Source organism: Delphinapterus leucas, unplaced genomic scaffold (genome assembly GCF_059928025.1).
Source record: "Delphinapterus leucas isolate spDelLeu-1000000601 "Yukka" unplaced genomic scaffold, BTC_Dleu_Yukka2 spDelLeu_asBTCV2_sq61, whole genome shotgun sequence".
NCBI classification, from domain to species: domain Eukaryota; kingdom Metazoa; phylum Chordata; class Mammalia; order Artiodactyla; family Monodontidae; genus Delphinapterus; species Delphinapterus leucas.
In genome coordinates, this window is record NW_028322270.1 from 337,791 (window position 1) to 398,738 (window position 60,948).

The 60,948-nt window shown below is 35.1% G+C and overlaps 2 pseudogenes; both read left to right on the forward strand.

Annotated features, from left to right (window-relative positions):
* The first annotated feature begins 43,684 nt into the window (after positions 1-43,684).
* LOC149743877 (T-box transcription factor T pseudogene) lies at positions 43,685-47,423 on the forward strand (annotated as a pseudogene).
* Positions 47,424-49,517: 2,094 nt separating this feature from the next.
* Positions 49,518-60,633, forward strand: LOC149743878 (casein kinase II subunit beta-like; annotated as a pseudogene).
* The last annotated feature ends 315 nt before the right edge of the window (positions 60,634-60,948 follow it).

Consider the following 60,948-nt stretch of genomic DNA (forward strand, 5'->3'; position numbering starts at 1 on the left):
CCCCCCTCGGGCTACAGAGAAAAGAGTTGGTTATTGCTCTGGCCACAGTTTCAGCACGTTCTTTAAGTCGCCCTGTTATCAAAATCTTTTGCTCTCTTCAGTCTCCATATGCTGCTTACAGCTTGTAGTGCTGAGGATCATTAATTCTTTGTCCAACCGGTATATCATTGGTGGATGAGGACACAAGGAAGTATGAACTGCAAATGAATGTTTGGAGGACAGGAAGGCAAGAGTCTCTGTCAGCCTCATTTTTAGTGTTATTCGAGAAGCACAATACAATGGTGGGAAAATAGTTATTAAAGGGAAACATCAAAATTTACCCATCCCAGCAAGAATATGCCTTTCAGATGAAACATAATATTTCTGACATGTTTTAAATGTAAGGAATGATACTTTGCTAGATTATAGGAGAGAGAAGCTGTCACTGTAATTACACATCACTATTCTTTAGATTTTTTTTTTTTTTTTGAGGTACGCGGGCCTCTCACTGTTGTGGCCTCTCCCGTTGTGGAGCACAGGCTCCGGACGCACAGGCTCAGCGGCCATGGCTCACGGGCCCAGCTGCTCCGCGGCATGTGGGATCTTCCCGGACCGGGGCACGAACCCGTGTCCCCTGCATTGGCAGGTGGACTCTCAACCACTGCGCCACCAGGGAAGCCCATATTCTTTAGATTTTTAATTAAATATTTTAATATAAGTCAAATACAATAAAATGCTCTCATGCCAATGCCATGATTACTACAGTTTTATAGTAAGTCTTGAAAGTGAAAAGGTAAGTGTCCGACCACCTTTAAATTATTTTTCAAAATACTTCTGGCTATTCTAGGTAAATGGCATTTCCAATAAATTGTAAAGTTTGTCAAGTTTACAAAATTTCTTGCTGAGATTATGACTGGGATAGAAACGAAGCTATAAAGTCTTCCAAGCTATGTATGTAGTTCAATAATCTGTTTATTTAAATTTTAATTTTTCAAGGTTACTCGTCTATTGAGTAGTAAGTAGTTCATAGCTAGCTGTAATTTATAGTTTAGTTATTTTGTCAAATTCATTCCTAAGTATTTTGATTTTCATACTACTGTAAATGATGTCATTATGTTAATTTTATATTGAAATATTTTGTCCATGGTGTCTAAAACTGCGATTAAAAAATATCTATTGCTCTTTTATTTTGAATCTTGCCATGATCACTTTACTTTATTGTATATATTTAGATTTCTTTCAGTTTGATTTTGGTGTTTTTTTTTTTTTTTTTACAAAGATTATCATATGGTTTGAAGACAGTTTTAGAGTGGGGCATCTTTGCCCTGTTGCAAAACTTAGAATGAAATTGTTCAGTCCTTCAACATTAAATATATACTAGTTCTAGGTTTTTCATAAATGACTTATCAAATTGAAAGGTAGTGCTCCACTCAAGACAGTGGAGTCGTAGGACGTGGAACTCACCTCCTCCCACAGATACATCAAAAATACACCTACAAATGGAACAATTCTCACAGAACACCTACTGAACACCAGCAGAAGACCTCAAATACCTGAAAGGACAAGAAAGATCTCTACGTAACCAGGTAGGATGACAGGAAAAAAAAGAGGAAGCAGGACGGGACCTGCACACTTGGGAGGGAGCTGAAAAAGAGGGAAGGTTACCACACTCTGGGAAGCCCCCTCACTGGCAGGGAGATCAGCCAGGACAGAAAAGGAGCTTCAGAGGCTCCTTTTGCTCCTTCTGCAGAATGCAGCCCACTATCTATGGCAGGCAGAAAAGAGAGAGACCTACGTGGATGCACGTGTCACTGCCCTGTGCACCCCAGCTGCCTCCTAGGAGGGTTCCTGTTCCAACCACCACCTCAGCGGGCCCTGGGAGCAGGCATCAGTGGGTTGCCCACTCACAGAGGTGGGGTTGAAACCACAGCTGAGCCCCAGGGGCTGTGTGACTCAGGAAGCAGGGCTGAAATCTCTCAACATGGCTGCGTGCACTATGGATTTACACCTCCGCCTCTGGCTTTGTAAATTCATCACCTGTGGGACAACCAAATAGACAATGGGTGCTCCTGCAGCTGGGACAGATCTGGCCTTAGCAGCTGTGGGCTTTGTGGGTGCATGCACACGGGGGGCTGGCCTGGGCCTGGGTCTGAGTTGCCTCCATAGCTCCCAGAGTGGGTCCAGGTTCGTAACTACTGCAGTCCATGGACCTGACTTCAGCGCACTGCACTGGTGGCCTTGTGGAAACAGTGCCTGAGAGACATGAGGCATTGTGTGATCCAATCCTGCCTACCTCGCACTGCAGCTCACAAACACAGCTCAGAAACAGATCTGGGGTTTCTACTCCAACACCTCGGGAACAGATCCTGCCCCTGACAAGGCAGTGACAACCACAGAGCTAAGGGGAGGACCTGCTCAACCTCCAGTGCAGGACCTGGTCACCACAACACCAGTCACACCTCCTATCAAGGGGATAATGGCCAGCATATACTGAGGAAAGAGGTGGCAAGGCATCTATATTAAAAACGGCCTTCACACCAAATATATTAAACCCATGCAGGTGACACAGGGATGTTCCCACATAAAAATAGTCCCCCAAGATCACAGTAGATAACTGTTTCTCCTAAACTCATAGAGCAAGAGAAAAAAAGTAAAATGAAGAATCAGAGGAACGATTCTCAATTAAAACATCAAGAGAATTCTCTTGAAAAAATAAACAATGAAACAGACCTCTTCAGTCTAATAGACATTGATTTCAAAAAGGAGATAATAAAAATACTGAAGGAATTTAGAAAGGCTATTAACAGAAATGCAAATTACTGTAAAAAGGAACTATAAACTATAAGGACGAGTCAAGAAAAGTTAGAAAATTTATTTCCAGAGATGAAAGCTGAACTAAAGGCAATGAATGCAGAATGAATAATGCAGAAGAAGGAATAAGTGACCTGGAAGATAGAATAATGGAAATCACCCAATCAGAACAGCAGACAGAAAGCCAAATGATAAAAAATGAAAGCAATATAAGAGACTTTTGGGATAATATAAAGCAGGACAATCTACTGATAATAGGGATCCCAGAAGGAGAAGAAAGAGAAAAGGGGATTGAAAATGTATTTGAAGAAATTATGGCTGAAAACTTCCCAAACCTAAAGAAGGAAACAGCTATCCAAGTACAGGAAGCACAGAGGGTCCCATACAAGGTAAACCCAAACAGACCTACACCAAGACATATTATAATAAAAATGGCAAAATTTAAAGAGGATTCTAAGGCAGCAAGAGAAAAAGAGTTAATTACAAGAGAACCATAAAGCTATCAGCTGATTTCTCTACAGAAATGTTGCAGGCCAGAAGGGAGTGGCAAGATATATTCAAAGTACTGAAAGGGAAAAATCTGCAACCTAGGATGTTCTACCCAGCAAGATTATCATTTAGAATAGAAGGAGAGATAAAGAATTTTTCAGACAAGCAAAAAGTAAAAGAATACAGCAATATTAAACCTATCCTAAAGGAAATATTGAAAGGTCTTCTCTAAATAGAAAAGAAGTAGGAATCTATAGGAAAGAGAAAATCACAATTGAAAAGTAAGTAACTTAAATAAGCCAGTACACAGATTAAAAAATATCAAAAAAATTCTGTGAAAGCAATGATAACCACAATGAACAGCAAAAGGATATACAAGAAGATGTAAAAGAAGACATCAAAATTATAAAGTGTGGGGGAGAAGAGTAACAAAATATAGATTTTTTTTCTAGAATATGTTTGAGTCTATATGACTACCAGTCTAAGGCAAGTAGATGTAGGAAGGGAATACTATACTTGAAAAATAGGGTAAGCACAAATCAAAAACATACAATAGATTTACAGAAACCAAAAAGAAGAGAACATAATTATAATACAAATTGAAGCACAAAAGGAAAAACAAGAAGGGGCAAAGAAGAAATATAAAATCAATGGAAAAACAAGATTAAAGGGGAAATAAATATATATCTATCAACAATTACCTTAAATGCCAATAGAATCAATGCTCCAATCAAAAGACACAGAGTGGCAGAGTGGATAAAAAAAACAAGAGCCTACAATATACTCCCTACAAGAGACCCACTTTAGGGCAAAGGACACACATAGACTGAAAGTGAGGGAATGGAGAAAGATATTTCATGCAAACAGAAATGAAAAGAAAGTGGGAGTCATAATACTCATATCAAACAAAACAGGCATTAAAACAAAGGCTATAAAGAAAGATAAAGGACACTATAATGCCCAAAGGATCAATACAAGGAGAGGATATTACACTCATCAACATATATACACCCAATATAGGAGCACCAAAATACATAAAACAAATACTAACAGACATAAAGGGAGAAACTGACAGGAATACAATAATAGTAGGATACTTTAACACCCCACTCACATCAATGGACAGATTTTTGAGACAGAAAATCAGTAAGGCAACAGAGAACATAAATGATACAATAGAACAGTAATGTAATTGAAATTTCAGGACATTACATCCAAAAAAAGAATATACATTCTTTTCAAGTGCACATGGAACATTGTCTAGGATTGACCACATACTAGGGCAGAGAAACAAGCCTCAACAAATTTAAGAGTATAGAAATCATTTCAACCATCTTTTCTGACCAAAATGGCATGAAACTAGAAGTCAACCACAGAAAAAGAAATGAGAAAAAAACCAATTATATGGAAATTAAACCACTAAACAACATGCTACTAAAAAAACAGTGGGTCAACAATGAAATCAAAGAAAAAAGTAAAAAAAACCACCTTGAGGCAAATGACAATGAAAACATAATCATGCAAAATCTATAGGATGCAGCAAAAGCACTGCATAGAGGGACGTTCATAGCAATTCAGACCTTCTTTAAGAAACAAGAAAAATCTCAAACAATCTAACCTACCACTTAAAAGCAGTAGAAAAAGTAGAACAAACAAAACCTAAAGTCAACAGAAGGAAGGAGATAATAAGAGAGGAAAAAATAAAATAAAGATTAAAAAATAGAAAAAAAATCAATGAAAGCAAGAGCTGGTTCTTTGAAAGGGTAAACAAAATTGACAAACCTCTGGTCAGTCTCACCAAGAAGAGAGAAGTCCCAAATAAACAAAATAAGAAATGAAAGAGGAGAAATCACAACTGATATCACAGAAATACCAAAAGCCATAAGAGAACACTATGAACAATTGTATGCCAACATATTTGACAACCTAGAAGAAATGGACAACTTTTGAGAAATATAGAGCCCACCAAAACAGAATCAAGAAGAAATAGATAATTTGAACAGACAGATCACTAGAAGTGAAAAAGAATCTGTGATTTAAAAAAAAAATCCCTACAAATAAAAGTCCAGGGCCAGATGGAGTCATAGGTAAATTCTACGAAACATACAAAGAAGAACTTATGCTGATCCTTCTGAAACTCTTCCAAAATATTAAAGAGGAAGGAACACTCCCAAAGACATTCTTTGAAGCCATCATCACCCTGATACCAAAACCAAAGACACTACCAAAAAACAAAATTACAGGCCAATAACTTTGATGAATATAGATGCAAATATTTTCAACTGAATATTAGCAAACCAAATCCAACAACACATAAAAATGATCATATACTGCAACCAAGCTGGATTTACCCCAGGGTCACAAGGATGGTTCAACATATGCAAATCAAACAATGTGATACACCACATCATGAAAAGATAAAAACCATATGATCATCTCAATAGATGCAGAAAAATCATTTGATAAAATTCAACATCAGTTCATGATAAAAACCCTTATGAAAGTAGATATAGAGGGAACATATCTCAACATAATAAAAGCTATTTATGATAAACCCACAGCCAATATAATACTCAATGCTGAAAAGCTGAAAACCTTCTTGCTAACATCTGGAACAAGACAAGGATGCCCACTCTCACCACTTCTCTTCAACATAGTATTGGAAGTCCTAAGCACAGCAATCAGACAAGAAAAAGAAATAAACTGTATTCAAATTGGCAGGGAAGAGGTAAACTTGTCATTATATGCAGATGGCATAGCTTGAATTCATAAGTGGAAGAACAATGAGAATTTGAAGTGTTGTTATATTTGTTCAAGGACATTACTCTTAAAAATTTGAGAAACAGTATTTAGTGTAATTGTTAAGAGCACAGATTTGAGGTCAGACTATTTGGGTAAAATAAATACATCTGCCTTTTATTGGCTGTGTTTACTTGAGCAAGCTATTTAATGTCTCTGGGTCTTTGTTCTTCATCTGTAAAATGGAGATAATATATTCATATCTGTTGTCAAGAATAAATAAATACACGAGAAACACTTCAAATGCAGCCTTATCTACATTAAAGTACTGTGTGTTAGTGATTATATTTAGTCTATTTTCCTATCCAGTGATAAAAATTTTCATTTCACATTTAATTTCCTAGGGGCATTTTATAACAACTGGAAACCACAATAAAAACAAAAAAGTTCTCAACACAATTATTTTCACTTCCGCAACATGCTTTCCGTATGTATGTGTTTCCCCCTTGATTGATCTACATTCTATAGTTGTTTAACCTACTTTACCGAAATTTCTCCCTGATGATATTGTCCTCTCAAATTTCATTTCAGACATTCCCTCCTTCATCCTAAAGCCCAACTAAATCCCCTGATATAAATGATCATCTCTCCATCTTAAGTCCCATAATAATTATCACCTCGGTTGTAGCAAAGATTGTATTCTGCTTTGACGTTTTTTCATCCTCATCCAGATCTTAAATAACTTATCTATGAGCTTTGAGTTGAATCATTCTCCATCACATGTATAACTTGAGCTTTTTCGTTGTTATTTCATAGGTAATTTTTAAGTTATAAAAGTAATGACTTTAGAATATTCAATGTAACTTAATACTTTATATGTATATGTAATACCTTATGTAATGTATAGTTAGAATTAAGATTCAATTATTTTCCAAATGCTTTTATTTGTGGGTATCTATATAAACATTTGCCTTTGCTCTGTTTTCTAATTTTAACTTTAAGAAAAGGTAGTACTTTTCCTCTGTATTTACTAGTGGTTTTACAATATTTTAAAATGTATTTTTCTCACATAGTGCTCATCCATAATATTACAAACATTGGGTATTGCATTAATATGACTAAGTTGCTGTAACTTAGTTTGTTAACAAGAATATATTTCAAGAAGTATACTGTCCAATTAGTTTTCTATTTGAATAATTTACAAACCTTCTGAAAATGGATAATAGTGAATAATAAAAATGTCATACAAATTAGTAAGACCTCTCTAATTATATAACTATATGATATATTCTAAACCTTTGGGCCTTAAACACAAGATAAATCTAAAAAACCTTATAATTTAGATAAAATACATAATAACAAAAACAATAGCAAAGACAAACATTCCTATAGTTCCTACTATTTATCACACAATTTAAGAACTTTACTAATGCATCTATATGATGGCAAACAAAAGCTTAACACTGACTATTTCTAGTGCTATTACATGTGATTATTTCTCCTTATACTTTTCTGTTTTGTGCAATAATTTTGTTAACAAATATGTTACTTTGGGGCTGAAAAATTTTGCCTTTTATGCCTTTTCTCTTTATTTTATTTTTAAGAAGTTACTTTCTGTTTTTCCAAATAATTGTACCAGAGTGGGTTTTTCATACATTCTGATATTCAGTGGAAGAGACTCTCATACACAAATGTTTTTTAATGATTTTATCTTAAAAAATCTTATAGGATTTTTAAAAATTTGAAATATACTTATTTATTTCTAAGTTAATCTCAAGAGAAAGTTAAAATAACTGCAACTATAAGATGTAAGAAATAGGTATACATGAAATGAAAGAGAAAAAGAAATTCTTAAAATCAGCAACTATCAAAAAATCTTATATATTTACTATATACCATTTTCAACATACATATAATCATATGCCTCATTTTATGGAAAAAGTTGGCAATATTATATATAGTAAAAATGTAAAAGCAGCAGCGAGTTCAATGTGAGTCTTCTTTATTTATAGAAAAATTTCAATGAAATGATTTCAATCTCATGATCTATCCCTTTAAAGAGGTTCTCTGGTACCACCTTATCCCCACCTCCATCTGTATATGTGTGTGTATTTGAAAAAGTTTTAGATTTTTATTTGGAAATAATTAAAATGGCGTGATGTGTCTCTCTAATATGGGTCTCGTTTTTCAGACTTTTGTATACTTCAGTTTGAATGCAAGAATTAAGGTCACTGGTGTTATACTTTAAGGGTTTGGGGGCTTATTTTTGGATAACCGTGAGACTGGGCCCATTTTCACATTAGCAGTGACTTGAAAATTATTCCACTGGGTAACAGACATATTCAAAAGCTACAATCAATAAAATTAATATTTTAGATACGATCATAATAAAATCTTATTAATAAGTGATTAGGTGTGGGGGGCAATATTTTATGTGCATTTTGTTAATAAACAAAATACAACATGCATTCACTTTTAAGTGAATAGCCGATAGCTCAAAGTACTGCCAGTATTGCAGTTTTGAAAGAAGAATTTCCCTTCACCAAATAAATGTTAGTCCTGGTATATTTCCTGAAACAATCTAACTTTTTATTTTCCAAGTTAGGTTTTTAGCCTATGAACTTCAGCATATTTTTGAATGTTTCTTTCTTTTTTTTTAAAATTTCATTTATTTAATTTATTTATTTTTGGCTGCATTGGGTCTTCGTTACCGTGCGCGGGCTTTCTCCAGTTTTGAGGAGCGGGGACTACTCTTCCTTGTGGTGCGCGGGCTTCTCATTGTGGTGGCTTCTCTTGTTGCGGAGCACGGGCTCTAGGCACGCGAGCTTCAGTAGTCGTGGCTCGTGGTCTCTACAGCACAGGCTCAGTAGTTGTGGCCACGGGCTTAGTTGCTCCACGGCATGTGGGATCTTCCCGGACCAGGGCATGAACCCGTGTCTCCTGCATTGGCAGGAAGATTCTTAACCACTGCGCCACCAGGGAAGCCCAAATGTTTCTAATAATGGTGTACCATGAACTAATTCAACACCGATCATTTTTACATACTGGATTTTGTTGTTTAAAGCAACGAAAGCCACTTAACCACAAGGACATCCTTTATTGAGAAATAGGATACCACTTAGAAATGCATCACAATAGTTGCAGAATATATATTATCTAATATTCACTGGGCTCACTGTGAAACAGACTTGAGCTAGCAATAAAACAACCTATTTTATTAATTTTCATTTACTTAAGGGTCATTTAGTCCAAACTAAATATAAATTATCATTAATTCATTCAACAATATTTATGGAGCACTGATTTAGGGGCAGGTCCTTCTCCAAGCTATGGAATTTCTGTAAGTTTCCAAAAGACATCAGTCCTAAACTCATGGAGCTCAGTCTTATAAATCTTAATTATATTAAAAAGTCTTTTGTAAAGAACTTTTGTTGTTGTTTCTAAAACAGACTCAATTCAAAGAATTAAAGATAAATTATATACTCATATAAAATTTCAGGTTGATTTAAGTTAAGAAAAAAAAAAACAAGAGAGAGAAAGTATATCTTTCAAATTTCAAAAACAAAATTATCCATTTCTCATTAAAGCATTTACCTTGTGTAAAATAAGGATGCTTCAGCTTTTTCTCTCACTTCCATAGGAAGGGATATTTCTTCTTTCAAGAGAGAATTTCCTGGCATTTTCCTTTTTTTACTAAAAAGAAACTATTCTTATATGTTTTACCGGATTTTCACAGCACCAGGACCCGGGGTAATCAAAGTCATTCACCAGAATGACCGTGCATTGTAACAAGGCCTTCTACTGCTGCCGTCTGTCAAGAATGGAATCTTTTTTTTAATGTAGAGAAGCCAGGAAGAAATAAAATGAAATGTCTGCCCTTTAACATTTCAGAACTGGGAAACTGATTCACTCTGCCCTATTCCAGTTAAATGTAATAGATGTATTTTTGTACTTGTTCAAACCACAGAGCTTCTGATGGGCATTCTTTTAAAATACTCCTATAGATAGAATATATTCTTCCTCTCTGTTTATTTTCTTTGGAATGGCAGCTGCCTCAACTTAATGAGATTGAGACCATTTCTCTGAGGATCAGATGCTAGTTCAGTGAGATTAATGAACAGTATGAAAGCTTAGTTTGATATTTGAAAAACTTATTTGTTTACTTATTTATGACCACTACTCATGGAATTCTGCTCCATAACCAGTGAATTCTAGTTCCTCAGGCCTGATTCAGGGTAACATGTAGACTTTAAAATATGACCAATACTATCCTGATGATATTTTGACATCCTTGACTCTCTAGTAGAATCAGTAGATTTTTAGCAACATTTATTATTTGTTCAGAGATTTAGAGTTCATTCATTTGCATCATCTGTCTTATCACAGTGCCTGAGTGAAGAATGATGGTGATGGTTTCTATAAATACACATTGTCAGCTGAAGGAAACATTTTTCTAATCCTTTCCTATGGTCATTGAAAATATTTTGAAAGTAAATATTAAATATTTTCAATACCAGTTAAAATTAAAGTATTATATCTCTGTGTATCTATTAATATTGTAATTGCATCGTAGTAAGCTGAAATATGTCTCCCCCCAAAATATTCACAACCTAATCCCTGGAGCCTGTGAATGTTACCTTATATTGCAAAAAAACAGGGGTATTTGCAGATGTGATTAAATTGAGATCTTAAGACAGAAAATTATGTTGGATTATCCTAAATGCCATCACATGTATCCCTATAAAAGGGACTCAGATTTTACACAGATGGGGGAGAAGGCAACGTGAAGATGGAGCAGAGAGATACTTAAAGACACTGGAATGATGGGGCCACATTTGACGGGATGCCTGCAGCCACCAGAAACTGGAAAAGTCAAGGAAAAAATTCTCCTAAGAGCCTCTGGGGGGGCCATGGCCCTGCCGCCACTATGACTCAGATTAAGTAATACTGACAGAACTGTGAGAGAATAAATGGAACACATTTTGCTTGTTTTAAGCCAAGTATCTGCTGAATTGTTACAGAAACTTTTTATGACTTGGAAAAATTATTCTTATGTTATCTTCTTGATTGAGGGCTTAGCTAATTTATTTCTTGGTTTTTAGTTAATTCTTGAAACATCAATGTCTTTCTGAGAACTATTTTTATCATATTATATATTCATCAGCCCATAGTCCATATGGTTGCCATTTAAGCACATTTAGTGAGATTTTTCTTAGTGCCCATATTCTATGTCTGTAAAACATTATAGATGTTTGAATAGATTGAATGTTATTCATATCGTAGACACATATATTATAGGTTAGTATATAGAGGGGTATGGATAGATACTTTTTAATATCAAGTAAAACAAGTTTTATTATGATATAATCCCTTCTTTGTTTTTTCCTCTTAGTTTTTTGCTTGCTTTGCTATATTTGAACAAAACTGTTTCCTATTGACTTATTACTTACACATGTCATACAGTTTGTAATGACTTCCTGTGAATTTAAAATATACATTGTTATATCTTTAATTAGTAGACCTTTAGTTAACCAGTTTCTACCTATAGGTGATATGTTGTTTCACCTGTCATATAAGGTCTTTAAAACTGGCCTTAAAATGCCCTAAGGCCAACATTGTCACTGTTTTTTTAGCTAAAGACTTTTCTCTTGTGGTGGAAATAAAGGGGAAGCATCAGGATGCATATACTTGTCCCACCCACATGGCTGTGTTCCCCTCTCCAATCTGCATCACTAATAAGCATTTCTAGTTGATCTTTCAGACCTTTACTGTGAGAGACCAATGGATTTAATGAAGAAAGAGTCCTCCAGGACATGCAGACTCCCCCAGTTTCTTCAGTGCAGGGTTGTTTCACATGGCATTCCCAGCCTGCAATTAACCTTCCTCAAATGTCTGTCCTTCTAACTAAATTCTTCTTACCAGCTTCCTGCTGTGTCTACCAATTTTGTTTACTTTTGTGTTGTTTTAAGAACTTGTTTTATCTGTATGTAACAGTACTATTGTAACAGTGAAGAGCTAAATTGGACTGCAGGTTAGATCTGTTTCTTTGAATTTAACCTTTGCTTTTCATTGCTTTTATTATTATATCATACATAATGGCCTGCCTCAAGGAACACTGCCCCTCTGCCTGAATGTTAAACTAAACTGCCTTTGTTCAGCTCACAGGGAGCCGATCTGACCCTGCCCACTTGTGAATGGCTGCAGTTAAGAAGAAATTAACACATCTCCTCCTATTTTGCAAGATAAATGGCCTTGTTTACTTTACTTCTTCACCTTCTCTCCCTCTCTGTTCTGTAAAAGAAACTGGCATCCAGACCCCGATAAGATGTTTTTTTGGGAACCCTTGCCTCACCACTTGCTGTCCCGATTTATTGGCCTGTCGTGCGGCGAGCAGAGTGAGCTTGGACTCGGTAACACTATTGCATTATTTGGAACATTAGTTACCTCTTAGATGTCATTTTCTAAGAAAGACAGCATCACATCTGACTCTAACAAATTGTAAATTCTTAAGTATGTCTTAACTGCTAGAATTTTCTATTTCTTATTCCACTTTTTAGAGTATTTCCCTCATTCACATGTGTGTTATATTGTGCAAGTTTTACACACTTGTGATGTTTCTCTGTTCTTGTTTATCATAATTTTTACTGATATAAAGCAAACCCCTTGATTTTTAAAGCATTTTTACCGTAAATTCTATTTTGACTGAGATTTACATTGAAAATCTTGTTTTAATCTTGCTTAAAATTTCCAGGTCTATAAATGGAGATACTTTTAAATGTCTTAAATTTTGGTTTTGATTTGTCTACTATAAATAATATAGTGATAGAATTTTAAGTAGTCAGTCTAGGAAAATTTGTCTTTTAATGCAAGCTTTATATCAATTCACAATTATTATGATCCATAATATACTTCCTCTTATATCTGGTTTTCATTGAAATTCTTTTGCTTTTTCCCTTGTTTCTGCATTTTCTTGTATTCCAATTTAAAAACTTTTCTAGAAATAGTTTGTATTTTATATTTGTGGTTCTTATTTTTCTCTAACACTTAAAAATGTCTATCCTCTCTTTATAAATGGTACATGTGAAACCGAGCAGGGCCCTTTTGAGGCTCCCGGGCACGGAGGTCTCTTTTTTGTCCCCTGTTTCTTGTCGGCGAGATTCCAGCCTCCTTGACCTTCCCTGAGTTCCAAAGGGCAGATTCAAACAGTTGCTAATCAAGGGAGGAGGAGGCAAAAAACCACTTGAGGCAAGATTAAAGGGAGCAGAGAAGCTCATCTAGATTAGGAGACCCGCCACTGAGACCCTGCACACACACTAATCTTGTCAGCAACCCCACCCTTGGGAAGCATTGTTATAAAACTCCTTATCAAATCCTCCTGGGTGGGGACACACAGTTTTTTGAGGCAGAAGCCCCCTGTGTCCCCCTTTGCCTGGCAAAGTTATAAAGCTATCCTCTTCTATCTCATCCAAAGCTCTGTCTCCGAGGTTCGATTCGGCACTGGTGTACAGAGAAGCTGAGCTTTCGACGTCACAGGTAACTGAAATGACCGTATCTAAATGTAAAACAACTTTAACTGCAGCATAAACAACTATGTATATATCCCTGGTAAAACAAACAAATAACAAAAATATCACTATGCATAACTTCTCCTATAACATAGCAATACATTTTGCATGGAATTTCTTGATCCTTCTCCCCTCCCTACCTCTAAACCCAAGGGTTGGTCCTACCATCTAAAATATCTCTTCTTGTTTATAAGTTTTTATATATACAAACAAAACCAGCAAACAACATGAACGTTCTTAAATGGTAAAAATGCTGAATAAATGATAGTACATATAAATACAGAAATATTACCGTTTTTATATGTGACTTGTATGTCCGTCCTCACATGATATCTTGATTGATGTTTAAGTGGGAAATGCGGGTTTCAGAGTACTGTGCATAGTTTGCTTCCGTTCTTTATAGAAGTAAACAGCAAACACATCTACATATGTGTTTGTGTGTATGTATGTTTTCGTATGGGTGCATGGTATTGAAGCCGAATCCAGCCTCTGTACCCTGACACCGAATTGAATCTCAGAGACAGAGTTTTGGGTGAAGTAGAAAAGAATAGCTTTATTACTTTGCCAGGCAAAGGGGGACACAGCGGTATAATGTCCTCAAAACTGTGTGTCCAAAAAGGGAGGGGGGGTTGTGAAGAGTCTTATAGTCAAGGGGGCAGGGTTGCTGATAAGGATCGGGCTGTGCATTCCTTCAATCCAAATATCATCTGGCGTCAGGTGGTGATGGGCAAACTGTTACCTTCTCTGGAATGAAGAGTGCTTCCTCAAGTAGTTAACATCTTCCATTTGGTGAGGGTTTTAGTTCTGCAGAAGAGCTCAAAGGTATTGTTATGAATATCCTTTGCGGGGGTGGGGTGGGGGTGGGGAGGGACCAGGACCCTGCCCTCAAGGCTGTACTATTGTTTCTAGACTGCTCCTCCCTTGTCTCTGCATCCCCCACCCCCTCTCCTGATTAGCAACTGTTTGAACCTGGCCTTTGGAACTCAGAGAAGGGGATACAGAAAGGCTTTTGTGCCCAGGAGCCCCATAGGGTCCTGCTGGGTTTCAGTATCTTTTTAAATTCATGAGGAAAGATGTAATAAGTTATATATATATATAAAAAACTCATTGCTTGAAGGAGCTAGAAAATGTTTTATTTCTGTGATTGCATTGAACTTGTATTATTTTGCAATACAAATATTTAGTACTTAAATTGCATTACATTCCAAAGTAGTGTTGTCAAAAAGTATTTATGTTTTCATCAGTTTTCTCCAGAAAAACAGAGCCTGCAGCAGATATAAAGATATGCAGAGAGAATTTTTTTATGAAGGTGACGTGATTATGGAGGCTGAGAAGTTCCGCGATCTGCAGTTGGCTTGCTGGAGGCCCAGAACACTGGTGACGTAGTTCCTCTTCAAACCCAAAGGCTAAGTGGAGGGGAGCCAATGGCGTAGGTCCCAGTCTGAGTCTGAAGGCCTGAGAACCGAAATCATTGATATCTAAGGGCGGAAGAGGGACCTCCTGGCTCCAACAGAGAGTAAATTCACCCTTCCTCTGCCTTCTTGTTCTATTCAGGCCCTCAGTGGATTGCGTGATGCCCCCCTCCATTGGTGAGGGCCATCTTCTTGACTCAGTCTACTGATTCAGATGCTAATCTCTTCCAGAAACACCCTCACAGACATACCCAGAAATAATGTTTCACAAGGTATCTGGGCATCCCTCAGCCCAGTCAAGCAAGTTGACACATAAAATTATCTATCACAATTTAGCATAAGCTGTGTTTTGCTATTTACATATATATGTACATACATATATAGTTTTTTTATATATAAATTTATTATCAGTTTTACTGACCTTATCTATGTGATTAATTTTCTTTTTCTGAAAAAAAATGTATGTACTTTATTTTTTAATTTTTATATTTCTTCAATATATTTGTTTTTTTATACTTGCATAATTAGTTACAGAGTTGTTTTTGCAATATCTTTTTTTTGACCACACTTGCACACGTCGCTATATTGTTTTGGAGAATGGGCTCATCTCTCAATACATGTTTTATTACCTCATCAGATAATAAAGAAAATGTGACTGTTTTAAAGTGTAAATATTCCTTTTCCCTAGGAGTTTGTAGCAATTTATTATTATTTTGTTTGTTCATTAATTTTGTCTGAATGTTTCAGATGAAAGCACCATCAATCTTAACAGGGTTTTTGGGGTTGTTTTTAATTCAGTGATACGTTGTACTATTTATTTATCTAAATACCTTTTGCTCTATATTCTCTCTATCCCTTAGTAGGATATATGTTACTGAGGTTGCATACGCATTTATTTTAAATTCCTAAGCTCCCTTAAAGAAAAGTTTCATATTTTGCAGGAATGCTACCTTCTCAAACATTACTAAGCATATTTATTAAGTTATTTGTGTTTATTTTTCCATTAATTTCTTTCCTTAATAGATAGTTCTTTCATTAGCTCCAGCCAGTGTTCCTCTTCTATGTTCCCCTCAGATATTTGGTCATTATGGATTTTTCTGTGTAAATTTATAACAGTAGTTAGCATTGATCAATAGTAGTTGTTTAAGTGGCTTCTTTTTATTCACTCAGCACAACACTAAATATTTTTCTTTTCCAAACAGCAGATGCACTTTTACTTTATGTGATTTCTAGCTGTGGTTGTAATTATGAACTTGAGTCTGGTCTGGTTTTTCTGTTGAACAGGAAGAAATAGCCTTTTCTATGGTGATGACCAGAGTTTTCCTCAGCACACCTCTCAGCTTCTCCTTCCAGCTTCAACACTCTGGGAACCTGCCATACTTGATCTCTTTGGAGAGGTATTCTGGGACAAATCCTCTAGATACAGCAAATGTTAAGAGGTAACTGGCACAGAATTAACAGCTTTCATACTTGGCTACAAGACAGTCTTCTCTAGTTTCCCATATATTTCTTGACCTGATGCATTTAAGGACGTTTGAAATCACATTATTTTGAAGTGTCTTAATTTTGCTTATATTGGGTTGTGGAAGTTTCAGATTAGGTTTATCCTCTCAAGGCAATCTGATCTTATTGGCTCTGTATCCTTCAGAAATAACTGAATAATTGATTCTTACTAGGGACTTCTCTTGGTTTTTCAGGACCTCCAAGTCTTTAACTGTTTATTTACTATATTTTGTGATTTCTATAATCTCAATGGGATTTTTGAAGGAAGAAGAGATTAAAACATGGCCTTAGTCAGCCATTTTGAAACCCCAAGTCTCTCTTTTTTTTTAGGTAATATTATCACAGTGAGGGAACAGAAAAAACAGTTAACAATCAGAGTTTAATACAGAGTACGGTTCTATGAGTTATACATGGACATATAAACAGCAGTTGAAATCTAATCCCTATTAGAAGGAAATGCACATTCTTAAATGTGATTATTTTAACTTCATTATGATTAATTTTAATAAAATTACATACAGTTTTCTGGAATCCAGTTTATCATTAATTAAAATGAAAGGTATGATTAATACATCCACATTAAAAGTGTTTTTAAAAATTAAGCAAGAAAAAATACACTAATAAAGTAAATGTGAATTTTATTAGTAAATAAGGAAAGTTAATTGGTTTGAAATAATTAGAAATAGACATATCCTAGATTTAGATTGGGTGTAGAATAGAAATTCCACAGAGAATGTAACTTTAATTCAAAAGGTAATACAGTGAGTTTTACAAATCATAACTTGAGTGTGGGTGGAAAATCACCTCAGTTTCTTTTTTTGTTTTTGTTCTTTTTTTGCGGTACACGGGCCTCTCACTGTTGTGGCCTCTCCCGTTGCGGAGCACAGGCTCTGGACGTGCAGGCTCAGCGGCCATGGCTCACGGGCCCAGCAGCTCCGCGGCATGTGGGATCTTCCCGGACCGGGGCACGAACCTGTGTCCCCTGCATCGGCAGGCGGGCTCTCAACCACTGCGCCACCAGGGAAGCCCTCGGTTTCTTTTTAAAGTGTGCATTCCTGGTCCTCATTTCCAAATATCCTAATGAGATTCACAAGAAACTAAATTCCTAACAAGAATCCCCAGGTAATTCTAATGAGAGACACTGTTCCAAGAGAGTATGTACTCATTTTACCACTCAATAAAAGAGCTCAACAGGAATAGTTAATCAGATTTGATAATGCTGCAGCAATGCTAACTATGAGAGTAATAGTAACAATTACAAGAGCAAACAAATTAATAGCTTTATAGGTGTCAGTCTGCTATGAACTTTCTTTTAATGGTTTCCACTAATCCTTATAAAAACCTGAGTTCCTACAAATTAAGTTTATACTTCTGATAAAGAATTTAGTCTAAGAAAAGAGAAGCTATTTGTCTATGTCCTGTAAGTAGCAAGCATCAGCACTCTCTGACAGCAGAGACTTCTCCCATAATCCTCCCTGCTAGACACTTCTATTTAAAATCATAATTTTAATAGTGCAAGTTGAAAACAACATATATTTATATAATTACTATGTACCATGTTAATGTATCACATGACTAATAGAAAGACACCTTTCTGATGTTGATTCTTCCCATACAAGAACAAGGTATTTACTTCCATTAGTCATATCTTTTTTGAAGACTCTCCATAATGCTTCACTATTTTATCTATTGAATTTCTAAAATGTATTGAATGAGTTATTTCTAAATATGTAAATTTTTGTTCTATTGCAACAGAGTTTTTTTTTTTCTTTCTATGATGTTTCTTATCAATTTTTATTAGGAGAAGTAATTTTGGTATATGATTAGATCACCAATTTAACACATTGCTTATTTTAATTTTTTGTTACATTACTAAAATTTTCTAGGTAATGTATCTGTAAATTGTTAAAATTTTATACCACTTATGCCTCTCATATAATCATATGATAATTGAAAAAATGTATATTAATCAAGAGCTGTGTCAAGCACTGCATTGAGTGTTGGAGTGAAAAAAACAAAAAGCAAAACCTTGCTTCATTAAACTTACAATTTACTGGTAATCTCAGGCATTTGCCAAATAATCATACAGAAATATAATTCCAAATTGGATAGGTTCCATTAAGAAAATACAGAAAGATTTTTTTTCAATAAATTTATTATTTTATTTATTTATTTTTGGCTGCATTGGGTATTCGTTGCTGCACACAGGCTTTCTCTAGTTGCACGCAGGCTTTCTGTAGTTGTGGCGAGCGGGGACTACTCTTTGTTGCGGTGCGAGGGCTTCTCATTGCAGTGGCTTCTCTTGTTGTGGAGCACAGGCTCTAGGAACACGGGCTTCAGTAGTTGTGGCTTGCGGGCTCTAGAACGCAGGCCCAGTAGTTGTGGTCCACAGGTTTATTTGCTCCGCATGTGGGATCTTCCCGAACCAGGGCTCAAACCCGTGTCCCCTGTATTGGCAGGCAGACTCTTAACCACTGCGCCACCAGGGAAGCCCAAGAAAATACAGAAAGCTTTTAATGTATGCCACGGGGCATGTGATTAGCAGTTCAGATTTTAGAGAAATGCTGCAGTTAACGAGAAGTGTTACGGAATATTGTTTTACATGGGTGGCACTATTTGAAAGCTCCAGGCATGAGGGAAAACAGGGCACAGTGGAGAGCCTAAGGCCTGGTGACTGAGGCAGAGACCACAAAGGGGAATGAGATAGGAGAGTGTATTATCTACTGCTGTGTAAGAAATTACCTAATTTTAATGGTTTCTAACAATAAAAATGTATTTTCTAACAGTTTTTGGGAGTCAGGGATCAGAGTGTGACTTAGTTAAGTGCCTTTGTCTAAGATCAATACTGAAATTATAGTCCATAGGCCACCTGGGGCTCTGGTCACACCTATAGACTCAAAGTGAGGAGGGATAAATCCAGTTACAAGTCCATTCATGTGGTTGTTGGCAAGTCTCTGTCCCTTGACACATGAGCCTCCTACAGGGCTGCTCGACAAGGTGGCCTAACATGGTGATCAAATCCAAGAAAGCATGAGAGAAAGCAGCCAAGATGGAAGCCAGTCTTTTTACAGCCTAATCTTGGAAATGACAAGTCACCCCTTCTGCTATTCTATGTTACAAAGGACTCCATAAGTCCAGCCTCCACCACCCACAGCCCCTCCCTCCGCGACCCACACCACCACACACACACATGCACACTCCATCCTTCCGATCTTCTCCATCTCACTGTCTATGTTCCCAGGGTGACCATAAGCTGTGGCTGAACCATAAAAATCTTCACGTACGCACAAGCTGACAGTGCTTTGCAAAACGCCCATACTGTGCCCCTCTTACTCCCTGTCTGACGACTTCTTTGAGCCGTTACAGGACCTCTTTTGGCACATTCCTTTGCACAACCTGAAAGTATGTGGGAGTTAATGTCCCAAGGGATAAACTTTGAACAGTAGGATTCAGTAATTTGTGGGTAAATTCAGTCCTATTTATCCCTTCCAATAGAAGGACCCAAAATGAAGCTAGTATGGATTTTTGAGAGTAATCATGGTACTCTGCAATTTGTCTTACTTAGTGGTAGGCAGTTCAATAATCTATACTTGTATCATCTCTCCCTTCCTCCTTGCCACTTTGTCTTTCACTTCTGCTCCCTAGAAATGAACATAACTCCTCTGCCTCAGGCTCAGCTTTCTGGGAAGACTAAGCTACCAGTGTGTACTTAGAATGCTAATCTTCAAGGTGGAATTTCGGAACTGAATTTTACCCTCAACTGAAAGCAATAAGAACACCATGTAACAGCACAATCACTAAAGATTTTATGTGTCATTTGGATGAGATATAGGTGGAAGGTGAAGAGTTCAGATTTATAATGGCTAAGGCACTTGAGCAGTATGACAGCAAAAAATAATTATAAGAACTGTGAAGTGGGTTGGCTTTTTACAAACTGCTAACCATAAGAATGTACTGTAAACCGTTGTTATTTTTAACCCAAATTTTAGTATAAAAATATGTGACCTTCAAAAATTAGAAGTTTGCATTCCTATATCCCTTACCTAGAGTTTCCAGGTTTCATTATTTGCTATATATCCTTTATCTGTCACCCTCGGTCTACCTAAACATACACTCACAACAATACACATTTTGATTACATATTTATCAATTATTTAAAACTAAGTTTCTGATACTTCACACAAATATTTTAGCTTGTATTTCATTTTTTTTGAGATATTTTATCTAATTGTAATGTAATTATCACATCCAGAAAATTTAAGCCTGATATACAAAATGTTCTTTAATATTTATGTCACGTGTTCAATATAACAATTTTCTCCAAATATGCCACTGAATATTTTTCTAGTTGTTTTTATTTCTTAGTTCTGATCCAAGATCTAATAAAAGATCACATATTGAATTTTCTGGTCATCTAGAACAACCCATATTCCTTTTATTTTTATAACGACGTTTTCACAGTTGTGACTGAGAATTTTCTTCACTTACTTCCAAATACCAGGAATGAACTTGACTAAGGGCTCCAAATCCACCACTCTGAAATCCAACTCTGTGATAACACTGAGGTCACAGGCTATCTACCGGACTCCTCTTAGAGCCGATGTTGCCAGTAACAATGTCCCTTTATTTTCCATTCTTGATATTGAAATTTTTCATTCTTATAGGAAGCTCTTCTCCCTTTTTTCTTGGTCACTGTAACTAGAAGTTTGTCGATTTTATTGAACTTTTCAAAGAATATGCTTTTATTTGCATTGATTTTTTTAAATTTTTCTATTTTCAATTTCATTAATTTCTTCTCCATTCTTTATTACTTCTTTCTACTTGCTTTGGGTTTAGTTTTCTCTATTTTTCTTTAAAAATTTCTTAAGATGGGGCTTCCCTGGTGGCGCAGTGGTTGAGAGTCTGCCTGCCGATGCAGGGGACACGGGTTCGTGCCCCGGTCCGGGAAGATCCCACATGCCGCGGAGCGGCTGGGCCCATGAGCCATGGCCACTGAGCCTGCGCGTCCAGAGCCTGTGCTCCGCAACGCGAGAGGCCACAACAGTGAGAGGCCCGCGTAACACACACACACACAAAAAAAATTTCTTAAGATGAAAAATTAAATTATTGATCTGAGTCATTTCTTCTTTCCTAATATAAGTATTCAATACTATAAATGACCCTGAAAGCACTGCTATAGCTGTATCCCTCATATTTTGATGTGTTGTATTTTTATCTGTATTTCATACAGACTATTTTTTCATTGGTTTTAGACTTCCCCTTTCACCCTGGGTTATTTAGAATTGGGATGTTTAATATCTAAAGATTTGAGAATTTTTTAGATTTATTCCTGTTTGATTTATAGCTAAATTCTATTATGCTATTAAAATGTAGCTATGATTTCTACTCTTTTAAATTGTTTGAGATATTTTTATTGGCTTATTATATGGTCTATCTTGTTGAATATTCATATGTCTTTGAAAATAATGTGTATTCTACTGTTGGGTGAATTGTTCTATAAATGTCAATTAGGACTATTTGGTTGATAGTGTTCAAATCTTCTATACTCTTACTGTCTTTCTGCCTATTTGTTCTATCAGTTACTGGGAAAGGATTTTTGATGTCTCAATTATAATTTTAGAACTGCCAACTTGTTTTACTAACTTCCATTTTTGTCTCATTTATTTTGATGCTCTGTTATCAGTAATATATATATATATTTATGGTCATTATGTCTTATTGGAGAATTGACCCTTAATGATGATATACTGTCCCATTTTATTCTGGATAGTATTCCTTGTTCCGAAGATGGCTTTTTCTGATATTAACATAGCTATTCAAGGTTTTGGGGGATATTTTCATGGCATATCTTTCTCCATCTTTTTACTTTTAACTTATCTTTATCAGTATATATTAACTGCATTTCTAATAGACACAGTAGAATTGGATCTTGCTGTCTGATCCAATCTGACAATTGCATTCTTAAGAAAGTTATATTTAAGCCATTCATAAGTAACGTGATTATGGATATCGTTGGATAAAAACTTTACTAAATTGCTAGCTGTTTTGTATTTATTTAATTTATTATATACTCTTGCTTTGCCTTCTTTTGCATTAAATAAACATTATATAGTATATCATTTTACCTCCACTATTGACTTATTACTTATACATCTCTTATAAAGTTTGTAGTAATTTCCTGCTAATTTAAAATATACATTGTTATATTTTTAATGAATATACCTTTAATTAATCAGGTTGTACCCTCAAATGATTGTTTCACCTATCATATAAGCTCGTTAAAACTGGCCTTAATATACCCTAAGGCCAGTAGTGTCACTGTTCTTTCTGATTAAAGCTTTTGTCTTGTGGTGGAAATAAGGAGGAAGCATCAGGATGCATATACTTGTCCCACCCACATGACTGTGTTCCCCTCTCCAGTCTGTATCACCATAGGCACTTCTTAGTAGATTTTTCAGACCCTTTGCTGTGAGAGGCCAATGGGGTTCATGAAAGAGTCCTTCAGGGCATGCAGACTCCTCCAGTTTCTTCAGTGCAGTGTTGTTTCACATGGCATTGCCAGCCTGCAATCATCCTTCTTCAAGTGTCTGCTCTTCTAGCATCCTACCAATTCTGTTTTGTTTTGTGTTGTTTTAAGAACGTGTTTTTTTCTGTATATAGCAGTACTATTGTATTATTTGGAACATTAGTCTTCTCTTAGATGTCACTTTCTAAGAAAGACAACTTCACATCTGACTCTGACAAACTGTAAATTCTTAAGTATGTATTTATTACCTGCTTGAATTGTCACATAATAGTAAATGTTACACTGAAAATATTTTATGATGAAAGACCTTTGGAATAAAATACCCTTGGAATATTGTAAACAAAGTTTTAACATATTAAACAGGGAACTTTTTAAACAGAAGTACTTAGTAAGTTTCTCACAACTTGACATAACCTTAAATACATACCTTACTTAGAATGATTGCTTCTATCATAGAACAGTCCTATGCTGAGATCTATTCCATTATTGAAATAGCTGAAAATCAATGTGTTATTGGGAGATATATAGCCAGGTGTATATTCACATTGTCAGTATGCTTTATAATAAATGCTCAAGGACTTAAAATTATTATAGCTAAGTGATTTGTCCTTGACATTCAGGGATTACTGTTATGTATTTTGACTCTTGCATTTTATATAATAGTAAGTTCATTTGGCTCAGAGCCCTAAATGTTTCCAAATGACTACAATTTTTTCAATGCCAGCAGTTTGGAAAATAATTGCTTTGAATCTCATTTTTTTTTTATTACCCATCATCTACACTATGCCACCCAGACAAGAGAACAGTGAAGTAAAAAAACATTGTTGATTATTTTGTTACATTACAAAGTCTTCCCATTAACGTATATTGATATGGAGTTTTTTTAAGTGCAAGGACTAAGATCACTGAAAGTACAAAATAACATGCCTTAAATTTTGTTGTTTCTGGTAGATAGGCTCTGCTATAGAAATGCTGATTTGAAGGATAGTCACAAAAAGTCACAAAGCCAGATATGTAAATTTTACATGGATTAGAATATATTAGCTCAAATTTAACTTAATCCTAATTTTAGAAAAGCTACAGAACTTAACAGATAGTCAAGTTAAAAGCTTATTTATTATAATTTGTGATAAGACAAAAGATCATATATTCATACCATTCCACACTTCACAATATATAGGGCATGGAATTTCTAACACTCTTGATATCTTTGGCTTAATCCCATAAAGTTAACATTAAAAACTTCAATAGTTTTTGAGAAAGATTAACAATTTAAACAAATATTACATATGGTTTAGGATTTACTAAATGAAAATTGAAATTCCATTCTGAAATTTAGTGATTATTGATTTCTTCAATCCACATAAAATTAATTTCAGGACACCAAGGCACAGTTCAGTCAGATGAGCACAAATTTCCTTATTTTCTCTGTTCAATGTTAGACAAGAAATATTCAAATATAAACCATGCTATCTTCTGTCTGATGATAGTGTGTCAGATACAATGGTGTTCATCAACCCAGTCTATTCAGCCCCACTGTTTTCCTAGTCTTCTTTCATCTAAGGAAAGCAATGTAGCATGGTTCCAACAATTAGATGGAAACAAGTCACTGAGTTGAGCTTTTGGGAATGTTTTGAAGAATGGTGAGGCTCCATAGGCAGGCAGTTATGTTTTTGCCCTTAGGCACTTTATGTTTTTTCCACCCTTTCTTCTTCTTTATGCTTGGAATAATGGCAGGTTGTTAGAAGATTATCAACCATACTATGAATGGGAGAATGGAATCCACATGCTAAAAATGGCGAAGCAGGAAGATAGAATGTACCTGGGCCTTCAATGGCATTGGTCAGAAGCTGCATGTTTAAGAAAAACTTATAACAGCAACAAAACAACTAAGAGAGAAGAGGAGGATGAGAGAGAATGAGAGAGAGAGAGAGAGAGACTTAGAATGAAGAATGTTCTTTTATGTTTTTCTCCCTTGTTTGTACTCTTTCTTTGAAAAAGAAAACCATCATAGGATAAAGTGCTAAAAAAATGCTCAATATTTACTTAGTTAACTTATTCAATATGCTTTCCAGAAGGAAAAAAAAAATCATTACATGAAGTGGTTGACAGAACTGTAAAAATATCTCCCCAAGATTTTTTGTTTCCTAGCTGTTCAGTAAAGCACTGATACAGATACTGCTGAGAAGAGTCTTTCACATGGAATTAAGGTTACTAATCAGTTGCTTTCTATTAGGAAGGTTATCCTGGATTACCTGAGTGGACCTAATGTAATCATATGAGCCCTTAAAAGCTAAAGAGGAAGACAGAATCATCAGTCAAAGAGATGAAGCTTGAGTGACTTGAGGCATGAAAGGGACTTGACCCACTCTTGTTGGTTTGAAGATGGAGGAATGGGGCCAGGAGCCAAGGAAGGCTAGCAGCCTCTAGAAGCTGAGAAAGATCCCTGATGTCTAGCCAACTGGCAATACCAGCAAGAAAACAGGGACCTTAGCCCTACAACCACAAGGAAGTGAATCCTGCCAATCACTCACACAAGCCAGGATGTGGATTCTGCCTTAAAGCATCAAGAAAGGAACACAGCCATGTAGACACCTTGATTTTAGCCTTCTGAGACCCAAGGAAGCTAGACTTCAGACTGTGAAGGCACTGTGAGATAATGCCTGTGTTAAGTCTCTGAATTTGTGGCAATTTGTTATGGCAACATTATGAAACTAATAATCATAGTAATACAAGAGAACCTGTTTAGAACATTTGCAAAAAATGTCTTGACATATTAACCTTTCAAAAATTACTTTCATCAAATTATAAGGCACAGATCAGAGATCAAAACCCTGAAAAATTACTACTAAGAACTCAGTGTTTTAGTGGAGGCAGGGAAGTAAGGATCATGAGATGCAATCAGGGTAGATAGTGTGTGGCTCTGTGGATGGTCCTTTGTGATTGAGCTTCCAATTGGAAGTTTGAAAAATAAATGCCAAAAAACTACACTACTTCAGAGTTTCCACTAGTGTCAGTTTCTAAAAAATCTTACATGAATTACTATAATTTCAACAAAACATTGATTTTACTAACATTTTATATTGTTGTAACTCTAAGATTTGAACAATAATGTTTACTGTGAAATATAGGAAATTTATAATTATGTGTTTTTAAATTTTTTGCATGTAAAAAGTAGGTTGATTGAGACTATGCAATCCCATCTATTCACTCTTTTTGTGATTATACTGAAGTGCCATTCTCTTCAGAAAAGAAAAAAATATAGAGAGCTCAACTGAAATGAAAGGATTATAGTAGTATGAATTACTCATTCATGTTAGTGATATATTCAATCAATCCAAAATATTAATTGAATAACCATTATATCCAATGATTTTTATACATAAATTTACCTACATTGCCACAACACAATGCATATTTTGAATGCATTTAAATTATTTTACACACATACACAAAATAAGACTGCTGATGATTAAATTTCACCTCGAAGTATCTTATTAGGTGATTAAATAGTAGGTGGCACAGAGTACAGTGAATAGTACCAACTATTATTTCATCACTCACTTATAATAAGAAAACATTGAATAGAGAGTCAGCGTTGTATTTATCTGAGTTTCCCAAGCAAACAACAAAATACCTAATACGTAGGAAAATAAAAATGCTGTTGGAGTGAACTGTATGTTAATAGTTACACTATTTAAGCAAGAACATGACCAAGGATAAATGTATAACTGAATAGTTATGTTCTGTCATTTTGATAAAAAATTTCAAAATAACACTAAAAAATCAAGTTTTATTCTCAATTATTTGCTATCTTTCATTCTCTAAACAAATATTACATGAGTACTTGCCATGTAGCAAGTATCCAAGACATTTAGGGAATGGAAACGAGCAAAGAGAGTCTCTGGCTTTAAGAATTTCCTGGACATGTTAGAATGTTTGCCACATGCAATACCTGAAGATGTTTATTAGAGCTTTATTCGGCATGCAGCAAAGGGCAGAGGAGAAAGTGTTTAACTCAAGGTAAGTTGTTTATCTGCTGGGGGAAAATCAGTGAAATAGCTGAGAAAAACTGTCATGTGATATTATGGTTTAGTTATTCTGAAATGGGAAATAAAAGAATATTTTATACAGAAATATTAAATTATTTTATGGTGTGCAAATTAAATTCTTTGCATTGAGGTTTTTTAAAATGGCAATGTTAATCATGAACTTAAGAAAAAATATAGGTGAAAAAAGAGAAATGAGTTATATTTTTCAGGATTGGGCTGAGGGGAATATATTCCAGGCAGTGGCAACGGAAGATGCAACTTGCAGGGCTGTGAAAACTCATGGAACTTTTGAATGATGACAGGGAATTCAGAGCCAGAGCAGAGAGGTCTTGTAGGCAGACAGGGATGAGTCTGAGAAGCAAGCAGGAGTAAGATCAAAAAAGTTCTCAAATATATTGCCAACAATTATTTGACTTCAAGCTAGGCTCTGGGAACTCAATGACAGATGTGAATTGCAGAGGAATGACCATATTTCCATTTCAGAACAATCACACTGGCAACAATGTGGAGAGTCAGAAGGGAGGCCAGAATGTGAGCACTCAAATGAAGAAAAAATGAGCATGAGCCCAATGCCAGCAGAAATAGGGTGGAGGAGAGGGCTTCAAGATAGGTTTAGGACGTAGAGTCTGTAAGACTTTCTGATTGATCTGAAATGAAGGGGAGGAACTGCCAAAGGAAGATTCAAGGACCACCCCAATTTACTGGTTAGCAAAACTTAACTTATCACACATACTTGTGATAACTATAAACTGAGATTTAAAAAAATCTTATTTATACTTGAATTTCAGAGTTAACCTAAACATTTCCTAATAAAACTTGCCTATAATTATGATTCCTTCTATTTTTTTCCTAATACTCAAAAGCAGTGATTTTACATTTCATGTAATCATGGTATAAGTGGCATGAGAAATACTAATTGCAGAATATTTACTTCAATAAGCCTTTTTCTCATGTGTTTGAATATTTCAAAACATAGTTTGTGACATTAAAGAAAAAATAAAAAAGATATAGTTAATTCTAAAAGGCACCATGAAATGCAAAAGTGCAACCTATACTTAAAAAAACATTAAAACATTGAGTATTTGTCCACATACATTGCCCATTGATTTGCAGCAGCAGTAATTCATGTAAAAGCTATCATGTAATATACATGAGGCTGCTTTTCTACAACCTTGCAGAAAGGATACTTGGAAGTATCCTTTTGTACCAAAACTGGAATCATTTTTCTGATGATACGGTAAAGTAAGGTGAAGCTTTACATTTCATGAGTAGTCAGTAAATGTAGGTGGGTGAAATCATTTATTCCTTTCAAACAGATCACAAAATGTGTTATTCTTGATGATTTCCAACAATATTATAAGTCCTTGAAGTAGCACATGTATTTGCAGAAAAAAATAATATACACATAAGCAAAGCAGGGTGAAAGAAATAAAAATTTACCCATGATCCCAATAGCGATTATATATATATTTGAAAGAGAGAGAGAGAGGATGCTAGCTAACTGACTAGGTAATCAGACTCCCTAAGCAAAGTCTACCATTACAGGGATTCTAGGAATCTAGGGGTGGGCAGGAATATAGTGATTCTAGTACGTCATAGTGCTTAGTCACTGGGGAAGCAGTCTGGCAAGAACACATTGGCCAATCTTGGGGCAGCTGGAGGCTGTCAACCAGCTATCCTTCCTGCAAAAGTCTTCCTTGAATAGAGATGTAAGCAAGACACCTCCCATCCATCCCTTGCTTCATACAGATTCTCTTCTCTGTGCATGAGGTTTGGAAAACAGCTCCTTCATCATTTTCTTTTTAAGCTTTGTATATGCATTTTTCTTTTGAACCAGAATCATTTTTTTAATTAATTTTTTTTAAATTTTTGGCCGTGTCCAGTCTTTGTTGCTGTGTGCAGGCTTTCTCTAGATGCGGCGAGTGGGGGCTGCTCTTCATTGTGATGAGCGGGCTTCTCATTGCAGTGGCTTCTCTTGTTGTGGAGCACAGACTCTAGGCACACGGACTTCAGTAGTTGAGGCATGAGGGCTCAGTAGCTGTCGCTCACGGGCTCTAGAGTGCAGGCTCAGTAGTTGTGGCACACGGGCTTAGTTGCTCCGCGGCACGTGGGATCTTTCCGGACCAGGGCTCAAACCCGTTTACCCTGCATTGGCTGGCAGATTCTTAACCACTGTGCCACCAGGGAAGTCCCTCCTCGGTAGTTCTTGTCCGTGTTTCTGAGGAGAAACTTATGAGAGGTTAGTGAGAAGAGGTACAGACACCATTGCTGCAGGTAGGTTCAGGGTACCATTAATACTCATCCTCTCCCTCCTCAAACACCTATACTAACTTCCTCCTACCCTTAATTATTACCACAGGATTTGGTAGCTTACCTGGCTTTATGACCCAGGATTAGCTATATAATTTTCTGTGTTCAGTGCAAAATGAAATGTAGGCCTCCTTGTTCAAAAATTACTAAGAATTTCAAAACAGTGACAGCAGAGCAATAGACCAAGCATGAGGTTCTTTTAAGTATGGGGCCCTTCATTTGACCTGTGGGACTGCCCAGGTCAAATGCCCATGAATCTGGCCCTGTTGTGGCCCAAACTTAAATTTCTAAAGGGACTGAGACCTTGTAATCACCCCTCTGTCTGGCTGGGGTTGCTGCATCCATCCACTCACAGGTACAACTGGGTAAGTTCCAAATTTCATAATGAGAATGCATAATCATTACTGAACTGAGCATGAGGAATTGGATTAATATCAAGATTTTAGGTGTGGAAATGGTAAATAGGAGCTTAGAATTCACTAAATTATAAAACTGAAGAATGTTTCAATGTTTATGCCAGTTGAATGGTATTCTTTTAACAATGTTACTTTGTTTTCATATGTGATGGGAACCTCCTAATTCTTGAAAAGACCTGTGACTTCTGAAAAAAATAAACAATATCTTGAAGTTTTGTGACTTCACACCTACTTTATAAACTAATTGAGCTGAAGATTGGTGTTTAAAATTCTTGTGTTCTCGAGTGGACAGCTTGTGAAAAAAATTGAGGAAAAAATAATACTTACTGGAAAATAAGAAATTTATTTGGTAAAGTATAAAAATATTCTATTGGAGAAGTGAATATGGCCTGTGCATTACTTATTAATAATAATAAATATTTACAAAGCACCTTCTAGGCACTAGGAAAAGTTCTAATTGCTTTCCATTTTTTTTATTATATGATAAATGCCCCCATTTTATGGATAAGGAAACAGAATAAGTAAATATAGGTAAAAATTTAAGAGTTACAGTCTTAATCAGTTTTTTAAATTAATTACAAATTAATAAAATTCATGTTCTGGTATAAATTAAATTGTGTTTTGAATCATTTACTTTTTAAAATTTTGTTTTAATTTTACTCAAAGAGAAAAAATATACTCCTGAGTTTGATTAGAGAGAAAAGTGGTCACATTTCAGGAACTAGGTAATATACGATCTTTATATACAATGCCAGCACCCAGGAAGAGACTGCCTATTATAAGTTGTTTTTTCTCAAAGTAACAGCTTTATGGAAATATAGTTTACTTACCATACATTTTACCACTTTAAAGTGTGCAATGTTTAGCATTAGTGCTTAAGTGTTCATTGTTTGGTATATTCACAGAGTTCTGCAAGCATCGCCACTATCTCATTTTGGAATATTTGCATCACCCCAGGAAGAAATCCTTTAGCAATCTCTCCCCTGTCCTTCCTCTTCTTAACTCCTATTAAACTCATAAGTTTTTCAAAATTGAAAAAAGTCACATTGAATCTTAACGTGAGGCCCCATTTTTTGTTTGTTTGTTTGTTTTTAAGCTGTGAGAGACTTATTTGTTTGAAGTTGATGATAATTTTGTTTTTAAGAGATTTACAATGCCAAATTACTGAGTGTTTGATAGTAATGTTAATTTAAATGTGTTACACTAGATATAACAAAATTCAGATTTTTCCTTATGTAGTATGTTTAAGATGGGTTGCTTGTATATTTTAACCCCTTAACATGAATCTGCATTGAATTTCTATGGTAACCGCATTTCTGCAAAAGCATAAAAACATTCAGAGGCTGTGCCCTCTCTCTCCTTTTCCTGTTGCCTTTCAGATCAGGAGAACATGTCTCTCCAGAAGTCACTGGAATGCCCTACATACATTTATTATTATTGCTATTTCCATCCCCCAAATTAATATCAAAACTACCATGATAGATTTGTAAAGAAACCATTTAGGACTACTCATGAGAAAGAAAATTATCTTGGATAATGACAGAAAAGAAAAAAAAAATACAGTTAGAAGATAGGAAGTCAAATTCAAACTGTTTGGCCTAATCCTGAAGGTATCATTTTCATTATATAGTCAACTTCTGCTGTGACTTTATGGCTTAATGATATGATTATGCCCAGTTGATGATGAGTAGCTCTGGTCATAGGATCACCCGAAATCCTAGTCATGTTTAAATAGAACATAGTGGTATGTGAGAAGCTCTTACTCAAACTAAGAGTAATTTACTGTCACAGCAACCAAGACTTTGTCCCCCAACTTCAATTAGGCTATGATGTTTTATCATAATATTTCATTCCTCTCAGATTTCCTATCTTTGGTTATAGGACCAGATGGTTTCACTGGTGAATTCTACCAGATATTATAAGAAGTCATACCATTCCCTCTCAAACTTCTCCAAAACATAGATGAGGAAAGAACACTTTGAAATTCATCTTACAAGGCCATCATTACCTGATACCAAAGCCAGACAAGGATATACAAAAAAATTAAATTACAGGTCAATATATGTGATGAACATAAATGCAAAATTACCCAATAAAATATTAGTAAATCAAATTCAACAGTACATTAAAAGGATCATACACCATGATGAAGTGGGCTTTGCTTCTGGGATGCAAGGATGGGTCAACACTTGCAAATTAATCAATGTGATTCACCACATTACAAAATAAAGGATAAAATCCTGTGATTATCTTAATAGATGCAGAAAAAGCATTTGACAAATTCAACATCTTTTCCTAATAAAAAACTCTTAACAAAGTGGATATAGAAGAAATTTATCTCAACATAATAAAGGCCCTATATAACAAGCCCACAGCTAACATCACAATCAGTGATGAAAAGCCGAAAGCTATTGCTCTAAGATCAGGAACATGACAAGAATGCCTGTTCTCACTATTATTTAACACAGTACTGGCAGTCCTAGTCAGAGCAATTAGTCAAGAAAAAGAAATAAAAAGCATTCAAATCAGAAAATAATAATTTAAATTGTCTCTGCTTGCAGATGATATGATATAATATTTATAATAGACTTCACCAAAAGACTGTTATAACTAATAAACAGTTTCAGTAAAGTTGCAAGATAACAAAATCAATATACAAAGGTCAGTTGTGTTTCTATACACTAATAATACCTATCAGAAAGAGAAATTAAGAAAACGATCTCATTTACAATTGCATTAAAAAGAATAAAATACTTGGTAATAAGTTTGTTCAAGGAGGTGAAGGATTTGTACACTCAAGAATTGTTCCAGATTGAATGTTGAGCATCTTTTCATGTACCTGTTGGCCACTTGGGTGTCTTCTTAGGAAAATGTCTACTTAGTTCTTCTACCCATTTTTTAGTTGGATTATTTTGTATTGAGTTGTATGAGTTCCTTATATATTTTGGACATTAACCCTTTACTCTGTATATGGTTTGCAAAAATTTTCTCCCATTCTGTAGGTAGCCTTTTCATTTTGTTGATTGTTTCTTTAGCTGTGAAGAAGCTTTTTAGTTTGATATAGTCCCACTTGTTGATTTCTGCTTTTGTTGCTTGTGTTTTTGGTGTCAAATCCAAAAAATCATTGCCAAGATCAATGTTAAGGAGCTTTCCCTACATGTTTTCTTCCAGACGTTTTATAGTCAGGTCATATGTTGAAGTGTTTAATCCATTTTGAGTTAATTTTTATGAGGAGTATAAGATAGAGGTACAATTTCATTTTTCTCCATGTGGTTATCCAGTTTTCCAGACACCATTTGTCGAAGAGAGTATTCTTTTCCCAGCAAAATAAGGTATCAAAGAGGTATCAGCACTTCTGTCATTATTGCAACTTTACTCAGAATAACCAAGATATGAAAAAACTGAAGTGTCCATCAATGGATGAATAAATAAGATGTAAAATATATATGTATGTATATATATATTTATATTATATTATAATTAATATTATAATATATATATATAATTCAGCCATAAAAAAAATGAAATTCTGCCATTTACAACAACATGGATGGACCCTGATTTATTATGCTAAATGAGCTAAGTCAGACAGAGGAAGATTAAATGCTGTATGATATTACTTATTTGTGGATTCTAACAAAGATAAACTTGTAAAAACAGAGAGTAGAATAGTGATTACCAGGGGCTGAAGGTTGGGGGATTGGAGAGATGTTATTTAAGGATACAAACTTAAAACTAGTAGATAAATAAATCCTGAAGTTCTAATGTAGAGCATAGTAATTATAGTCACCAATACTGTATTATGAACTTCAAATTTACCAAGAGACTAGATCTTCATTCTTCTCATCACAAAGAAAGAAGTGATAATTATATGACACATTAAAAGTATTAGGTAACACTATGGTGGTAATCATATTGCAATATATAAATGCATCAAATCAACACATTGTACACCTTAAAATTACACAGTGTTATATGTCAATAGTATCTCAATTTAAAAAAGAAAAAAAAGTAATTGGTTGAATAATTTAGTTATCAGAATTGATGTATGTGTAACTTTACCACCTCAACGTGAAGCCCTGATTTCTGTCTAGTCTAAGCTTCAGAATTCAGTTTTACAATTGTAAATTAGAAATGAGGATTCTGAAAAGTCCTACACATAAATCCATGTAGATACATATAGCATGTGCACACACACACACACATCATACTTTGTATATTTATTTTGAATAGAAAATGGAATAAGCAGGTGAGTAGTTTCAAAGTTGAAGATTTATTCATTTTTGGAAATTTTAAGGTAATTTTAGTCAGTTTGATATAAATATCAATATACTATATGTTGGCTGCCATTGGTCTAAAAATCTACCAGATCTTCCAGCTCCATGCTACTAATAATATCTAGTACTGTTGTGAGCTGAATTGTGTCCCCCCAAAAGATATATTGAAGTCCTGAACCCAGGCACCTGTGAATGTGACCTTATTTGGAAACGGGGTCTCTGCGATTTAACCAACTTAAGGTAAGGTCATATTGGACTGAGGTGGGCCCTAAGTCCAATGACTAGTGTCCTTATAAGGAGAAAGAGACACAGAGAGGTAGACACGCAGGGTAAAGGGCCATATGATGGTGGAGACAGAGGTTGGAGGGATGAAACTTCGAGTCAAGGCATGCCAAGTATTTGCCAATGATCATCAGAAGTTAGGGAGATGCAATGAAGGATTCTTCCCAAGAGTCTCCAGAGGGAGCCTGGCACTGCTGACACATCAATTCCAGACTTCTAGCCACCAGAACTGTGAGAAAATAAATTTCTGTTGCTTTAAGTCATATACTTGTAGTATTTTGCTATAGCAGCGCTAGGATATTAATACACATACTATATACAGTAGTAGATAGTAGATTGGCCAGTGATATTCCAACTGGGTAAACATTTCTTTGACATGTTCTTACACAGATGGGCATTCACCATACCTTAATGACTTGCAATTTATAATTTTGTTTATGTGACAGACCCATGATATTAACTTTGGAACAACAACAACAAACAAAAAGTACTGGGTGAAAGAACAGTATTGTTTCTCCTGAGAGACAATTAGAAACTGGTTTCAGACAGGCTGGAAGTAGAGAATGCAAATTTTCTGTTAAAAATCAGTGGAATAAAAGCATTTTATTTCAATCTCATCTTTTCGACCCCTGTCAAATGCCTAAAAGAACAAAAGAATAGTAGAAAATTCAAGATTTAATATAATAGAAAAAAAACCCTGCAATATACAAATAGAATTATACTAGCTAAAAAATGTGAAATATTAACCTAAACAAGAGTGCATGATATTTATTTTCACAAACTTCCTCAGTCTCCAAGATATTTGTACATTTCCAAAAAAAAAATTAAGTATCTTATTCTGCATAATCTCTACAAAATGACAGTTAAGACATCAAGAGTTATAGGAAGGCTCTGGGTACTGTGGAATATTTCCTGTTGGGACCCAGATATTTGCGACAGAAAAGCAGATACCTGGCAAATAAAAAACAAATAAATAATAAAAATAAATGAAACCATCTGTACACTTTCTTTCCTAGCCTGAAAGTTACTTCACTGAGAGCTGAATAGAGGAGAGAAGGAAAAGCATTGCCATAGACTAAATGTTAGTGCCCCCATTCATATGTTAAAACTTAATTTACAGTGGGATGTCATTTGAAGGTGGGGCCTTTGGTTGGTGATCAGGTCATAAGGGCAGATCCCTCATGAATGAATGACACCAAACCTGCTGGCACCTGATCTTGAATTTCCCAGCCTCCAGAAGTGTGAGAAATAAGTTTCTGTTGTTTATAAGTCACCCAGTCTACGGTAATTTGTTATAGCAGCCTGAATGGGCTAAGACAGGAATAGAGGAGGCAATCCATGATTTTATAAGTTGAGGGGTGCTCTGGATACTCTAGCTTTCAACATGATGGGCTCTCAATATTACACTTTCCTTTCTGCACTTTCTTCTGTACTTTTGAGGGATAAACATGCAAGCCACATATTTCAGGCAACCTAGCTTTCTGGTTTCTGCCAATTGGAGGCACTAGATGGAATTTAGAAGGAAGAAAGAAGAAACAGAATATTACTTTGCTATTTCAGTTTCTTTCAGCACCTAGGGGCTGTGACAGTAGCAGGACCATAATGACAAAAGAAGGCATCTTGCTCATGGTCTTCTTGGCATGGAACCTCCATTCTAGGAGAAGAGCATGCAGGGGTGGAGGCAAAGAAAGGCAGACCAGCTCTACAATATACAAAAATTTATTGAATTAAATGCTCGCGAAATGGGTGAATTTTATAATATTTAACCTATATTTTATAAAGCCGTTTTTTTAAAGGTGATTTTAGGCAGCAGTGAATGTCAGCAACTTTGAGAGTAATTTAGCAGCAATGGTAGAGTTTTTGCTTAATAGCAAAATACATTTCTAACAGTAGCAGACACAGACAGAGAGCTTACCCCTCATACTGTCAGCAGCTCTGGGGCGAAAATGGTCACATGAGCTGTAGCCTAAGGCAGTGACAGTTTCTTGATCTATGAAGAACAACCCTCCTCTTCCCTTAACGCCTTTAGCCATTCCATCACTCTAGTCACCCGTGATCAGCTATAAATTTCCCCATCCTTAAATACTGAATGGTTTTCACATCTGCCAAATGTACGCTGAATACCAAAGAAGATTTTTCTGTCACCCAAGCAATTTGTTGAGGAAAAGTTTGGAGTCAACACCTCTGAATCCACGCCCCAGATAGTCCCAGTTACCATAGTTGTCAACATCTCTGGCAAGCAGCAAAAATAATTCAAAGATGGATCATACTTAGAAAGGAAATGATATGTGCTCTATGCACAAAACATTTTTCTTTAAATCAGTAAACGGTCATTTCTGATAAAAAGATGGTTACAGTAAAACAAAGGAATGAAAGAAATGCTTCTCATTATTCTCACAGAATGTATAGATAATACCATCTTTATAAGTAATAAGTGAAATTTGAACAATGAGAAAAAAGTATTCCAAAGAGACTTTATAGGATGTCCAAAGAATATAGAATTGAGTTGCAAAATGTCACAATATGACAAAAAATGAAAAGCCAGTGTAGAGAATAATGCCCGTTATAGGTGGAAAAAGTTAGATGTTTATAAGTAGTTATGAGGGTGACTCCGAGAGAAAGAAAGAGCGGGAGGGAGGGAGGTGGAGCAGGGAGAGAGAAAGGGGAATGTAAACACGATCACAGAAGGAACGCTAGACTTTAAAAAGGTATATCTAACATGCATTATTGATATTTTTAAGAAGAACTAAGCAAATGAAAATATAGAAAGAGTCTAAAGTATAATTTTTTCAACATTTTTCTGAAATAAAAACAAGTTGAATGTGTAGACTGAAGGGGCTCATAGATTTCCAAGAAATAATGAAACCTAACATTCATACCTACCATTCCAAATCAAAGCATATTCTGGTAAGGATGTTAAAATTCAGGTACAAAGAAAGAATCCTAGGAGTAGGAGGGGAAAAAATCATGCCCCCTACTAGTGTGAAATATCAAGATGGATTCGACATCTTCACAGTAATATTCATGCAAGGAGACAGTTTGATCAGTATCTAAAATATACTAAGAGGAAGAATATGTGATGCAAGAATTTTATAATCAGCCAGGTAATCCTTTGATTTTAAAGAAAACTTTTGAGTAAAAAGGAAAAGGGTGCACGAAGTTATGCCATTTATGAATAACAAGGTCTGAAACTCCTAGGGGACAAGGTTAGGCAGTGATAAAGAAAGAAAAGGGAGAAAATGGAGCTGAAATCAACTGATTAGGTGATGAGAACTAAAGGATATTTTTTAAATTGACAGAGTAGACACCCATGCCAACCCACCCCCACTCCTGCCCAAATATGTTAAGATTAATTTTTATTTAATGAAAGTGACAGAAGCGTGAGATGGTCACATGATCAGAGCAAAGGTAGCGGGAATATTCAGCCAGCCTCCTTTGGGTTGCAGAGTCTGTTAATTTTGACTCTGTTCCCATGTGAGGACTCTTGTCAATACGCAAAGCTCATTTTTTCTAAGCTCAAAGCTTTTTCAGAATCAAGTCACCTAACACCATTCAGAAAGAACTTTAAGCAGCATCTATGTCCTTCCTGTGAAATATTTATGAGCAACTTGGATTCTGACTTTCCTGTCAAACCCACCAAAGCCTAGTCTACATTCTCTTTTAAGGACATGATGGATGTTGGAAGTGGAAATCCTGTTTATCCCCAGCCCACACCGATCTTTCTATTTTTTTCTATTTCTATAGATGATAGATAGAGAATAGAGATACAGTTAATTTCTCACCGAGCTTATTAAAAAATCTATGTTCTTACAAGATGTTACTTATATTATTTCATTTGATTTCCCCAATACTGTTAATAGTTGGCATCATAATTCCCATTTTACAGCACAGAGATTTCAATTCCATTAGGTTAAATCAATTTGTTCTAAATTACACAGAAATTCAGTTTTGTGTCTGGTATTAGAAGAATCTCTTTGTACTTCCCCACCACCCCTTACTGTAGTTGTAAAATTCACCTATTGGCAATCACATATGATAAATGATCATATGATTCCAGACAATAAATTACAAGTGTTAAACTTAAAAATAATGGCTTGTTAGTTCCCTATCCCCACATCTTTAATGACAGAAATCACAGATCTTGTTCATGAGGATCACAGTTTTTGAAGTAAAATACTGGATTTTTATTTCTATTGCTATGACGGTATTATTATAGTAATACCAAAACAAGAAAAACACAATACACAAAAAGAAAACTACACACCAATTTCCATCATAAAATAAATGTAGAAATCCTTAGCAAAATATTAATAATAGAATTAGCAATATATAAAAATAATTATACACCATTACCAATTGATATTCATTCTCAGCATGTAAAGCCTGTTCAATATTCAAGAATTATCAATGTAATTTACCCAATCCTAAAGAAAAAAAAATTGCATGGTCATATAATTCAATGCAGAAAAAGGGTTTGACAAATTTCACAACCATTCATGTTGTAAAAACAACAAACGAACAAAAAGCTCTCAGAAAAATAGGAATAGAGAATAACTTCTTCCACTTGATAAACAGCACCTATGGAAATCAAAAACAAAAAGAAAACCAAAACCAAAAATCCCAAAGTTAACTTATACTTAATGATGAAAGACTGAATTATTTCCCTCCTCAAGATCAGGAACAAGGCAAGGATATTCACTCTCACCGCACTCATTTCACATAGTATGAGGTGTTCTAGCAAGTTCAGTAAGGCAAGAAAAACAATTAAAAGACAGATATGTAGGTAAGAAAGAAATAAAATTGTCTCTATTCGCAGATGATATGATTATATACAAACTGAAGTCTAGGAATACACATATACTCAAAAAATACCCTTTTAGAATTAATAAGTTAAGCAAGGATACAGGATATAAAACAAACATAAAATATTAATTGTAAACCTATTTGCTAGGAATTAACTATGGGCAGTGAGATTTTTATAATCACTCAAAAATGAAATATAGAAATATATCCAAATAATCAAATATTTACAAGACTTGTCATCAAAAACTATAAAATGCTCATGAAAAAAATCAAAGAGGTTCTAAATAAATGGAAGACATTCAGTGTTTATAGATTGGAAGCTTCAGCTTGGTAACTGTTAGTTTTGCAAGGGCCATCATAACAAAATATCAAAGGCTGGGTAGCATAAATAAAATAAATATATTTTCTCACAATCCTGGAGGCTTATTAAAGTCCATGATCAAGATGTCAGCAGGGTTTTATTTTGCCTAAGGCTTCTCTTCTTTTCTCCTAAATGGCCATCTCTTCTCTGTACCTTCAGAGTCTTCCTCTATGTGTGTCTGTCCTAATTGCAAATCAGGTTGGATTAGAGCCCATCTTAATTACCTCATTTTAATTTAAATACCTCTTTAAAGACCATATCCCAAATATAGTCACATTATCATATTGTTAAGTCTGGGGGGTTAAGACTTCTACACATAAATTTTGGGGAGAGTCAATTTAGCTCATAACAGTAAGGATTTCAATTATGCCAAAATTGATATATAACTTTAAAACTATTCTCATCAAAACATCAGCAAGAATTTTTGTATAGACCAGATTATTTAAAAATATATATGGAAAAGAACAAAGGAACTAGAAGAACAAAAAGAATTTGGAAAATGAAGAATATAGTAGAAGAAGCCAGTCTACCCAATTTTAAGCCTTATTTTTTATCTTTATCTTTTTTAAATTACTGCTTTATTTATTTATTTTGGAGTATAGTCACTTTACAATATTTTGTTAGTTTCTACTGTACAGCAAAGTGAATCAGCTATACGTATACATATATCCTCTCTTTTTTGGATTTCCTTCCCATTTAGGTCACCACAGAGCACTGAGTAGAGTTCCCTGTGCTATACAGTAGGTTCTCATTAGTTATCCATTTTATATGTAGTATCAATAGTGTATATATGTCAATCCCAATCTCCCAATTCATCCTTATACTATATTTAGTAATCAAGACTGTGTGGTGTGAGTGGAGGAATAGACACATAGGCCAATAGAAGAGAACAGAAAATTCAGAAATAAACTCACAAATATGCCCAAATGAGTTTTGACAAAAGTGAAAGGAACAATTCAATGGAGAAAAGATAGCCTTTTAAACCAATGGTACTAGAGTAATCTGATAGGTTAAAAAAAACTGGGCCTTGACTTGTCACACATCTTACATAAAAATTAGTATTCTGGTTGTGATATTGTACTATAATCTAAGATGTCGCCATTGAGAGAAACTGGGAAATGAGTACATGAGACCCCTCTGCATTATTTCTTATTACTGCTAATGAATCTACAATTACTTCAAAATGAAACTTTTTTAAAAATTTAAATAAAACATTTAAATCCTAAATAAGATCAATAGTCTGAATGTTGATTCATAGTAAAGCCTTTGTCAGTTTGGTGCTTGTGCCATCAACAGCAAGGCAGACTGCTATGATCAGGTGAAAAAAAGAGATTACTGTGTGTAGCCTCTCATCCTATAATACCCCACTTGAGTTCAGACCTAAATAGAAGAGAGTCCTATTTACCAATCAGCTGGGGGAACACATACTGTCTATATATATGTAAATATTTCATTTTTAGGAGATTAAAGAAATTCCTAAGCTATAAAATCAAAACTATAGTGCTTAGGACTCAGAATGTTATTTGCTAACTTCAGAGTTTATGAAGATCTTTCATTATGAGCTTAAGGGAAGAAAAGAAACTAATATGTAAATTAAGCAAAAGAAAGTTATGATAAAAGAAAAACAAAGAGAAAACCCAACAGAGAAGGTAATAAAATTCCAGTGGAGATCATTACAGGTACTTTTTAGAAATAAAGGTAGTAGAACATAATGATAAGCATGATTTAGAACTGAAAAATGTTGAGAATAAAAGCAGTACATGCAATTTTTAAATGGCCAATATAACCTCCAAAAATGACAGAAACTGAGGATGGAAATTATTTTCCAAATATAATTTTAAATGATTTTTTACCAACTGAGGAAATCCTTTCAGCCTAACATTCTCCCTCAAGGGGCATTTGGATTTGAACTCCTAAAGATGGGAAGATAATTGGTATTTTATTGCTCAATTGCAACCATAATGATGAAAATATTGTTTATTTACTTTCAATTTTGAGTCAATCTTCAGGCCACGGAAAGAAGATGCTATGTTTAAGGATGGAATGAAAATCCAAGAGCTATGATAAAAATGTAACTTACACAAAGCAGATTGTGAAGAATATTGGGTAGAGAAACAAGGGCATTAAAATTGTCATATAAAGTATGAAAACTGAATTAAAGGACTATAGAAAAATGATTGAGTTTAATTACATTGTTTATACTAAAGATAATTGACAGAAAAACCAAAACAATAACATAATTGACTAAAACAGTTGGAGAAGAGGACCTGAGTGAGTTAAATATTTATATTTGATATTGGGGGAATAATAAATGTTATCTGATATTAATAAATTCAGAAAATATATATTGTTTGAGAAGGGAAATAACCAAAATATAAACAATTGTGAAGAACTTGTCTGGAGAGTAGACTTAGAAGTGAAGAAGTGATCTGACTCTGTTGATATTTAATATAAAACATTCTTTAACATGTGATTTTTTTTAATGAGCATATATTACTTGATAAAACCAAATACTTTAAAACTACAACCTACTTACTTATAAGTGATAGTGATTTATATGATACGAAGGTGCTTATTGTTGAATTGATATGAAAAAATTTAGAATAGACGCAATTACCAAACTAGAATCATGCATGTAAACATTTTTTCTAGCTTTTTTTATGTGTTAAAATGTGTTATTTTTCTTTGCTTTATACTGTTGAATTTGAAATATCACCCACCCAAGGCTCTTCGTTTCTCCCTAGTTACTTGGCTAGCGGCTGCTTCTATTTGCAAGGACATATCATGTGAATTACAAGGAAGTAAAATAATTGGCCTTCAACTAGACTAAATTTTCACCAAGTGGATTATTGTGCTCTGATAATGCCCACAGTCTAAATGACAACACTCAAAACTCAAATGTGTTCTTAATTATAATTTCCAAGTTAGGAAAATTGTGTTTTGTATAAAATATTATTTCATTAAATTAGCCACAATAAAAAATAAGAATCACCTTTCATTGGGAATATACAAGAGTAAGTTTCAAATAATTTTATCATGGAAAGTATTATAATAATCATTTCTAATATTTACAGTTAAGAATCTTAAAATCCTTCTGGCTTTACTTTCAAGAAAAGTCATCAGCAACATTTAAAAATGTATGCTTATGAAATAAATCATCCAATTACTCTATTTCTATGTTTAAATTCCCCAGTTCTTCTGGCAATAGAATATAAGTCACTGAAGCTTTGTTTCCAGTGGAAAGTGGCTGGTACCTCCAATCCTACCCCAGAAACCCACATTTATATAATCTGCAATAATTATCCAGGTATTTTTAGATCACTTCCATGGCTTTAATATTTACTTGTCATGTTACTTATTTTCACAGCTAGGCATCACATCACCCGTCTTTACAAATCAATTTATTACAAATTAAAGGATATAATCCTTCTTCTCTGACTAGTTTTCTACAATTTCTTTTTCCCAGCAACAAATATAATTAAAAATAATAATTGATCATTTGTTTTAACTTGTCAGTAGAACTTACCATTTCCTGGTAAGGACATCTTTGTTAAAATTGGATGATTTTTAAATGTGTCAAAATGATCAAGATAATAAAGGTCTTGAAATATTTGCCTTTTTGAATTTAGAAATGTAAGCTATGACAGAATACAATTTCTTTCTGTAAAACACATACAAAAATGAATAGCACGTTTCAAATAGTTAACTGTTATTTCACAAGGATCATAAAAATTAAATAATTAGATGAGGAACTCTGTTCCATTATTCAACAGGACAATTAGTTCTATCAACATTTACAAGTTTTAAATATAGATTTATAATGCAAATATATTTATAATGTATTTTTATTTTTTATAGTGTATTTTTTAAATCTTCAATTAAAATCAGTAATCAAAAGAATTTAACATTAATGATAATAAAGCCTTTATTATAATGTTTCTTTTATTCTTCAGTTATACTATTTCAATACTTTAAATACATGTTCAATTTTATTACCATATTTATGAATTAAAAATCTTAGTTTTGCTTAATGTCCTCCACTAGCAAGAAAACAAAAATTGAATGATACATTTCCATTTACTTATAACTTGAATTCTTTATAAATAATTTTATTTATCAAATATAAATAACTATGATTATAAATATAAGGTTTCAAAAAATGAGAAAAGCGAAGGTACAGTTCATGAATTTGTGCTAATGACAGTTAATTATGCTTAAAATTTATTGTCAATTTGAACAAAAAACTATCACAAAAACAAAGTAGGACATTATATAATGATAAAAGGTCAAATCACCAGGAAGATATAACAATTACAAATATATATTCATGCAACATCAGAGCACCTAAATATATAAAACAAACACTGACAGAATTGACTAGAAAAATAGACAGAAGTGCAATAATAGTAGACGATTTCAACGTCTCACTTTTAAGAATGGAGAGACAGTTACCTTATAGGGAACAATTTTTATGAGTTTTTCTTCTCTCCTTCCCTTATTTATTTTTGCAAATATAAAAAAAAAGCACAAACTGTGAAATAATAAAGAAAAGAAACAGAGATGAAAGAGGGAGAAAGGGGTGGAAGGAAGGATGGAAAGAAGGAAGGAAGGAAGGGAGGGTATCTTACACAAAAGGTGACATACTACATACACAGTTTTCTGCAACTTCCTTTTATCACTTAACAATTTATACTCCAAAATATACAATATATAATCCATTTAATCCATTTTGTAGAGATCTTCCCAACTGCTTTGCGCAAGTACATAGTAATCCACTGTGTAGATATATTGCAGTTTATATAACTGTTGGATTTTGGTGTTAGAATTTTGGATTTTGAGGGTGATTTGAATTTTGTTACTAGTACCAATAATGTTACATTGAAGAACATTTGATACATGTCATTTCAAACTAATGTCAGTGTACTTTTGGATCTTTGGAACAGATTCCTGGAAGAGGGATTGATAGATCAAAGGCCAAATACAGCTATGATTTTGTTAGATATTGATAAAATCTTCTCCATGGATGTTGTCCCATTTTACATTTTGAAAAACAAAATATTAGACTGCTTTTTCCTCCTTAGCCTCACCAACAGAGTGTTATCAAACTTTTCATATATTTCAAATCTTACAGGTGACTAATGGTTTTGGTTTTAATTAGCATTTTTCTCATTATAAAGATTATAATATGAAATATATTTTCTAACAAACATTGTTCCATTGAAAATATGAAACCTACATTTCGATCTGAGTAGCCCAGGGAAGTATCCTGGGTTAATGACATAAGTGGCTATTTAGTTGTAATTAATTAGGTTAATCTGAAACCATCCATTTTACTCAGGACTGCAGTTTAAAGAGATAGGAGAAAGAAAGGCAGAACAGAAGAAAGGGAAGGAAGGATGGAAGGAAGGAAGGAAGGCAGGAAGGAAGGAAGGAAGGAAGGAAGGGAGAGAGGGAGGAAAGGAGGGAGGGAGGGAGGGAGGGAGGGGTGAATTAAGCTAGGTCTGAATTAAGACAAAAAAAATATGAATAAATGGGAAAGAACTGCTTAAATCAATGTAATTACCCTTGTTTGCTTGAAATCTGTGTTATAGTTTGAAGTCTGTGCCATACCTACCTTGTTAAAAAAACACTAAATTTACCTATTTTGCTCATATTCATGTTTCTCATAAACTCTGACCAGAAATTACAAATTTTAAAGTTTTACCGCATTTCAGCAGTAAACTACGTGCATAACCTCAGAAATGGATTGATGTCTCTTGTTAATACATATTTTGTTCATCATATGCTGGGTAGGAACTACATATTAGTATATATGCTCAAATTTTTATTGCATTTAACACACCAGAAGGGACATTATACAACTAATAAGAAGTGAAGTCCATATTAAGTTATTTGATCAAATATGTTTCATGAAAACTGCCTAAGAACATCAAAACAATTAGTCAAACCCAAAATTCAATCTGAGTTAGCATTCATATTCAAAGATTTGAATTCAAAAGTAAGTTCAGAGACCAAATATTATATTTTGATTTGTTCTGAAGTGGCCATCTGCCCATATGAAAAAGCTACTGCAACCGTCTGGCAGGCAGTTTAAAGAACCAAAATAACTACTCTGTGCAGGTCAGGTTCACAGGCATCTGGGTGTTGACTTGGAAAGCACAAAAAGTAATAATCACAGCATGTGGTACTTTACCGAGTAGCTAGCCAAAAGTGTCTGTCTAAATAGTCAAAAAATTTAGCTGTCATAAGAATCCTTTGAGGAAACTTTATAAATACCTATCAAATTTCAAATATCAGTGGCCAACATTTTTAAAAACACCATAAAGATCTAATAAAATATTATAGAAAAGTTATAATAATCCTGAGGTACCCATAATTTATATCCTGGCACATTTAAAAATGTTCCTTTTGTTTAAAAATGGGCTTCAAAGATATCAATAGTTTTATTTGTATATTTTATAAATATTTGTGTGCTAGTCAATAGTCTGATTTTTAATTGTTTAAAGCAAATCCAATGCCACAAAGAGCTACTTTAGTCATGACTTGCAGGAGTTCAAGGGGAATATCCTCTTTCTTCACCCCTCTGCCCCTCCCCTACCTTCAAGTCTTCTCCTCACAGGTCTCTGCCTGGGAACTGTGGACCTTTGCTGCTCCTTTTCTTGGAAGAGTGGCTGTTGAAAAGAGTTAAATATGGCTCTTGGGTAAGTAAGTCTGGGTTGGAGGGCCATGAGGAAGGGTCAGCAAGAGGACAATCTCCCTCGGCGTCCGGAACTTGTAGAATAGCCTGCAATAGAGTGGACCACCAGCTGAGCTCCTTGAAGTGAGAGCTACAGGCTGGCAGGGAGAAGGGTGACCCCAGTGTCAACCAAGAAAAGTTAGATATGGCTGCACTTCAGAGAGCTCACCAACCAGGTGATGGTCACCAATAACAGCAGGAGGATGCTCCCAGTGCTGAAATTGAGTATGGCTGGCCTGGACCCGAACACCATGTGTTGTTTTATCTTGGATTTTGTGATGGAGAGTAACCACTTCTGGAAGTGTGTGAACAGAGAGTGGGTGCCTGGGGGGTCAGTCCAATTCATATGTGCATATGAAACTTCTTACATAAATAAAAGCTCTAAATTCATATAGTATGAGTTGAGGGTCTACAGGGGATGACTACCAGCCACGGCATTCTCAAGACTCAATGCATATCTGTCAAGGCTTACCAGAAAGAGATTACAGCTCTTAAAACTAAATACAACTCATTTGCAAGGGCTTGCTGTGATGCAAAAAGAAGCAGGGATCACAAAGATAAGATGGAAGAACCCAGAGACAAACAGCAACCTGGGTATTACTAATGGAAGTAGCTTATCCCCGGACTCAGTTCCTCCTATCTGCTGTCAACCCCCATCCTCAGTTTGGAGGTCCTGTCTCACTTTTCTCCACCCGTGGCTGTGAAAAATGCTCTATGCTGAGGAACCACAGTTCACACATCCCTGTCCCTGTCCTCAAAGCTGTGCCTAGGACTCCTCCCCACTTGGACAAGCTCATACTTAGCCCATACACTCATTGGAAAAATTCTCCAACCTATTCTGACAATTCATTTGCAAGTTGTCCATGATCTGATCCCATGAACTTAGCCCAGCCTCAGCATGTGTGTACATACTATCATGTTACTCCTGAGCACAACAGGACTGCATCAGTACCCCAACCTGTGGTCAGCTAGCAGAGCACCTTCACACCAGGGTCTCAGACAGCATAGCTACCTAATGGGCTGGGAGTCCAGTCCTTCCCAGTGAACACTATCTTACCCAAATAATCTCAGGTCCCTTCTCCTCAGGATTCTCACTCTATAAGAACCATGTCCTGGCCACAGATATTCCTGACAGCCAATATCACACCTTGGCCTCATAACCTCATGGATATCCCCGTCACCACCTTCCATGTAAACCAAAGCCTTTCCTTAAAATATACACTATTTTTTTTTTATGTCTACCACTTTTACTCAGGATTTGATCTAGGTACAAAATGACAGTCTCATAGGTCAAGAAAGAAAAAAAAATCTTATTAACTTCACTTTAAAATATGAAAAGCAATATATGTTCTGTTGTTCATCAAAAAAATAACCCCACCCATCATCTGCAACACAAGTGTAGTCCTATGTTGTGTTTGTATGCTACAGATGAATTTAAGTATGGAAACAAAACTCAGTTGGACTATTAAATCACCATTACTTGATCATAATAAAATTTTGTTTGCTAAGATCCAGAAACTTATTTGTTTGTGTCTCTTACAGAATATAGAAGATTTGACACACTAGAATTAATAAACTCAACTCGTCTTATTTAGTGAAATAAAAAGCATACTTTCAATTGCATTTCTTGTTTCTTCAGAGTAGTTTTCAGGTCCCTTTTGTGACAGCTATCATACTTATAGTTAAGCTGTTAGGGACAAAATAATAAATTCATAGTTGAGGACAACAGACTTTAACTGAAATGGAAATTTCACTGTTCTGCCCAACAGAATGCGTTTATTTTGAGCATATGTAATTGCCTCTTGTATTGTTAAACATACAATGGCAATATTTTTCTTCTGAAAAAAATAGCCAAAGACAATGAGCAAAACATTTTCTGCAAAATAAAGGCAATATGCAAAAAAAAAAAAAAAAAAAGAAACAACAACAGCAAAAAACTAAATACAGTTCTAAAAAGATCTAGTGAGAGGAGTCAGTACTAGAAATTAGTGACAAACATAATCCACTAAAATTTTCAAAATTTACATAGCTCAAATTCTCGTCTTTTGCTAACTTACTGTGCATCTAGAAATATTTATTTTGGAAAATATTGAGCAAACTTCTTTTGCCCAGAATGAAAAACAAAAGAACACATGCTTTCCTTTTCAAAGGAGAGTGATTTTTTTTTTTTTGGCAGTACGCAGGCCTCTCACTGTTGCAGCTTCTCCCGTTGTGGAGCACAGGCTCTGGACACGCAGGTTCATCGGCCATGGCTTACGGGCCTAGCCACTCCGCGGCATGTGGGATCTTCCCGGACCGTGGCACGAACATGTGTCCCCTGCATCGGCAGGCGGACTCTCAACCACTGTGCCACCAGGGAAGCCCTAAAGGAAAGTGATCTTAAGAGCTTATAATTACTTAGTAAAGGTTTCCTGAAGATCAAATGCTTTTTAAATGCCCTTTTTTTGGTAATCTCTAAATTAATTGGAAGCATGTAAAATTGTTCTAAATTAATGATAAAAAAATCAACTTCATATTTTTTAACTGGCTCTTTAAGTTTTATATTAACAAATTGTAGCTCATGATATACCTTAAAATATTCTGATAAAGTATCCAGATTAAGTTCATCCAAAGAAGAGATAATGCATTTCTACATTTGTTTGTGATAATTGGAGCAAAGACTGTATTAAACTAAATAATGATACTTTGACAGTGTAAAGATGCAAATGTACATGAAAGTAATATTTTTCCAATGGTGAGAAGATGTATTTTGTACTAGACCTGACTTAAGTCTTTTGCACAGGATATTTCTTTGTCTGGAAATGGCTTTCCCCACATAATCGCCTGGCTTGCTCCTTCAATTTCATTCCTCACAGAGGCCACGCCTGACCACTCCACATCAACTGCCCCAATGTACTATGAAAACTCTTGGCCTGTTAGATTTTTTTCATAACATGAATTTTTATCTACTATGTTTATTCTTTTATTTTCCAAATATTTTATTGATTGCCTCCCTTGCCCCTGCCAGAATTCAAGTTCCTCAAGTGCAAGAACTCAAGTTTTCCTTGCTAGTTGATCAGTCCCCAAGACCTAGAATCATTTTTGGAAAATAGGAGCCCAGTACATATGTGTCAAAAAAACACTCAATGACCTAGGAGGAATTTCAGGAAAACTTTTGTTGTCATAATCACATAAAAATACATAATGTCTATAAAACAGCAATAACTAATTAGATGGGAAGAACAGGCTGGAATGAAAAAGGAATAATGAGGCAAAAATGGGTTTAGGTGAGATTAAAAAATACTGCTAAGAAAGTAAAAAACAAAATCTAAAAATTACAGCCACACTAGAGGCCCTAAGACAACAAGAAACATTAATATGATTATAAATGTCACAGCAATAATTCTTTTTTTGGTTAAATTCCTGAATCAAAAGCAAAGTATAAAGTCTGAGTTTTAAAGATGCGATAACTACATGTATTCAGAGAGAAACAAATTACCCAAATGTTTGATAAAAATGTTAAAAAAAATAATTATACACAAAAACTATTTAAAAAGTGATGAAGAATGAGAGAAATGTCAATTGATATTTACAAATATACCAGTCTAAATTAGGGATATGATTAGTCTGAAACCATTGAGTGTTAGAAAAAAATGATAAGAAGGTAAAAAAGAAGTTAATAAGAAATCAATGATAGTATGAAAAAGGAAAAAATTTCAACATAACAAGAAGATAATAGAAAAAGGAAATTGAGGTCTTTTAACTACTAAACTGTAGACTGTTCTTTCTATGTAACTATGTTCTCACTCTATCCACTTTCTGCCTCCTATTTTTCCAACATACTTTGGACATTTTAAAATAAATTGCAACACACTTGAAAACAGATAAATTATAAGGGTTTACATCACATTTTCTTGCCACAATGTTATAAAACTAGTAATTATAACAAAATGTGATAAAATATTTTGAAGTTAAAACACACATTTCTGAAAGTTTGTGTAAATAGGAAAATAAAAGCTGAGTTTTTAGATTTCTTATAAATATCAAAGTAAATTATGTACCTCAAAACTCAAGCACAGGGGAGGAGTCAAGATGGCGGTGTGGGAACACGCAGAGTTAGCTTCTCCCCACAACTAGGGTGTCTGCCAGCCACTGGTAGGGGACTCTGACCCCCAAGGAGACAGGAGGAACCTCAGAGTGAACGAGTAGGATGTAGGCAGACCGATGGGGGAGAAGTGGAGCCCAGACAGGATTGGCGTCCCTTGGGCCGGGGAGCCTGCTGAGTTCCCAAGCCAATTCCCCCTCCCCTCAAAGCCCCATCCAGGCCACATGGGTCCTGAGGACATAGGAGGGAGGCTGGGGAGATCAGGAGTGGCAGATAGGAGGGGCCATCCAGGAGGATCAGGAGAGGAGCAGAGGGTGATTACCCTACTCACTTGGGCACAGGGAGCCTGCTGAGACCACAGGCTGGTCCCCTGACCTCCAAGGCCCCCTTTTCCCCCTACCGTATTGGTCCTGGGGACATAGGAGAGAGGCCTGGGAGATCAGAGAGGCAGGCAGGAGGGACCCTCCCAGACCCCAGACCAGAGGAGCAGGAGAGGAGAGGAGGGCATTTGCTCTGCCCCTGCTGGGCTCCCAGGTGAGGTCCCCTACCCTCTGAGACCAGGGGCGGGTGGCACGCCTGGGTTCCTACTGTTCCTTGAGTATAAGCCCCACCCCCCACAGCCCTCAGGACGTTTTCCAGCCTTGTGGGTCCTGAGCATTGGCCCCATACACCACCCAAACCTCACCCTTACTTAGGCATTGCTCTCCACAGCCAAGGCCTTCTCTCCCCCACCTTTTTTTTTTTTCCTTTTCCCTCCTCCTCTTTTTTGCTACAGGGTACTGATGTACATTCCAGTTGTTGATTCATATATATTTTTATTTTTACATTTTCTCTAATAAATCTGTTAGTTTCCTAGTCTAATTTTATTTTTACTTTGTTACTGTTCTTTGTTTTTTTCTTTTTTTTGCTGCCCAACATGGCTTGTGGGATCTTGATTCGTGACCTCAGGGTCGGGCGGAAGCTCTTGCAATGGGAGCTCTGAGTCTGAACCACTGGACTAACAGAGAACCTCAGACTCCAGGGAATATTCTTCAGAGTGAGGTCTCCCAGAGGTCCTCATCTCAGCACAAAGACCATCTCTACTCAATAGCCTACAAACTCTAGTGTTGGAAGCCTCAGGCCAAACAACCAGTAAAACAGGAACACAACCTACTCATTAAAAAAAAAAAAATGAGATGGCAAAAAAATATGTCACAGTTGAAGGAGCAAGGTAAAAACCTACAAGACCAAGTAAATGAAAAGGAAATAGGCAATCTACCTGAAAAAGAATTCAGAGTAATGATAGCAAAGATGATTCAGAATCTCAGAAATAGAATGGAAGCACGGATTGAGAAAATACAAGAAGTGTTTAACAAAGACCTAGAAGAACTAAAGAACAAACAAACAGAGATGAACAACACAATAACTGAAATGAAAAACACACTAGAAGGAATCAGTAAAAGAATAGCGGAAGCAGAAGAATGAATAAGTGAGCTGGAAGGCAAAATGGTGGAAATAACTGCTGAGGAGAAAAATAAAGAAAAAAAGAATGAAAAGAATTGAAGACAATCTCAGAGACCACTGGGACAATACTAAATGCACCAACATTCAAATTATAGGCGTCCCAGAAGAAGAAGAGAAAAACAAATGGTCTGAGAAAATATTTGAAGAGATTATAGTGGAAAACTTCCTTAACATGGGAAAGGAAAGAGTCACCCAAATCCAGGAAGCACAGAGAGTCCCAATACAGGATAAAACCTAGGAAAAATACACCAGTACACATATTCATCAAATTAACAAAAATTAAATGCAAAGAAAAATATTAAAACAGCAAGAGAAAAACAAAAAAATAATATACAAAGGAATCCCCGTAAGGTTATCAGCTGATTTTTCAGTGGAAACCCTGCAAGCCAGAAGGGAGTGGCAGGATATACTTAAAGTGATGAAAGAAAAAAACCTACAACCAAGATTACTGTACCCAGCAAGGATTTAATTCAGGTTTGATGGAGAAGTCAAAAGCTTTTCAGACAAACCAAAGCTAAGGGAATTCAGCACCATGAAAACAGTTTACAACAAATGCTAAAGAAACTTCCCTAAGCAGGAAACACAAAGAGAAGAAAAAGACCCACAAAAACAAACCGAAAACAATTAAGAAAATGGTAATAGGAACATACATATCAATAATAACCTTGAAAGTAAATAAACTAAATGCTGCAACCAAAGGACACGGACTGGCTGAATGGATACAAAAAAAGACCCATATATATGCTGCCTACAAGAGACCCAATTCAGTCCTAGGGACACATACAGACTGAAAGTGAAGGGATGGAAATAGATATTCCATGCAAATGGAAATCAAAAGAAAGCTGGAGTAGCAATACTTGTATCAGATAAAATAGACTTTAAAATAAAGACTGTTCCAAGAGATAAGGAGGGACATTCCATAATAATCAAAGGATCAGTCCAAAAAGAAGATATAACAATTATAAACGTTTATGCACCCAACATAGGAGCACTTCAATACATAAGGCAAATGCTATCAACCATGAAAGGAAAAATCAACAGTAACAAAATAATAGTAGGGGACTTTAACACCTCACTTACACCAATGGACAGATTATCCAGACAGAAAATTAATAAGGAAACACAAACTTTAAATGACATAATAGACCACATAGATCTAATTGATATTTATAGAACATTCCACCCAAAAGTGATGGAATACACTTTATTCTCAAGTGCTCATGGAACATTCTCCAGGATAGATCACATCTTGGGTCACAAATCAAGCCTCGGTAAATTTAAGAAAATTGAAACCTATTAAGCATTTTTTCTGACCACAACACTATGAGATTGGAAATCAATTACAGGAAAAAACCTGTAAAAAACACAAAAAAACATGGAAGTTAAACACTGCGCTCCTAAATAACCAAGAGATCACTGAAGAAATCAAAGAAGAAATAAAAAAATACATAGAAACAAATGACAATGAAAACACAATGACCCAAAACCTATGCATCACAGCAAAAGCAGTTCTAAGAGGGAAGTTTACAGCAATTCAATCTCACCTCAAGAAACAAGAAAAATCTCACATAAACAATCTAATGTTACTTTTAAGACAACTAAAGAAAGAAGAGCAAAGAAAACCCAAAGTCAGAGGAAGGAAAGAAATCATAAAGATCAGAGCAGAAATAAATGAAATAGAAATGAAGAAAACAATAGCAAAGATCAATAAAACTAAAAGCTGGTTCTTTGAGAAGATAAACAAAATTGATAAACCCTTAGACAGAATCATCAAGAAAAAGAGGGAGGGGACACAAATCAATAAAATTAGAAATGAAAAAGGAGAAATCACAACTGACACTGCAGAAATACAAAGGATTATAAGAGACTACTACAAACAACCATATGCCAATAAAATGGACAACCGTGAAGAAATGGACAAATTCTTTGAAAGGTACAATTTTCCAAGACTGAACCAGGAAGAATTAGAAAATATGAATAGACCTATGACAAGTAATGAAATTGAAACCATAATTAAAAATCTTCCAACAAAAAAATGTCCAGGACAAGATGGCTTCTCAGGTGAATTCTATCAAACATTTAGAGAAGAGCACATTTAGAGAAGAGCAAACACCAATCCTTCTCAAACTCTTCCAAAAAATTGCTGAGGGAGAAACACTCCCAAATTCATTATACGAAGCCACCAGCACCCTGATACCAAAACCAGAAAAAGGTATCACAAAAAATGAAAACTACAGGCCAATATCACTGATGAGCAGAGATGTAAAAATCCTGAACAAAACACTAGCAAACAGAATCCAACAGCACATTAAAAGGATCACACACCATGATCAAGTGGGATTTATCCCAGGGATGCAAGGATTCTTCAATATATGCAGATCAATCAATGTGATACACCACATTAACAATTTAAGGAATAAAAACAATATGATCATCTCAGTAGATGCAGAAAAAGCTTCTGACAAAATTCAACACCAATTTATTATAAAAACCCTCCAGAAAGTGGGCATAGAGGGAACCTACCTCAACATAATAAAGTCCATATATGACAAACCCACAGCAAGCATCATACTCAATGGTGAAAAGCTGAAAGCATTTCCACTAGGATCATGAACAAGAGAAGGATGTCCACTCTTGCCACTCTTATTCATCATAGTTTTGGAAGTCCTAGCCATGGCAATCAGAGAAAAAAAAGAAATACAAACTGGAAAAATAAGGATTAAAACCGTCACTCTTTGCTGATAACATGATGCTATACATAGAAAATCCTAAAGATACCACCAGAAAACTACTAGAACTAATCAATGAGTTTGATAAAGTTGCAGGATACAAAATTAATGCACAGAAATCTCTGGCATTCCTACACACCACCAACAAAAAATCAGAAAGAGAAATTAAGGAAACACTCCCATTTACCACTGCAGCAAAAAGAATAAAATACCTAGGAATAAACCTGCCTAAGGAGGCAAAAGACTTGTACTCAGAAAACTGTAAAACACTGATGAAAGAAACCAAAGATGACAAAAAACAGTTGGAGAAATATACCATGTTCTTGGATTGGAAGAATCAATATTGTGAAAATGACGATATAGCCTAAACCATCTACAGATTCAGTGTAATCCCTATCAAACTACCAATGGCATTCTTCACAGAATTGGAACAAAAAATCTTACAATTCATATGGAAACACAAAAGACCCCAAATAGCCAAAGCAAGCTTGAGAAAAAAAAAATGGAGTTGGAGGAATTAGGCTCCCTGACTTCAAACTATACCACAAAGCTACAGTAATCAAGACAGTAAGGTACTGGCACAAAAACAAATATAGATCAATGGTACAGGACAGAATGACCAGAGATAAATCCATGCACATATGGACACCTGTTTTATGACAAAGGAGGCAAGAACATACAATGGAGAAAAGACAGCCTCTTCAATAAGTGGTGCTGGGAAAACTGGAGAACTACATGTAAAAGAATGAAATTAGAACACTACCTAACACCATACACAAAAATAAACTCCAAATGGATTAATGACTTAAATGTAAGACCAGACACTATAAAACTTTTGGAGGAAAACATAGGAAAAACACTCTGACATAAACCACAGGAAGAACTTTTTTGACCCACCTCCTAGAGTAACAGAAATAAAACCAAAAATAAACAAATGGGACTTAATTAAACTTAAAAGCTTTTGCACAGCAAAGGAAACCATAAACAAGACAAAAAGACAACCCTCCGAATGGGAGAAAATATTTGCAAATAAAACAACAAAGGATTAATCTCCAAAATATACAAATAGCTCATGCAGCTCAATATCAAACAAGCAAGCAATCCAGTTAAAAAGTGGGCAGAAGACCTAAATAGACATTTCACCAAGGAAGACATACAGTTGGCCAAAAGGCACATGAAAAGATGCTCAACATCACTAATTATTAGAGAAATGCAAATCAAAACTACAATGAGGTATCACCTCACGCCAGTCAGAATGGCCATTATCAAAAAATCTAGAAACAATGAATGCTGGAAAGGGTGTGGTGAAAAGGGAGCCCTCCTGCACTGTTGGTGGGAATGTAAATTGATCCAACAACTATGGAAAACAGTATGGAGAGTCCTTAAAGAACTAAAAAAAGAACTACCATATGACCTAGCAATCCCACTATTGGGCATATACTCTGAGAGAACCATAATTCAAAAAGAGACATGCACCCCAATGTTCATTGCAGCACTATTTACAATAGCCAGGACATGGAACCAACCTAAGTGTCCATCAACAGAGGAATGGATAAAGAAGATGTGGCACATATATACAATGGAATATTACTCAGCCATAAAAAGGAACTAAATTGAGTTATTTGTAGTGAGGTGGGTGGACCTAGAGTCTGTCATACAGAGTGAAGTATGTCACCATATGTTAATGCATATATATGGAATCTAAAAAAAAATAGTACTGATGAACCTAGTTGCAGGGCAGGAATAAAGAGGTAGACATAGAAAATGGACTTGATGACGTGGGGTGGGAGGGGGAAGCTGGGGCAAAGTGAGAGTAGCATTGATGTATATACACTCCCGAATGTAAAACAGTTGGCTGGTGGGAAGAAGCAGCATAGCACAGGGAGATCAGCTCGGTGCTTTGAGGTGACCTAGAAGGGTGGGATAGGGAGGATGGGAGGGAGGCTTAAGAGGGAGGGGACATGGGGACATGTGTATGCATACGGCTGATTTGCTTTGTTGTGCAACAGAAACATGGTATTGTGAAGCAATTATACTCCAATAAAGATGTACTAAAAAAAATTGGTATCAATAGAAAAAAAAAAACCTCAAGCATAAGGACAGTTCGAAAAACTGCAGTATTTACAAAAGCTGAAGATACACAGTTCCAAAGATAATCAGCTCCACTCCTATATATATACCTAAACCCAACAGGAATGCATTCATAAGTTCACTGAAAGGCATGCACTAGAATATTCATTATAGCATTATTTGTAAGCCCAAACTGGGTGCTACCCACATAAATATCCACTCATAGGAGAAGCCGTGAAAATTGTGGAATACTCACACAATGGGAATTGATCGTCTATAATGTGCATAATGCATAATTTATCAATACTAAGTACAAAAAAAGACAGGACGAATCTCTGGTTTTAGAAGTCATGAGAGCAGTTAACTGGAACAGTTTTTACTGAGATGAGAATGTGCTAGGTTATTGGTATTCTGTTTTTGATCTGAGTCTGACTAAGCAGGTATCTTCTGACATGTGAAATCAATCCATTGAGCTGAACTCTTTTGATGTGGTTACTAGTCTTTACCGATACTATGTTCAATAAACACTTAAAAGTACATAGAAATTAAAAATATCATTCCCATATTTTTATTAATTCATTAAAATAAGTAGAAACACATTTTAATCATGGCATGCTTTGCAAAACAAAAGAAAAAAAAGACCCCTAACTTTCAAAGACTTTTATGATCACTCAAGAAAGCAAAATTACAGAGACAAAGAAGCATCAGGAAATCAGTAAGGAAAAATAAATGACAAATTAAAAAAAAATGATTTAAACATCAGGAAGTGTTATTTATACTGGTTCTGTGGGCTCCATGACTATGAATTCTTCTGTGAAGTGGATGAAGACTCCATCCAGGACAAATTTAATCTCAGTCAACTCAATGAGCAGGTGCCTCACTGTAGACAAGCTCTAGACATGATCTTGGACCTGGAGCCTGATGAAGAGCTCGAAGACAACCCCAACCAGAGAACCCTGATTAAGCAGTCAGCCAAGATGCTGTATGGGTTCACCCAGACCACCTATATCCTCACAAACCATGGCACCACCCAGATGTTGGAAAAGTACCAGCAGGGAGAGTTCGGCTACTGCCCCATGTGCACTGTGAGAACAAGCCAATGCTTTCCAATAGCCTTTCTGACACCCCAGGTGAGGCCCTGGTGAAGCTCTACTGCCCCAAGTGCATGGACAATTCCACACCTAAGACACCATCGAGACAGCACCACACAGAAGGCCCCTACTTGGGTACCAGTTTCCCTCACATTGCTCTTCATGGTGCATGCTGAATGCCGGCCCAAGCAGCCCACTAACCAGTTTATGTCCAAAGTGTACAGTTGCAAGATCCATCCACTGTCCTACCAGGGGTGCAGTTCCAAGCTGCCAGCAACTTTGAGTCTGTCAAGACCGTTCACTTATTCCCAACCCCACCTGTCACTCTGTCTTTGACAGTTCCAGTCCTCCCCTGCCACCTTTAAGGAAATCTCTATGGTTTATATTTTAAATTAGAAGAGTCATTATTGTGGTGTGAATATGAAATAAAGTAGAAAAAAGGCAAAAATAAGCATTTACTCAAAATTTATATAAAATCTTGCCAGATCTCTTCAGGAAAAATATCTTAGAGCTTGATGACTCCTAATATAAATGTTGTAAAATCATAAGGTATTTTAAAAATAATTCTATGGTAATTTATTTAATTACTAAATAAAATTGATTATTTATATTAAGATACATTAGCATCATTGATGAATATATGAGAAGAATACTGAATAGTACCATAATAATGAAGAAATTTTTTAAAAGATCTACAAAAACTACCATGTTGAAAGGTACAAGAATCACAGGTCTTTAGAAAGGAAATTTTCATATACCTAAAATCAACGAATTCTCATATTATTTAAATAGTTCTGGGCTATAAGTTGAAATGGACTTTACTGTGTCAAACCACAGACTGACTTGCATTATTTTAAAAAAAGCAAATCTCAAATATCACTAGTAAATAGCAATTAAATCTTAAGAGAGAATATATTTTTATACTTGATAAAATCAATTCAATGTTTAATAAAATTCAAAGAAAGCATAAGTACCAACAGACGTATCTAAACATGACAAGAATGTGTATCTCAATCCAGCTATATTTCAAAATGTTCTGGAAATTAATTTAATAGATTTATGATTATAAATGTGAAAAGAAGCTAAAATTTAGGTATATGATCTAGCAACTACTATAATGTACTACAAAACCTTTTATTTTTCCCTTGGAATAGAGAGTCAAGTCAAAAATAATGAATAATCCAATGAAATCAGAGTGTATACAAAATTTATGAACATCAGTGGGGAGAGATTGGATGACACATTAAATTGAGAATTGGCTAATTATGTCAAGTTGGGTTGATATAAAACATCTCTTAGTTGGAGAACTGAAATTCCAATCCCATCTCAGTGGAAAAAATCAAGATGCCTATTTGGAGAGTGTTCTTAGCCATCAAAATCTAGCTAGGCTAATTCAATGACTAATGATAACACCATACTTCTATGTGAGTGACAACAAATATAGACATTGTAATATTCATATTCTTCTCAGTATATTATTTGTTAAGCACTGCATGTTGTTCTAGTTTTTTTTTTCATATTATAAGTGTTAGTTTTTGTTAACTTGATCTTTCTACACCTATCTATCCTTGAGGTGCTTGGATTTATCCTGTAGATACTGTGTTGGAATCATGTTAGCCACCTCAGGGTCAGATATTATGAAACATTTTTGTAATCCACAATGGAGACTTTGTAACAAGCTACAGCAGTGGGGAGTAGCAATTTATTTAAGTATAAGGTATAAATGGGGCAGCAAAATAATAACATTAAAATTCAAACAAGACCCTTTCAAATAAGCATATTTGTTGAAAATATTTAATCTAAGAGGCAAGTAGACAGATGAGTAAGGACAAGGAGCAGAAAACTATGGTGTCTTGGAAAACCATATCCATGTGAAAACTGAATACTGTCAGCACCAAGTTCTTTCATGTAGTCTTGAATTCAACTGTAATTGAAGCACAGATCATAAATCAGAAAGGTTTTTCAATCTGACACCCTTAGAGGAAAAAAGTGACAAATGGAATTTTCAGATTGCAAAGCATTAGTTTATCATTGCACTTTGTTGTGAAGATATAGAGCAAAGTTGGAGAATATTTATATACCACATCCTAATGACACATGGAATAAGAAAGTTGAGCTCATCATTCTGAAACTTAATATCTCTTTTGTTTACTAAAAAAAGCAAAAAGCAAAACTGTGATAATTGATATTTTTCACTTATATCTAGGGATAGTTATATTAAGCATGGTGTTTGTACTAAGAAGCTGCTGTTGCTCAAATGGATATTGCAACATATTTTTCTTGTCCACTCAAATTTATAATCTATGTTAGACAGAATATTTAGTTTACCAACTTAATCTAATTATCCATACGTATACCCCAGTTACCATGTTTTAATTAATGTGAACATTATATAAATTATATAAATCATCTTGAATTATGAAAAGCTTTTAAAACTATCTTTCTAGCATATTGTTAAGATAAAATTAAAATTTTATTTACAGTCAATTCACTGAAAAACATTTTATCTGAAGCTTTTGGGTGGAAAGAAAAAGCGTTTACCGTTACCTGTACCCTCAGAAGGACTGACTGAGTCTCTTAGTATCAAATAACATATACATAAAGTATGAGATAACTTGTTTCTTAATCATATGCATTCGGAAGTATATACTGCCTTGCTAAATAAGGGTTTGAAAACTCTTATTCTGATGCTTTCTAGTTTCATAATCTTGAGAAAAGATACCTAATCTGTATTAAACTCAATTTATTAATTTGTGACGTTGACAAACATTGAGTGACTCCTCATAGATTAATAACATAAGCCACATAAAGTATACTACTATATATAGAAAATGATCAAAGTGTATTGACTACTATTGATATTAATTTAATGTAAGTAAGTGTATTTGGTAATTCCACCCAAACAATCTCTCTATAGTGCTCCTGGCTTCTGGGATATTATGGAGCTATTTTCACTAAAGATGGGAGATGATTCCACTTCAAATACAGCATATTTCTTTCAAACATATCTTCGATCCTGTTTCTATTTAGCATCCTTTGAAGTACAAATAAATTTCCAAAGGGAGCCAACCCTCTTTTGCTGAATGTTGTAAACAGATTTTTTTTCTTATTTATTTATTTTTTGTAAACAGATTTTAATCTCAGTACCTGACAGGACAACACAGCTCTTCTCTTCAGCACACCATGTATTTGTCACTCTACTCAGTGTAT